Source organism: Camelus ferus, chromosome 13 (genome assembly GCF_009834535.1).
Source record: "Camelus ferus isolate YT-003-E chromosome 13, BCGSAC_Cfer_1.0, whole genome shotgun sequence".
Taxonomy (NCBI): Eukaryota; Metazoa; Chordata; class Mammalia; order Artiodactyla; family Camelidae; genus Camelus; species Camelus ferus.
The window spans coordinates 40,173,640-40,245,728 of NC_045708.1; the positions used below are offsets into that span (position 1 = coordinate 40,173,640).

The 72,089-nt window shown below is 42.6% G+C and overlaps 2 long non-coding RNA genes across 3 annotated transcripts in view; both read right to left on the minus strand.

The window, feature by feature from the left end:
- Positions 1 to 30,132: 30,132 nt before the first annotated feature.
- LOC116668014 lies at positions 30,133 to 46,093 on the minus strand. Of its 2 annotated transcripts, XR_004325050.1 has the most exons (5): positions 45,195 to 46,093; positions 44,516 to 44,629; positions 39,482 to 39,681; positions 36,077 to 36,210; positions 30,133 to 30,560 (listed from the first exon to the last, which is right to left on the minus strand). It is a non-coding gene; the product is annotated as an uncharacterized LOC116668014 (long non-coding RNA). The 2 variants fall into 2 exon arrangements; XR_004325049.1 differs by lacking the exon at positions 36,077 to 36,210.
- Positions 46,094 to 64,419: 18,326 nt separating this feature from the next.
- The window catches only part of LOC116668017, a 14,244-nt gene continuing 6,574 nt past the window's right edge, over positions 64,420 to 72,089 (minus strand). The window contains exon 3 of the long non-coding RNA XR_004325053.1: positions 64,420 to 64,460. This is a non-coding gene — a long non-coding RNA (uncharacterized LOC116668017). The remainder of the gene's footprint in view (positions 64,461 to 72,089) is intronic.

Consider the following 72,089-nt stretch of genomic DNA (forward strand, 5'->3'; position numbering starts at 1 on the left):
CTTTGCTGTTGTCTATCCAGTGATGAGTCCAACGTCTGACATCTGGTGGGTGCTCAGATACTAAGTACTTCCTACAATGTGATTACTCTTTAACTGATACTTAATTTGTGCTTCCCATGTATAATCATACAAGACCGTAAGACCTCAGACCATTGAGTACAGTTGTGGAGAGAAGATTAAAGCCCCAGTAACTTCTTGATTGTGATGGAAAATGCATGAAAGGGACCATTTGTCCTCCAGATCTACCCTCTACTCTTCTCTGATTCTCTCTGTGCCTGAAAGTCTGACCCCTGTGAGATGTATCACCCAGGCTCCTTGTCCTTCTATTTTCTAGTTGAGTTTGGCCAGTAAGTGCTCACAGGATTCTGAAGGGCAGAAAAAAGAGGGGTGAATACTTAAGTCGTTCTGTTCCCTCCCTGCTTTGCTGTGGTTTGGGCAGTGGCTGCGTCCGTCTGTCACAGCAGCACCTGTTGGGGAGGGTAGCTCCTCTCTCATCTCCCAGTCTCATGGGGTTCTTGTAATGCTGATCCCTTTCCTTGCCATTTTAGCCCTTGTGGTGGCAACAGCATTTTGTGATTGTTAGCCTCTGGGTACGTTACTTACCTTCGTTGGTTCTTTTTTTATTTTTAAACAATTTGGAAAGTTTACACTCCATTTACAGTTATTACAAAATATTGTCTGTATTCCCCACGTTGCACAGTGTATCCCGGTAGCCTATCCTACACCTAATACTTTATACCTCCCCCACCCCCACCCCTGTATTTCCCCTCCCCTGCAACTGCTAACCACAAGTTCTATATCTGTGAGTCTGCTTATTTTATTACATTCACTAGTTTGCTGTAAGTGATACCGTACATATTTGTCTTCCTCTGTCTGATTTATTTCACTCAGCATAATGCCCTCCAAATCCAACCATGTTGCTGCAAATGGCAAAAATTCCTTCTTTTTGTGGCTGAGTAGTATTCCATCATGTGTGTGTTGGGGGGGTTGTTTATAGACCACACACAACAGCATTTACAATATCCTGTAATTTTTGTAATTAAAAAAGTGAACACTAAGTCCCATTGTGTGTTTTCTATACTTTCTAAAATGTCTGCAATAAACTTGAGGGACTTTGTGGTTTTTAAAATCTCTTTTTTATGACCAAAGTATAACTTACAGAGAATAAACAACACATATATTAAACTTACAGTTTGGAATTTTCACGAAGGTAGATACCCAAGGAACCACCACCTCGATCAAGCTATAAACCCCTCCCAGCACCTTAGGATGTTTGCATGTCCTCTCCCAGTCAATACGTTCTATACGGGTCGCAACGATTCTGGCTTCTATCACCACTGATTCATTCTGTCTTTCATAAATCATAAAAATCGAGTAACACAGTTTTTATTCATTTGCATTGACCTCCCTTCAGTTGTTTTTATGCCAGTGATTTTGATCCATGCTGAGTGTAGCAGTAGTTGGTTGTTTTATGTTGCGTCGGAGTATTCCATTGCATGTATATTGGCTTTTGGGTCATTTCCAGCTTTTGGCTATTATAAATAAAGTGGCTGTGAGCATCCTTGGACATGGCTTTTGTTGCACAACTTAACAAAACTTTTGTTAGTGGTATGTCTAGAGGCTGAATTATTTGGTTGCAGACTGTGCGTTTTTTAGCCTTAATCAATCTGTCCCGTTTTCAAAGTTGCTGAGCCAGTTTACATGACTGCCAACGGTGCATAACACTTCCAGTTGCTCCACACATTGGGAATGTTTGGTATTGTCAGGGATTTTTCTGTTTTTGTTTTCCGTGTTAGTGATTCTTGTGGCTATGTGGTGGCCTCTCACTGTGGTTTTAATTTACATTTCCCTGATGGCTAATAACGTTGAGCATGTGCTTACTGGTCATTTGGGGATCCTGTTTCGTGAAATGCCTCTTCAAGTCTTTTGACTGTTTAAAAAAATTTTCTTATCTATTCCATTCTTACTGATTTATAGTTCTTTAAATGTTTTGATTATGAATTCTTTGTTGGATATATGTAATGCAAATTTCTTTTCCTACTCTATTGCCTTCTCACTGTCCCAGTGGTATCTTTTGATGAACAGAAGTTTTTAATATTAATAAAGTCAAATATGTAAATCTTCTACTTTATGATTAGTGTATTTTGTGTTCTCCTCAAGAAATATTTGCCTACCCCAGGACCACGAAGACATACTTTTATGTTATCTTCTAGAGGCATTATTTATTATTATTATTATTATTATTATTATTATTATTATTATTATTATTATTATTATTATTATTATTATTATTATGCCTGTCACAATTAGATCTACAGTCCACCTGGAATTGAATTCAGTGTGTATTACAGCTCAAGTTTCATTTTTTTCTGTATTAATATTTAGTTAATTCAACACCAGTCATTAAAAACGTCATTCTTCCTCCACTGCACTGCAGGCATCATTGATACCAGTCGGGATGCTATGTGTGCGCATCTGTTTCTGGAATTTTATTTTGTTCTGTTGATTGTCTGTTACTGCGCTAATACTATACTTGTTTTAATTAATGAAGATTTATATTGAGTATTGAAATCTGGTAGCATAAACACCACGACTTTATTCCCCCTTTTCCAGATTGGCTTTCTTTGGCTTGACTCTGCATTTCCATACACATTTTAAAATCAGCTTGCTGATTTCCTTGTCGTGGGTGTTGTCTGTGCCCTGCCCAGACCCCTCAGAATCCTTTTTCTCTGTATGTCTGCCCTCCGCTCCTGGCTTCTCTAGAAGCTTCTCTTCTCTTTTACTTCCTACAGCTTGCAGTTGTGCTTTTATCTGAAGGACTCTCTGAAAGCTACTGGAGCGACTTTGCCCAAAGGTACAGAGAGCTGGAAATGCTTGAAAGGTTCTGTCCCCCTGGGGCAGACCTTAGCAATGACTAACTGGTGCCTGAGTATCAAAGCCTAGCTTATTTGCTTTGAAGGGGGAAGCTGTGGGGTGTGAGTTGTGCTCCTGTACCTCCCTGTAGGATCAGTCTGAGACCAGACCTTTGCTTGGTTTCCTCTCCTTCCCTGATCTACTTCTCCATTTTCTGATCGTTTCTTCTGAGGACATTTCTTTAATAAATCTCTTGCCCACAAATCCTCATCTCAGAGTCTATTTCTGTATGATCCAAACTAAGACATTCTGGAAGAAAATACCAGGATTTTAAGTGGAACTGCACTGAATATATATAGCCAGTTGACCAATAAAATTACAATATTTGATCAGTTCTTGAATGTAGTATATCCTTCAGTTGAGGCAAGTCTTCTTTGATTTCTCTTAATAATGTTTTATAGTTTTCTATATATAAGTTTTGCAAATCATTTGTTAGATTAATTTCTATATATTTGACATTTGGGAGTCATTATAAATGATATTCTTAATTTATTTTTTAATTGTATATTGACCTTGTGAATTTACTAGTCTTAACTAAGTTCACATGTTAATTCTACTAATGTGCCCATAGATTTTTTTTTTAGATTTCTACATATACCATTCATGTCATCTGTGTAAAACAGCAGTCTTACTTATTCCTTTCTCATTTTTGTGCTTTTCTCCCCTCTTCACTTAATGCACTGGCTAAGACCTCCAGCACAACACCAAATAGAGATGGTGACAGTGCAAACAGCACATTTCATTCCACTGGACACCATGACCACATGATTTCCTCAGCTCATCCTTTCAGATGAGAAGTCTTGCAGGAATCATATACAATCTCAGTTATAACAAACATCAATTTCACACATTTAATAAAAATTTGGAATCAAACCTGTAAAAGGTATGTAACATACCTGTTGTCACTTGAGAACCACGGACCTCATGTATTTACCAATTAGTGTATTTATCAATCAGTATAACTTTCAGAGATTAGGGATGAAGCATCTCTGTTGTTCAATTTTGATATTACTGAATTCAGCAATCAGCATTCTTGTCTGGCTAATCTATCTTACCTTTTCCATCACGTTCCTAAGTGAGCTACACAAACCATAATAGGATAAGGCACAAACAATTTTAATTAGTAGTTGCCTAAGTATTATATTCTCTAATGTAGGACCTTTTGCACAAGGAGTCCTTATGTGACCTGCTCAGGTGAACCCAGCTTAGTAACCTGCAATTTCACTCTCATACCACTTATCACACCTATGTTTGGTCATTACTTGTCCAGTGACTTCCCCAGGAGCTGTTAGACCATGGATTGTGCATGCCTGATTTGTTCATGCTGTGTCCTAAGATAGTTACTTCCTAGCAACTACCTAGCATAGATCTAACATCTGTTGACTCCTAACTAGTATAAGAGAGTTGAAGGTCTAGAATGCTACTCCATCAACGTGATGCAAAGCCCCCGTTCGCTCATTCATTGTGCAGTCATTCAATAACTATTTGTTTCAGGACATGCTCTCTCTGCCAGGACCTGTGATAGCTATTTCCCATGCAATGTTTCATTCAGTCTCTCAAAATCCCTTCTAAGTCAGGATTAACATTATCCCCATTTGATAGGTGAATAAACTGGGGCTAGGCTGTGGCAGAGCTCATATCCAAATTCAAATCTGTTTGAATTCAAAAGTCATGTTTAAAAAAAAAGCTAGTTCAGGGTAAAGGAAAGAATATAGTGGACAGAAGTCCGAGTGTGTAGTTGACATCGCTTTGGAAGATCTGAACGACTGGGATGCAGCACCAGGGGATACTTTACGTATGACTTTAGAAAGCAAAGCTGGTACCTGTCAGTGAAAAGCTCTAGATTTTGGGGAGAAAGATAGAAAGAAATTTCTGGTTGAGAATAACGGTCCAATAGGAGAATGGTCAGCTTCCGTGCTATGAACTATTCGTGTTGTTATTCTGGGACAAACCCAGTGCTAAGGTGTGAATACTGTTGGTTTCTACGATGCCCAGCCTGGTTTTAGGGGTGCATAGACTTGAGGTGGAAACAGCACGTTGTGGCCTGATTAGTCATTTGCCTTGTTTTCTGCTTAAGAGAGTGGTCTGAGTTTCTACAGAAGCACAGAGATAGGAGTGCCTGTCTACCTCCTTGTCTGCAGAGCCTTCCTTGAGAAATCTGGATGTCATTAGAGAGGGTCTTATAGAAAAAGTAGGAGAGTTCTAGGTGGAAAAGAAGAGAAGGGAATTCCAGGCACAGGGAACAGCATATGAAAAAACCCAGATGCCTAGAAAGCTTGCAGGGTGTATCTGGACAAAATGCTAGGACCTGAGTTGGCAAAAGGTTGGCATCCGGCACTGGTTAGTGCCCTGGCCACGTGGGCATCAGATCTTGGAGGGCTTTGGTAGGCCTCTCAAGGAGCTCAGACTTGTCCTTGTAATACACAGAGTGGAGTTCTAAGCTGAGGCTTGCCTGTCCGTCTCCTCTGTGCCTCTCCGTGTCTCTGAGCTAGTCCTCCTTCTGGCTCCAGTGCGAAAAATGTGTTAATTAGTGATGAAAACCATTCTGCTTTTCAGGCCTGTAAAGGCTTCCTGGGAGCGCTTTGCAGAAAGAAGTCCCGGCTGTTGCTGTCAGCAGTTCCTGTGACTCCCGCAGTAACAGGATTCCTGGTCCCGGGCAGTTTCCCCATCTCCTGGGTGTGCCTGCCTCCAAGTCACTCAGAGAACCACGTCACTGTGGCCTGGTGCTGGGGTGTGTGCAGATCCGTCCAGGCCTGGAACCCGTCAGAGATACAGGGAATTAAATGTGTCAGGCAGAGAGGGGTAGGGCCTTGAGGGCTGGGACGGTTTCCATGTAGCTTTTGGGAGCCCAGCGGTGTTTGTGGAAAAAGAAATTATTTTACAAAGAGTGAGGAAGGAGGTCCCTGCACCCCCACTACCCTCCAACCACAGGTCATCTTGTATTTATCTCTGTTTATGACTTTGAGAATATGTTATAGGCCAGTTTACTTTTTAGCTCTAGTACCAATGAAATTATACTAATCTGATGCAAATCCTCTTCTGGCTAACTTTTCCAAGGATTCAGTAAGAGGCCATATGTGCAGAGGGAAAGGGAAGAGGAAGGGGTCCAGACATTTGGGGCACACATTGAGGGGCACGTGAGGACTCAAATGTGATTTACATGGGTAGACATTTCAATCCTCCAGTGCACGGTTATTTAATTGGGTAAACTTCCTTAGCAAGGAACCTCAGGGGTTAGGAAAAATCCCTTTCTCTCCCCACCCCGAACCACTCTCCACTCCTCTCTCAGGAGTGACTCTGATACTTACTCTTCATGTATGCACCCGCCCCCAGACCCATTTTTACCCTCCTCTGACCTGCTGTTGACCCAGGAAGGCTGACATTTACAGATCACATGACCCAGGCTCTTCTGACCTCTGGCTTCCAGTTGGTTTTGGCCAATGAGAGGCACTAGCAGGAGATCATAGAGGAAGGGGAGAGAGACTAGTACGTTCTCCCCTACCCGCCTCCCACTGCCTGGCCCTGTCTACAGAGGCTGTGTTCCCCACTGAGGCTGTAGTTCCTGTGGGATCAGCCATCCTCCTTGGTTCCTGATTCTCTGAGCTCTTGTAATACCATCCCCTCCTCTTGTCCCCTCTGGCTTGGGAGTGGCAGTGTCTTCTGGTCTTGGCTGTGCCTGGTCCCCTGAACTCTGCCCACACCTCTCAAGAAGGCCTCTTATTAAGCGCTCTTGGGTTAAATCCATCTGCGTGTGTGTCTTGCGTCCTGCCAGACTGAGAGTGGCAAAGTGGCCAAGCCGATTCATTTTATTTCCCCGGATCTTTCTCTTCTTTCCCCCACGAATGATTATCTTTATTTCTGGGTTGGATTTGTGTGACAGCCTCCTTCCTTCCTGCCTCCAGTCCGGCCGGCTCCCTCCCATCCTTATGCTACAGTCAGACAGTTTCTTAAATTGCACATGCGAGCATGCTCCTTTCCAACATACAGTCTATTTATGGCTCTTCCCTTCTGTTCAGATCAAAGCCAAACTCTGCCTCCATGACATGGCCTCAGCCACCCCCTTCTCACGGGCTCTATGTTCCAGCCAAGAGGAAGGACTGGCCTCCTTCCATTCCCATCCAGCATGCCTCCACTGTCCCCCCAAAATGGCTGTGTGAGTAATATTTACTGAACATTAACCAGGCACCAGGCTGAGAGATTTATTTTCCATTTTTTTTAATTGAATTATAGTCAGTTTGCAATGTTGTGTCAAACTCTGGTGTACAGCATAATGTTTCAGTCGTACATATACACACATATATTCCTTTTAATATTCTTTTTATTATGTTACTATAAGATATTGAATATAGTTCCCTGTGCTATACAGTGGAAACTTGTTGTTTATCTATTTTATATATAATAGTTAGAATCTGCAAATCTTGAACTCCCAGTTTACCCCTTCCCACCTCCTTTCCCCCCTGATAACCATAATTTTGTTTTCTATGTGAGTCTGTTTCTGTTTTATAAAGAAGTTCATTTTTGTCTTTTTTTAGATTCCACACATAAGTGATATTATATGGTATATTTCTTTCTCTTTCTGGCTAACTTCAGTTAGAATGATGATCTCCACGTCCATCTATGTTGCTGCAAATGGCATTATTTTATTCTTTTTTATGGCTGAGTAATATTCCATTATATATATATATGTGTGTGTGTGTGTGTATACATACGTACATACATTCATACATATTTACAAACCACAACTTCTTTAGCCAGTCATCTGTTGATGGACATTTAGGTGGTTTCCATGTCTTGGCTGTTGTATATAGTGCTGCTATGAACATTGGGGTGCATGTATCTTTTCAAATTAGAGTTCCCTCCAGATATATGACCAGGAGTGGGATTGCTGGATCATAGGTTAGGTCTATTTTTAGTTTTTTAAGGAATCTCCATACTGTTTTCCATAATGGCTGTTCCAAACTACATTCCCACCAGTAGTGTAGGAGGGTTCCCTTTTCTCCACACCTTCTCCAGCATTTATCATTGTGGACTCTTTAATGATGGCCATGGTGACTGATGCGAGATGATACCTCATTGTAGTTTTGATTTGCATTTCTCTGATAATTAGTGATATTGAGCATTTTTTCATGTGCCTATTGGCCATTTGTATGTCTTCATTGGAGAAATGTTTGTTTAGGTCTTCTGCCCATTTTTGGATTGGGTTGTTTGGTTTTTTTGGTCATTAAGTTGTATGAGCTGTTGATATATATTGATATATTCTGGAAATTAAGGCCTTGTCAGTTGTATCATTTACAAATATTGAGAGTTTTTTTTAAATGGATAATTCAGTTTAATTCTCACAACAACCCTATATGGATATAATATTACAGTCCCCGTTTTACAGATGGGGAACCCAGGGGACACATCTGAGAGGGAACTTGCTACGGTCACTCAGCTGAGAAGTGGTGGAAACAGGCTTTGAATCCAGGCAGCCCGGCTTCAGAGGGCATCCTGTTGTTCATGGGAGCACCAGTCCCAGCCCATAGGTCACCTCCACAGAGATGTCTCTCCTGATGCCTTCCATCCACAGAAGGCATCCCCTCCTCTGGATTTCTGCAACATTTTATTCCTCAGATCAATCCAATGTATTGCAGTTTGGGATGTCCATGCCTGTGGATGGTACCCCACAGGCTGTAAGAAGACCCCTTAAAGGAAGAGCATCTGCTTCCCGTTAGGACAGGTGCTGGTTTTCATGCTGGGCGTGTGGCACGTGCTCAGTCATTGGGGAACGAGTGGGTCAATGAATATGTTTGGAAGTATGGCCATTTGTCTCAATCCTGTGTCTGTATCTCAGAAAAGGGAAGGTTGTTTCTGGAGATCTCAGAGATTTTGTTTGAATGTTGACATTCATTGAAACGTATCAAGAACCTGTCATGTGCAAAGCCTTGTTTTAAGCTCAAGGTAAGGGCAATGAAGATGATGGACATGTCTCCTGCACAGAGATTACATTCAAGTTACTAATTACTACATTAACAAGTTCATAAGTGAATGAAGGAATGGAAGGCGGAAGGAATGCACGTCACCACCTATCTCTAGATGATAGTCTATAGAGACTGATAAAACAGCAAAATAGATGGAAAGTAACGGGGGGAGGGCAGCCCTCATGGAGGTGGCATCTGAGCAGAGGCTCATGGGAGGCAGGAGAGGGGGTCCTGTGGGGGCTCGGGGAGTGCAGCTCAGGCAGAGTCTTGAGCAGGAAGAACAAGCCTGGCATGTCTGTGTGTGAGCAGGACCTGCAGCGTGGCCAGGGCACGGTGCTGAGTGGGATGGATTGTCCCTCGGTGCCGGAGTGATCAGATGCTGGAGGGCATCGGAGGTGGGGAGGAGATCTGGATGGATTCTGAGTGTGAGAAGAGGACGTTGACTTTTCTGATCAGAACACAGACATGATCTGATTTTCCCAACAAAAGACTACCTTTCTGGCTGCTTTGTGGAAAGTGCATTGTTTCAAACCCTCAGAATCTCCAGCCCTCCTGCTATACTTAAGATACCTACCCTTAACCAACTAGTTAGTAGTGGTAAAAAATAATGACAAAAACAGTGACCATACCTACTTAAAGCAGTTAGATACTAGCAATTTTTTTAATATCATAATGCAGTAATTTTCCAGTTATTGAACGTGTCCTGTGTGCTTGGCACTAAGGTTCTTTATAAAATTAACTTCTAGGGATGTTATGAGAATTAAATAAGATAATGACTTTTCTTTCCACCTGGAAAAGAAAGATAATAAAACCTGGAGAGGCTGAATGATCTTCCTAAGATCACGCTCCTGGCAAGTGGAACCAAGATTCAAACTTCAGTCTGTCTGCCCCTGTGTTCCTTCCGCTGCCCTGTCACCTCTCATGGTACAGGCACCAGCCTCTGGCTCTACCGTTTTCTTTACCATCATGTAAAGGAGGCATCAGAGCAGAGGGACTGCTAACTTTGATGTGAAAGAAATAACTTGCTTAATTTTCTCAGCAGTGCTGTCAAAGGGACACTGCTGTCATTATCTCTGTGAGGATCCTCATTTACAAATATGGATGATGAGGCTTGGAGACCTGGGGGCTTGTGCTGCTCCCAGATGTAGGGCTGGAACCTGGTTCCGCCTGCCTCCAGAGCCCACCCTCCCTTCTCTGTACCCGTGTTGTCCAACAGAGTGTTCGGCACTGATTGAAATGTTGAGCTATTGAGCACTTTAAATGTGGCCAGTGCAACAGAGGAACTGAATTTTTAGCTGGATATAATTTTAATTAGGTTAAATGTAAACAGTCTCATGTAGCTAGTAGCTACCCTAGTAGACACCTTGACTTACTGCAAATTAAGGCAAAGACTCAATTATAGCCCTACTTCCGCATCATTCTGTCTCCCTCCCCTCCCGCTCCTTCTTTAGTTTCTGGCTGAGGACCAACCATGTAGAAGGCAGTGAATGGATGAGGGGGCGGGCGGAGCAAGGATGATCAGACTCCATGCCTGCTCTGGCTTCTGTTCAGGGTGAGGAGATTAGACATGGGCATAAATAACTAAACTACAAAGTTGAAGGTTTAATGTTCTAAGTGCCCTAAGAGTGGAGCAGATAAGAGGCGAGGGGATAAGAAGGTTCGCCCTGCCTCCTTCCAACTCGCTGTTGGGGGAGTGCAAGAGAACTGACATGGATGTACATTAACAGTAACGGGCGTCGTAAACTGTCAAGTGCTCTGTAGACGCGAGCCATCGAAAACAACCTTGTCTCAACCTTCTGAGTTTGATAATATTCCAAGGGCCTTCATCGATGACCTCATTTGATCTTTACAAGCCCACTTGAGGTGTGTAGGATCCCATCCCCTTTCTGAGATGTTGAAAGGGGTACCCAGAAAGGTGCCTAAGGACAGGCAGCTGGTTGGGACAGAGCCTGGGGTGCGTCTCCAGGTTTCCTGACTCTGTAGTCAGGGATGCTTGCAACCCCCTCACTGCCCTTGGCAGATTTTGTGAGTCATTGTTATCCATCCACCCTTATTGCTGGCACCCGCAGGTCTCCTAGGGAAATAACTCCTGAGGTTTCGGCAACTCTGCTGCAGCTGGCGGGGATGCACTACAGCTACACCCCTGACCCAGGGCAGGTCTTTTGGATGCACCAGGGCTTTTGTCATAACAGAAGGTGTGCCAGAGAATGAGGTCAGTGGTGAGGCCATCCTGATGTGGCCACAGACCTACCCAGATTCCACAGGCCAGCAGGTTGTCCAAATGCACAGGCTTCTGAGGGACCCATCAGCATTCCTGGCACTTATTCCTGAAGGATCTCAGCCCCAGAGAATCATAAAAGAGGTCTCTTCCAATCTTTCACCCCGATCTCTATGCAGATGGGAAGATCAAGGCTCAGGAAAGGGGAGAGAATTTGTACAGCCAACAGCCAGTTAACTCCTGCTTCTGTTGTGTTGACGGTATTTCTTGACTCCCAAACCGTGTCTCCAAGCAAGCTATGTTCAGCCTTTCTTCAGGGTTTGCTTTGATGATCTAATACAACACCATGTGCCAACAATTGTATAACTGCTTTGCTGATGTCTTCACGAGATGACTACCTGCTGTCTGTCCGTGGACTGAGACTGTCAGAGCTGGCAGGCCCATCCATCATGCCCCTGGCCTGCAGATGGGGGAGACAGAAACCCAGCTAGTTCAGTGACTGGACCAGTTCACATCACCAGCTGGTGTCTTAACGGGGAGGTCTTTGTCAATTTCTGGTGCCAGGTATACATAACTTGGAAAGGTTTGAGGGGACAGTAGTCCCTTTGGCATGGAGTCTGTGTTCTAACGCTTCTTTTCCAACGGGCAGCTAGGTGAGTGGCACACACACACAGAACCATTGTCCCTCCCTCATTACGAATTTAGAGTCCATCTTGGAGGCCCTGAAACAGACACTGCTCAGCCCGCCTCTTCCATGCTCAGTTTTAAGTCTGTTTCTTCCAGGAAGACATCCCTAACTTTTCCAGCACCAAGTCCTTTCTTCAGTTCCATTGTTACCTTTTTTTTTTTTCTTTTTTCACATTTGCATTTAAAAATATTTTTACTGAAGTATAGTCAGTTTACAGTGTGTGATAGCACAGGGAACTATATTCAATTTCTTGTAGTAACTTGTAGTGAAAAAGAACATGAAAGCAAATATATGTATTTTCCTCTTTGCATTTTTATTGTCTGTCCCACTACTCTGACCGTCTACTGGATATGCAATGGAACTCCAAGGAAAGGGAATTCACCTGTTTTGAACACCTGTTCTGGGACAGGATTTGCATGATTATCTCATTTAAGCCTCTCAACAACCCATGAAGAGGATGTCATTATCCCTTTCTGGGAAGGCAGGGTGCTAAGTCTCAGAGAGGAGAGGTAGCTTTTCTCAGACCACACCACACATACCTCATTAATTTAGTCAGTAAAATTTTATGGCACACCTGCCGTGTACCAGGCACTGCTCGAGGTGGAGTGAAGCCCTTTATCTCGTGAAAAGCTTATGCACTCATGGAATGCCAAAAATAACCTACTAGACACATCTACTTAAAGCTTCATCAAACTGGATAGCCTATTGTTTCTGGAAACATCCCACAATTTCTGTGATTTGACTCTCGCTTCTTCCTCCATCAGGAAATCTTTTTAACTTTAAGAGTTCAAAGTTCACACACCTGTGGAGCCCATCTCCACCAGGAGACTTCAAACTGCAACATGGTTACCCTTTCTGGTCCTCACAACAAACTAAGGAGGTCAGTACTATTGTTACCCACCTTTACAGGCAAGGAGACTGACTGACTGAGGCTCAGAAAGGCTGGACTTGTCCCTTACTGTTCCCTTATTAGGTGTTTCTAATAAGACGTAGAACTGGGATCACAACCTGGGCAGGCTGTCTCCAGAGACCACGTACTTAAGTGTTTCTCCATCCTGAGTTAGAACTCCTTCCCTTTCTGGGATGTGTTGAAAGATGCTGTATGAGGCAGGCTGGTGTGGGGGGATGCCATATCCATGGTAGACAGTGGTCCAGGTCTGAGCTCAAGCTCAAGCTCAAGCAATTTTGTCGTCTCTCCGGACGCAGAATGTTCAGGGTATACTTGGAGATTCAAATATTCATCATACAAGATCACCCACACGTAGCTATCCTCTGGCATAGCCCCTGAGATTCACAGTAGATGTTCAGTAAATGCTTGCTGAATCTGAATCTGGATGGAGCAAATATGATAATCCTTTTCTCCCCAGCCACACTCTGACTCTCCAACAAATTAGGTTCTTCTAATTTGTAGTAGTCTCTATCACTGCAGCGTGCTACCTTAGAAAAAGAATGTGTCTTTTCCTTATTCATTATCTGATTCCTCTGCATATAAACTTCATGCTGGCTGGACCATATGAACAAGACATTGATAATTGCTTAATGAATGAAAGGATCCCAAATGGAAAAGCCCTTTACATCGAAGACCTGCCTTCCTGGCCACATGGCCACAGCTGATTGGCTTAATCTGAGTTAGGCATCCACCCTGGGTCCCATCAATTTCTCTCTCCAAGGAATTTGGAATTGGAAGTTAGAGATGGAGTCAGTTGGCTGTGGGAGACAAGTCAAAGAACTTGGTGAACTTTGGGGCTGTGAGATAAATTACCTTAGTGGTGTATGACAACCATTTATTATGCTCATAGATCACAAGGGCCTAGAATTCAGATAGGGCACCGCGGGAACAACTTGTCCCTGTTCTACCATGTCTGGCATCTTAGAAGATTCAAAAGTGGGAATCATCCCAATCTTCATTCATTCACTTGTCTGGTGGTTGATCTTGGCTGTCACCTGGGGACCTCAGTTCCTCTCCATACAGTCCCACCACATGGGCTAGGTTGAGTTCCTTCACAGCCTGGTGATTAGGTTCCAAGAGTAAGTGTCCCTAGAAAGAGAGAGAGGCAAATGGAAGCCATATTGCCTTTTATAACTTAGTCCTAGAATAAATGCAGTGTCATTCATTTTACTCATCAAGACACTCACAAAGACCAGCCCAGCTTCAACAGGAGGAGAAATAGACTCTTCCTCTTAAATGGGGAGTTGCCAGTTTCAGGAAGAACATGTAGGATTGAAACTGTTGCAGTTATCAATTTGGAAAATGCAGTCTGCCACAGGTCCTGGGACAACCATTCGGGAGGCAGCCATGATTGGTTATGTTCAAGAAGAAAAGTCACAGGTGGATTACAGGGAAAGGGTTGTGGAGCAAACCATGGTGTTGTAGGTTGGATCCTTCAAAGGAGATACTTAGAATTTGGGGTGCATGGTGTTTATAGGGATCAACACCTGTGAAAGAGAGTAGGAGGAGGCCGTACTAGGCAGAGGGAAAAGCTAGCTGTGAAGAGTCCCAACAAGAGCTTCCACCAACACTGCAGTGGGTGTTCTGGAGCAAATTTTGTCCATTGGAGTTGTCCCTTGTTGGGTCAAAATGACTGGACCTTTATATGATGCCTTTCTTCATCACGGAATGTGGGCTACGCCAGCAAGGATATGGCCTTGGGTGAGACTGGCCTCTGGAGCTAAGTCAGACCCTGAAGGAGCTGATAGTGGGAAGCTGTCTGCTGACGGCACTCCCCTCAGCTGGGCAGTGGCGTTTTCCTAGTAAGGGGATCTGTGTGATGCATCTTCTGTCCACCACAAGGGGGGGGCTTTCTAGTTCTCCTGGGTCTGGTTGTCATCCTACAAATGGGTTCCATAAAATACCCTTTGTATTCACAACACACCCCTCTCCATTAAGTTGAATGGGTTTCCATGTCTTGCAACCCAATATACCAGCCTAAGGCTCTGGGTCTCAGTTTCCCTGTGAAGTGAGGGGGGTGGATGGGCCTTCCCATTTTGAAATCTGGTGATTCTTATCCTGTGGGCCACTGCCTTTTCCCCAGCCAGCCCCGCTGTAAGTGGAACACAGCTTACTTGTAGTTGAGAGCCTCTTATCAGATACAGACCCAGACAGACACAGTCTGGCTTAGCCGTGCATGTGATTTATTCACCCCGCGCAGAAGAAAGCGCCAGGTGATATCCGAGCTGTGGCAGCGGCCAGCTGGCTCCCAGCACATTCCAGGTATAAAAATAGAATTATTGGAGCTTGGTGCTCCTTACGAGCTGATTTCAGAGTCCAGGAACACCGAGATGGCCTGGAAAATGTCGGCAAACTCAGTTCTGACCTCTGAGCCTCCAGTTTCTCCCTTGGCAAGTAAAGCAGAGCTAATGGAAGCAGATTGTTGAGGGCACAAAGGACATGTATGCTGGGCGGTTCCAGCAATCAGACTCTTGGCCAAAAAGTTCTTCAAAAAAGCACAGAAGTATAGATTTGGACAATACATAGTAGTGGAGTTGCACAAACCTAGATTTTAATTTTAGAACCTTAGTCTCTCTGAGTGTGTTTCCCCACCTTAAAAGTGTATCTAAAACCTATCTCATAGGCTTATTATGAATACTGAAAAAATAATGTGTTCTAAAGCATTTTGCACAATGCCAGGCACATTCTTGAGTGAATATTATTAGTTTCAAAGAGGAATATAAACTTTTTTTTAGTAATAGGTGTACAATATAGTGATTCACAATTTTTAAAAATTATACTCCATTTATAGTTATTATAAAATACTGGCTATATTCCTTGTGTTGTACAATACATCCTTGTAGCTTATTTTATAACTAATAGTTTGTATCTCTTAAATCCCCACCCCTATATTGCCCGTCTCCCCTTCCCTCTCCCCACTGGTAACCATGTGCTTGTTCTCTGTATCTGTGAGTCTGCTTCTTTTTTGTTATATTCACTAGTTTGTTTTATTTCTTAGATTTCACATGTAAGTGGTATATCACACAGTATTTGTCTTTCTTTGTCTGACTTATTTCACTCAGCATAACACCCTCCAAGTCCATCCATGTTGCTAAAAATGGCAAAATTTCATTATTTTTTATGGCTAAGATTCCATTTTGTGTGTGTGGGTGTGTGTTTATCTCACATCTTCTTTATCCAGTCATCTGTTGATGGAGACTTAGGTTGCTTACATATCTTGGCTATTGTTAATAATGCTCTGATCACTGGGATGTGTGTATATTTATGACTTAGTATTTTGGGGTTTTTTTGGATATATACCCAAGAGTGGAATTACTGGGTCATATGGTAATTCGATTTTTAGTATTTTGAGAAGCTGCCACACTGTTTTCCACAGTGGCTGCACCAATTTACATTTCCACTAATGGTATACAGGGGTTCCCTTTTCTCCACATTCTCACTAACATTTATTTGTACTTGTTTTAATGATGGCCATTCTGACAGGTGTGAGGTGAAACCTCATGGTGGTTTTGATGTGCGTTTCCCTGATGATTAGTGATGCTGAGTGTCTTTTCATGTGCCTGTTGGCCATTTGCATTTCCTCTTTGGAAAAATGTCTATTCAGCTCTTCTGCCCATTTTTAAAATTAGGTTATTTGTTTTTTTGATGTTGAGTTGTATGAGCTATTTATATGTGGTGGGTTTTAATCCCTTATTGGTCACATCATTTGCAAACATCTTCTCCCATTCAGTAGGGATAAAGTGGTGGAAGCGGGCATCCTTGTCTTATTCTTTAGAGGAAATGCTTTCAGCTTTTCACCACTGAGTATGATGTTAGCTATGTATGGCTTTTATTATGTTGAGCTATGTTCCCTCAATACCTACTTTCTGGAGAGTTTTTTTAATCATAAATGGATGTTGAATTTTATCACAAGATTTTTGTGCGTCTGCTGAGATGATCATATGGTTTTTATTCTTCAGTTTGTTAATGTGGTGTACCACCCTGACTGATTTGTGGATATTGAAAACCTCTTGCATCCCTGGGATAAACCCCACTTGATCATGGTGTGTGATCCTTTAATGTACTGTTGGATTCAGTTTGCTAGTATTTTGTTGAGGATTTTTGCATCTATGTTCATCAGTGATATTGGCCTGTAATTTTCCCTTTTTTTGTGATATCTTTGTCTGGTTTTGGTATCAGGGTGATGGTGGCCTCATAGAATGAGTTAGGAAGTGTTCCTTCCCCTCTGCAGTTTTTTTGAATAGTTGGAGAGGAGAGGAGTTAACTCTTCTTTAAATGTTTGGTAGAATTTACCTGTGAAGCCATCTGCTCCTGGGCTTTTTCGTTTGTTGGCAGTTTTTCAGTTAGTGATTGAATTTTATTATTAGTAATTGTTCTGTTCATATTTTCTATTTCTTCCTGGTTCAGTCTTGGGAGATTGTACTTTTTGAAGAATTTGTCCATTTCTTTTAGGTGTCCAACTTATTGGCATGTACTTGTTCATTGTAGCTTTCAGTTATTGAGCCCTGACACTGTTCCAGGCTCTGTGATGAGGGCTAGGAAAACAAAGCTATCAAAACATGCTTCTGACCTCAAGGAATTCCGGAATAGTAGGAAAAACAAATTATTGCTCTCATACAAACTCTGTCACATCCCAGCTAAGTGACCTTGGACGAGTCATTTCACTTCTGTGGGTCTGAGTTTCCTATAAAATAGAGCTAACTCTCCTTTGTTCAGAGCATTGGGTTGATAACTATATGAGATGATTGATAAGAAGCCTTGTGCAGCTACCATTTGTTGAGTATTTCCTATTACACCACAGCTGTGGTCCAGCTGGTTGGCCTTCACTTTTCCATGGGCTGCTCAGGACAGGAGACTCCTCAATGCCCTGAAACCTCAGAGAATTTGCCCAGCTTCTTTGGCCATTTGACCTGCTTTATATTTGATGGGACATGTTGAGGCAGAAGTTTGAAATAGTAATGGACCAGGAGCCAGGAAACAACAGGCTCAAGACCGTGCTTTCCTACCTTGAGGTTAAGAAAAATTGAAGTGCCCCACAGTTTAATGTTTCCATTTCTTGGCGGGGATGAGATTTGGAGTCAGGCCCTCAGGGCTTACATTACTGACTCTGCTCTTGCTGTGAAATCTGACAATGAGCCTCAGCTGGGGGCCTCAGTTTCCTCATCTGGGCAATTTGGTAATCTCTTTAGTACAGTGCCTGGCTCAGAGTAGGTGATTAATGAAAATTCCCTTTATTAATGACTATTTTTATAATTCAGAGAAAACTTAGGAGATATATAATAAAAATGGAGCTATGAGATGGAGAAATTAGTGCTCAGGGAGTTAATTTATTGTGGTGCTTTATATTTGCCACCTCAGTGCGTGATACAGAGGAAGTGCTCCATCTGGATTTGTCCTGTCCCCCTGCAGATAAGGGTCACTTTCAATCCAGGCTTCATTTTTCAAGAGTGTTTCTCTTGTCTCAGTTTTAGTCTGACTTTTTCTCTCCTCAGGAGCTTTCATCCTCTCCATGAGTCTGAAGATTATTTTTCCTGCCTGGGACACTTCAGGGATGCTGTCCCCTTGGGAAGGGAAGTGAGATGCATGCTTACTTGCTGAGGTTGTTAGTGGTCTTGAGTCAGGCCTGGGGTCCCAGGTGCCATGCTCACTTGGCCCCATCCCTTCAGGCCACTCATGGCTTTGTGGTTGCTTTCAGTGACGTATGTAGAAGGAGTTAGTCCCTCACTGTGACACACACACACACACACACACACACACACACACACACACTCATGCGTGCACATGTGCAAGTGCCCGGTGACTCACATTCTCTCCCAGTGACAGCTGATGACCGTGGAAAGCTGGACAGCTCCGGGGAGGGGGGTCCAGTCAAGTGCATCTCTCAATTCCCAGAGCGACCCAGTGGTCGCAATGACTCACTGCTCAAAATGCAGCAAGAGAGATAATGAGAGAAGACCAGGGTCAGCTTGGCTCCCACGGAGGATCTTGGAAGCAATGGTGCCTGAAGACAAATCACATTTCTGAGCTTTTGAGAGAGCTCTGAAACCCTCTCAGTTTAGATTGGGCTCTCTTCTGGGATCAGTCATCTCCGGGAGAGATGGCATTTCATTTTGGAAACCTATATTGGAATCATAATAGCTCATTGTGCCATGCATTCGTAGGCTCCCGGCCCACAGAGGTCATCTGGCAGAGGCCCCGAGTTCAGCTGCAGAATTATTTCCCAGCCCAGGCTTTTTCCAGTTCACAAACAAGGGTTTAATCATTCCCAACTTGCTTAAAAAGGTGTTAATAATTTCCAAGTACCTCTTGGGGCCTCTGTGGGCGTCTGTACATTTTCTTAATTAAACCCCCTCTCTCCTCCACGAGACCCCCATGATAGTCCTCACCTCCCAGAGCTGAAGATTCTTAAGGTCTAAATGATTTGTCCAAGACCTCATGGTGGCAATCCAAGAAAGAATTCCAAAACTTACACTCTTCCTGCTGTAGTACACAGGCCAGAGTTGTGGTTCTTCCATGATTTCTGCAAGTCCTTTCCCTCTGCTAACCTTGGTGTCTCATAACATCATCACCCACAGCGTGGACCCCCAAACACAGCTCACTGAAACGGAAGGGAAATGTGATGCAGGGTGTGACACTGGGCAGGACGCAGGTTTTCTCACTCGTCAGGTAAGGAGTTTGGTCAAATAATCTCTTGGCTTCACTCCTACTTGAACAGTTTAGAGAAGTGGTTCTCAACCCAGGCGTTCATATCCCCTGGGGGAACTTTTCAAAAACACTAATGCCCTGGCTTCTTTGTAGAGCCTTTGGTTTATTGGGCTAGAGAGGGGCTTGGGACTTCCTAGAGCTTCCTGTCCCTTCCGCTCTTGCACCTTATTGCTGAAAGTTGTCAACTCACTGTACCAGCCAGAAACTGTCACATCCAATCTAACGAGTCCTTCTGTCTCTGATATTTGTGCCAATCTTCCCTCTCTTCCTCTCCTGCTCTCCTGTAACTAAGAAGTCACCGTTATCTCCCTCCTTACTATTGAAATAGCCACTCTGGTGGTTGCCAGTCATCACTATCCGTGTCCCTCCCCTTGTTCTTACTTGAAACCTGATTTTGTGCCAGAATTCATCTCTATCCCTCATGGCTCAGGGGATACTGCCACCATTCCCAGTTTAGGAATGGGTCCTAACAGAGCCAGCCTGGGCACAGTACTCCCCCAGCAAATGTTGTTTGTCTGGGATTGGACTCGTGACCTTAGTGGCCTAATTAAACTGGAGGGAAGGACTTATAATTCTTGCTGGGGGATGCATAGTGGAAACTTCCTCTTCCCTGCTGGATATGAACAAGGAAACATACAGACCAGGTTGCCCCTTGCAACCATCCTGTGACCATGAAGGGAAACAGCCTTGGGATGACATGGATTGGAAATATATACATCCAGATATAAATATATATCTAAATCTATTTCTATACAATATGTTGTCCTAAGGCTGTTTCCCTTCATATAGTATAGATTATTATATTATATAGTATATATTATTATATTATATAGACATATGTTCCTTATGTATATTACATGTATATTACATATACATAATATATAGTTTGTGTGGAACATATCAGACATGTGATAAACATGTGATGAATCATGAATGAATGAATGAATGACTTCGCTGTCTGCTGAATCAAGTCAGCCTGGGTCCCAGTGTACTCTTGAACAAGGGTTGGCAAACTTTTTCTGTAAAGGGACAGTGAGTATATATTTAAATCTTTGTAGACTTTGGGGTCTCTGTTGCATTTGCTCAGTTCTGTGGTTGTAGGGTGAAAGTAGCCATAGAAAATATGCAAGTGAATGAACAGAGCTGTGTTCCAATAAAACTTTATTTATACAAACAGGCAGTGGGCCTTATCTGGCCCACAGGCTATATTTTGCTGACCCATGATTTAGGAAAAAGAGAAAAAGTTGGACCAGATAAAGAATGACAGATATTTGGCCTGCTTGCTGAACCTCTGGCTCCCCCTGCTAGACGTCAGTAATCCATTAAGCCCCACTTTGATGCTGAACCTGCGTTTGGTCTCACACACCTCAACCCAGACCAGCAGTCCATTAAAGAGGGTGTGCTGAGTGCAACCTGTTTGTCTTCCCTGCCGAGATAATACTCTTAGTTCCCTACAAAGCCCTGTGGTTGGGAGCTCACAGACCTGGGTTTTAGACTTGGATTTTCTGCCTGTGTTCCATGTGACGTTACCCCAGACACTCTCTCTCTCTGGATCTCGTTCATTTCTAACATTGTGCGTTTTGTTGACAGGGACTTGAGCGATTACCTAGGCAAAGATTCCATTAAAAAAAAGGCCTCCCTGGTTTTACTCTCTCGGTGTTTGCTGTGTGGTCAATTAAGCAAGGAAAGAAAATTTAAGCCAGTTGTGACAATAGAGCATTAGAACCTGGGCTCATATTTTTTCCTTTCTACCTTGCTGAGTTATTAAGGACAGATCGTGGCTTCAGTGGCTGAGAATGGCTGACATCCCATTCCAGAATGCCACCTTTCCTCCCATTGTGCCACTTGTCAGGTTTTCCAAATATGCCCCTTTCACCTTCCATTTCAACATTATTTTCATTCTGAGGCTCTTGACATGTTTAATTCCATGGCTAAGCCCTCTCCCCGTCCAAATGTCGCCACCCTTGTCATACAATTTATTTTCTACACACATATAAAATCAAGCCTGAACATTTTTCTCTACTGTGAACTTTTGAGAAATAGCCTTTGGAGCAGCCATCCATCACGATGGCAATAATACGCAGAGTAAATTCTTTTTTATTTGTTTAGTAGTTCCCATTCTAGATCAGGTTTCATCAAGTGCGGCCTGTGTCAGCAAAAAAATGCCCCTTCATTGAGTATGTTTCTCTCCTGTCAGTCAATCAAGGGAAGGGGAAAAGAAATGATCTGAAGCACCTACTGTGTGCTAGCCATGGTGCTAAAGGAGAGCGATTTATCTCCATCATGCTGATGAGACGACAGGTTCAGAGACGTTAAATGATGGAGAGAGGAGACTGGAGCGGGTTTTCAGAATCCTAGGTGTATCAGTCAGGGTTCTCCAGAGACAGAACCAGTTGTGTGTGTACACTTCCTCCTATCTACATCTGTCTGTCTATCTGTCAGTTTATCTTCCTATCTGTCATCTATCTATCGATCTATCACCTATCTTTCTACTTATCTACCTTTATATTTATCATCTGTTGAGAAATTATTTTAAGCTAGCTCATGTAGTTATAGGAGCTGGCAAGTCAGCAATCTGCAGGACAGGCTGGCAGGCTGGAAATCCGTGTAAGAGTTTATAATGCAGTCGTGAGTCTCAAATCCTTAGCACAGGTCAGCAGATTGGAAATTCAGGCAGGGTTTCCACGTCACAGTCTGGATGCAGAATTCCTTCTTCTCTGGGAAACTTTGATTTTTGCATTTAAGGCTTTTAACTGTTTGGATGAGGCCCACTTATATTAGGGAGGATAATATGCTTTCCTTAACTGATTATAAATATTTGTCATATCTATAAAAGACCTTCACAGCAACACCTACACTACCATTTGACCAAACAACTGGGCACCATAGCCAAGCCAGTTGACCCATAAATTTAGCCATCACCCTAATCCACTATTGAAATATAGTTGATTTACAGTATTGTATTAGTTTTTGGTGTACAGCACAGTGATTCAGTTATACATATATATGCATATTCTTTCCTATCATGGTTTATTACAGGATATTGAATATAGTTCCCTGTGCTACACAGTAGGTTGTTTATCTATTTTATATACAGAAGTTTGTAATGTATCTGCTAATCCCAAACTCCTAATTTATCCCTCCCCCACCCCCTTCCCCCTTTGGTAACCATAAGTTTATTTTCTGTGTCTGTGAGTCTGTTTCTGTTTTGTAAATAAGTTATTTTTATCATATTTTAGGTTCCACATATAAGTGATATCATATGGTATTTTTCTGTGACTTACTTATTATGATAATCTTTAGGTGCATCTGTTTTACTGCAAATGGCATTATTTCATTCTTTTTTATGGCTGAGTAATACTCTAGTGTGTGTGTGTGTGTGTACACACATAAAACTTCTTTATCCATTAATCTGTTGATGGACATTTAGGTTGCTTCCATGCCTTGACTTTTGTAAACAGTGCTGCTCTGAACATTGGGTTGCGTGTATTTTTTTTTTTTTAATTAGAGTTTCCTCTGGATATATGCCCAGAAGTGGGATTGCTGGAACATATGGCAACTCTATTTTTAGTTTTTTAAGGGAATCTCCATGCTATTTTCCCCAGTAGCTGCGTCAGTTTACATTCCCACCAACAGTGTAAGAGGGTTCCCTTATCACTACACCCTCTATAGAGTTTATTATTTGTAGACTTTTTGATGATGGCCATTCTGACAGGTGTGAGGTGATACCTCATTATAGTTTTGATTTACATTTCTCTAATAATTAGCGATATTGAACATCCTTTCATGTGCCTCTTGGCCACCTGTATCTCTTCTTTGGAGAAATGTCTATTTAGGTCTTCTGCACATTTTTGGCTGGGTTGTGTTGTTGTTGTTGTTATTGAGTTGCATGAGCTGTTCATACATTTTGGAAATTGAGTCCTTATCGGTTGCATTGTTTGCAAATACTTTCTCCCATTCCGTAGGTTGTCTGTTTCTCATACTTCCTCAGACTTGGGCGAACTCTGAAAGAGCTTTTGAAAGTTCTCTTAGATTCGGTTGATGATTTAGAGTGCGTGCAAGGGCCTGCATAAGATCTGGAACTTGGGAGACTCCCAGTGAAGAAATGTGGCAGATATGACCCTTCCACTGAACATTTTTATTTAGGATTTGTGGTTAGACTCTTGCTTAAAGGGCTTTACTGGCTCTTCTGTGCTCTTAGGAAAAGGTCTGAGTGTCCCACTGTGGCTTCTGAGACCCTTCCTTGTGGGGTCTCTGCCTGCTTCTGCAGCCTCGTGACCACTTGTTTGCACACTCACAGTTTCAGCTATCACTTATTTGTCATTTTTAATGACCAAATGCTCTTTTTTACCCCTGTACTTTCCCACACACTATTTTCTCCAACAGGAACACACTTCTCTCATCTATCCACTGCCTGTTCTCACATGAGGAACCCTGAGGTGACCCCTTAGGTCTCAGCTAATTACCATTTTCTTGGGAATCTTCCCAAGTGTGCAGTGGGGCTCTGATCTACAAATGTGCTGAGCTGACCAGAGGGTTTATTGCCCTGCCTGCTTGGTTAGCTGTGAGTTTTATGCAGGCAGAGTTGAGCCTCATTTCCTTGGGGCTCTCGTGCATGGAATAATGTCTGACACATGGTGGATATTTAATAAATATTTGTTCAATATCAAGTGAAAAAGAAAAATGCAACCTTTGATATTCCATGTCTTCTTTTCAATGTTTATGAGGTTGTTTTTTCTCTCCCCAAGTAAATTACTGTCTGAACGTGAGTTCCTCCAAACGCCTGTCATTATATCATAAATGTTCCTTATGAGAAACAATTAAAGAAGCCAAGAGGTGACCAGCTCTTCTCAGTAGAATTCATGTCAGCCACACAATATGTTCTCTTCTTAGAAGCAGGATCTGGTGAGCTGGCCTGGGCCCAGGTCGTGAAGGATGGTTTAGCGGTTGGATGGAAACATGGAATCATCGCCCCCATGGACTCGCCCTGAGGCTGCTCCGGGAAGAGTGGCAGGAGGATGACAGGTACGCACGTTCAGAATTACTTCGAGGTGGTCTCGGCCCCATTTACTGTCCCCAGGAGTCCTCTCCAGGGTTTGATGTGGACACATTAGAAGCACACGTGAAGACAATGATGTATATGTGTTTAGTCTGAACTTGTCCAGCACGGCTGTGTCACCGTGGAGCGCAGCTGCCTCGCAAAGAGAAGAAAGATGGGGGTGTTAATCATCATGGCAGCCCGTTCTTCCTCCTTCAGTCCTTCTGCCAAGGCTGCAGGGCTGGTCACCATCTTTTGAGCTTTCATCTCACTCTCCTCTAAAAATGACCTGGATGTCCTCTATGTTGGAAAACCTTAAGGAGTTCAATTCAAGTCCCTTTATTTCAAACTTTCCTGAATAGTTATGTTTAACTTGTTTAAAAATGTCTTTTGAGGAACTGAGAGAAGCATTAGGAATGCAATCATGAGCAAAGAGACAGAGACCCTGCCCTCAGGGAACTTACCTAGGTTGTACTGAATCTGTGCTCAGAGAAGGGAATGCAGAAGTGGACACGACTCCCCACGTCCCCAGCAGGGATTACAGCTGGCCGAGCACTGAGTCCGTGCCTGGCACTCAGTCAGGTATTTTACATCCATCCCCACAACCATCCTTTGAAGTAGATATTATTCTGATTGGTTGTTTATTTATCTGTTATAACTGCAGTGCACCCAAGACACAAAAAGGGAGCATTTGGGCTGGGCTTGAAAGAATGTGTAGAAATCCATCATGAGGAAAATGTGGGGAGGAAATTCTAGGCATAGACACAGTGCTGCATCTGGAATGTTGGATGGCTGCTCGGGTCATGAGGTTGGAGGGGTGGAAGGAGGGATAGGGAATGAGCCTTCTAAGGGGGAGTTAGGACGGTTGTGGAAAGGAATCTTGACCGCTTTCTTACGGGGTGGAAGCTATTAGTTATGTTTAAGCAATAGGGTGACATAATCAGAGGTGAGAGTAAGAACTATAGAGGCAGTACACAGAATTGGCCGGGTGGGGGTGACAGAGAGCGCAAACTTGGGCCATCATTAGGAAGCCACTGTAGTTGGTCTTGCAAATAATGAGTCTCTGTTGTGGACCCATGGATGGGTCAGTCTGATGTGTTCCATTGAGAAGCTGCTGATCACTGGTTGCTTATTACTGGTTACTTAGATACAAATAATTTTTCCACATTTCTCTTATAATTACAAACTCTTTGGCCAATATCAGAATTTTTTTTTAGCCACCTGAGGAAACAATAAATCACTATATTTAGGTAACAGTAATGACAGTGTAGAGGATACTGGAATGCATGGCCCAGATATTACCTCTGTACTTAAATTATTCCTCTAGCTGCTGGGAGGGCTGCCAGCAGATAGCCCTCAACACTTAGTCCCCTTTGAGGATTGTATCAGCTGAAGAGAGTTACCTCTTCTGAGATCACACTTCCTTCCAGGGGCAGCCCACATCCAATGGCTGAACTCTGTGGAGGTATACATGCCTTGCCCCTTTCCCCCAGTTTGGGGTAACTCTGAAGGTCCCTCTCCATCTCAGAGCTCCCTATAATGTTGGCTGAGATCGCTGTTGAAGCCCACATCTTCTTCTGCCTGACTCTGCCACCTTTCCTTTCATTCCCTTTCAGGATGTGGGGATCCTGAGAGTACTCCCTGATACAGTTTGTGCATGCACGTCTCCATCCCAGTCTGCTACTTGGGGGACTAGCTAGTGATAATTGCAGCTAATGTTTGTCTGTGCCTGACAGCGTGTGAGGGAGTTTATATACATAGTCCTCTTTCATTCCTACAGTAACCATGGGTAGTAGGTAGTCCATCATAACATTCCTACACCATTGTGTGGACACCAGAGAAGTTTCCTGTCTGTGAGCCTAGGTCAACTTTAGTCCTTCCTGAGAGAGGGCAGGGCAGAGAGCCCTAACCCCTTTAGACATATGAGAAAGTGAGGCCCACAGAGAAATAATTTTCCCAAAATCACAAATCTAGGAGTGTCGCAGAGTTGTCCAGCTTTCTGATCGGTTCTACTGCATATAGGTGTTCCCATTCCTACTCATGCTTTTTAATACAGCACATCCTAGGCAGGCTAGGCTGGGCCGGGGTTTCTGTCTGCGGTCTGAAAGCTGTAAGTGCCCGCCTGCTAAACTCTCACTGAAAATGTGTGGCCTGAGACAAAATGGAAAGGAATGACTCTTACACAATGTTAGTGCCAAGGAGGCCCTTAGCATCTAACTCAGGGATTTCAAACTGTCACCTACAGAGCTGCCTCGGGGGCTTGAGAGAAAAGAACAGGGAAAGAGAAAGAGCAGAATGGAAAATAAAAGGAAGGGGAATAGGTGTGAGAAAGAAAGAAAAGATGAGAAGAGATTAGGGAAACGGGGGAGGAGGGGAGGGAAAAGGAGGAGCGGTGGGGGGAGAAAGATGCTGGCCGGCTGCTCTCTGAAATAAACAATGGCAACTTTCCTGCCCGTGAGGCAGCCGCTTATGTGGGGCTTTGAACTCCTCAGGACAGTATGCTTTGTCATCTGGAATAATAAACGCAAACCTGGTGGCCCAAGGAGCCGGCAGGCGGTGACTGGGGGGTGCAGCTCGCGCTCTGCCACCATGGGCAGCCCGCTGTCTGTGTCTGCACAGAAGAGCTGGGGAAGGCATCCTCGGGGAGGCACTGGGGCCAAGAGGGCTCTCAGCTGGTGCTGAGTGAGCTTTTCAAAGTAAACAAGGGCTCTGGGGCCAGGGAGAGCCTCCTGTTGGTGGGGACTCTGATGCGAGGTGGGCCCTGGAAGGAGCTTGGTATTTTTAGCTCGCCTGTTGCTTTGAAAGAAAGAAAGAGGGAAAGAAACAGCCACAGTGTGCAATCTATTATTTTCTAGGACATAATAGTTAACAGCTCCAAAAACATGCTGGCTGCGCGCCACAGCTCATCAAGGAGCATCTCACCGCAGAATGAGCAGAGGATGAACACCACGTGTCTCAGAGTGCTGGCTGCTGGCGCGCGGGGCTCGGGGTCTAGCTCCACGCTTGCCTCGCCTGGGCCCGATGGCAGTCACTCACCTGTTGGCTCCTTGGTGCATCAACACTCTCCTCTGTCCTTTAAGGGAAAGCGTTCTGTTTGATTGGCCCCAAGGTGAAGTCTTACTTCCCTAGGCCACTAAGACATCATGGAAACCCTATGGGGTTAGGAGTTGGGCCAGGGACCTGCCCTGCCCACTTGCTTGGATGAGTCTCAGTTACCTGGAGCTTAGGTGAGCTCAGCAGGCTCTCTGAGTTTTAACACTAAACAAGCCTTCAAAAATACAAATGAGGAGAGGTCCTGAGAGGCCAGGTGGGTCCTAGTGCTCTGCACCAAATAAATGGATATTTGTTGAGTGAACGAGTGAATAGGAGGTATGGTAGGGGGTGATGGCCCACCTTCACCTGCAGGAATAGAGGATATTGGATGTTCTCGTACTACTTGCAGCTTTGTGCTCTCTAAACCTCCAGGAGGGGTAAAGAAACTTTAACTCTGGGGTGGCAAGCAGAGCTGGCGGATGAGCAGAGAGGAGACGCTGGGGCCATGGGGGATACAGGGCGCTGCCCAGAGTGCACGAGTGTGTGAGGCAGCGCTTGCTCTGTGAGGGAAGGATGCTAGACCAGGATACGGAAGACCCAAGCTTGCCATCTCCTGGCAGTGGAGACCTGGGGCAGATCTGCCTTCCCAGAGGCACAGCCTTTTCGGGCGTTGAGACTCCCACCCTCTGCTCTCCTGCAGCGCCGCAGGCCGACCTCTGTGCAGGCCTTTCTCTCTGTCCAGGATGATCCTTCCTGTTCTCCTAACTGTCCTCGCCACCCTTCCGCCTTGCCCTGTTCCACTCCATCCTCCACGCGGCCTCTGAAGTGATCTCCCAGCGTGAAGAGCAATGGGGCCACGCTCTGGCACACAGCGGCCAGCAGCCCCTCTGCCTCAGGCTGATGCCCAAGCATTCAAGGTCTCCCCGCCGGCAGGCCCCTGCTGACAGTTCCAGGGTCGGCATCTCTGTCCACTCTTCCGCACGCGCCCTAAGGTTCTGGCACGTTACTCCCAGAAGGCTCCACACTTTCTCAGATGTGGGCGTACTTTTGTATGCGCTGTTCCTTCTGCACGTGCTCTTCCAAAACTCATCTCAAGCAATTGCTGTGTCTGGAGGACGGCTCAGGAAGGCCTCGTGGAGCAAATCCCTTCCTTCTGTACGCAGTCCTGTGATAGCCCCCTATTGCCTGCAACACTCCATTTGGGGAGACAGGTGAAAACAGAACCCGTGAGAACCAGGTTGTGGTCATCGCTGCAGCCCAGGGCTGTCAGTTACTAGTAGTTCCCAGGAGATGACTGATTTTGTGAATGAATCAGTACGACAGGGATAAGGATCCTGTTTTTACTCACAGGGCTATTGGAAGGATCCCCAAAATGCAAAAGTATTTTATTAAAGGAAAAGGCTGTACACATTTGAGGGTTTGTCATGATGATGATCTGATTCTAGAAGAGAAAATAGAGACAAGCGCTAAAATAGAATTTCTCTCTCCCTCCCCTCTGCCCTCCTCGCTCCCCTTCCTTCTTTCTTTCTTGAGTGTTTGGCATTGCCCAAAGCCTAGAGAAATACCAAAGAACAAGGCAGACAAGATTCCCCTCCCCCATGAAGCATGTTTTCTGTTTAAGAAACAAATACAGCAAACTAACAACATGATGATTTTGATCAATGAGTGACTGAGAGAAAGCAGAAGCAGGGGCCGCAGGGTGCCTTGAAAAGAGAAGGTCTCCAGAAACTTGACCACGGCTCTGTCCCCCACCAGCGAGGGCCACTTCCAGCTGTGCGATATGGAGGGGCTGCTTGGCCCTTTTCCGTGTCCTTCCCTGCCAGTGTGAGATGGTGATGTCCGTCTGTACGGAGTGCTGTGAGGACCAGATGATAGGCCTGGCTTATGGCTTCCTGATCTCCTGGACAAAGGATTTAGGAAGCACCCCCACCCCCACCCCCACTCATGAAGGGCGCTCCTGTGATGTCCTGAGGGAAGGGATGAGCACCGAGGCCTCGGGTGCAAAGGAGCAGCGTCTTCTCTCCCATTGAGGGACCCACCCACACCAGGGAAACCATTTTTCTTTGAAGCGCCCTGCATGGATTTCTAGAACTTTCCCGGGCTCTATATCAGGGCTTGCTCTGATCAACTGTGTTTTGGCTCCATGGCCGACCGGGGACTAGTCACTTTCTCTTTCTGGGCCTGGTTCTCCATCTGGGAAAAGAGGGCATTAAACTAGAAAATCCCCCTCCGGTATCTTCCAGCGCAGGCGCGCTCTGATTTTGGTTCGAGAACACTTTTACTTCGGGAATGCTTTGCCTCTACACATAACGCGCTCTGATTAGTTCACTGATCTCTGTTACAAGGCTGGGAGCAGACGTGTCCTCCCTGGTGGGCCAGGCTAACGTGCAGGGTCAGGAGCCATGCTCCTTTCATCCACACAACTGTCATTGAGCGTCAGCCTGTGACAGACCCCAGGACACATCACCCTCTCCATCAGTGTCTGAAACCTGACTTTGCTGAGGCACAGGAGCTGGTAAATAAAACAGAGCCGGCCCCTGTCCTCACTGGGCTGCTATTCCATCTGGGGAGACAGCCAGAAATGCTACCAAGTAAGCAGAGAAATAAAGAAAATCCCAGTAAATGGTGACAAGTGCTATGAAGGTAACCAGCAAGGGGCAGAGACAAGGAAGAAGGATGGGGGAAGCCACCGTATGTGCGAGGGACAGAGAGAGTCTGTCTGAGAGGTAACTTGTAGATAAACAGTACAGATATTACACCATTGAAATGATAATATGGTGCTGAAAATATTCTGGGAGCAGAGGGGAGAAAATGAGGAACTCTCTGCCTGGGAAACTTAAGACAGTTGATGTGACTTGCCCAAGGTCATGAGGTGGGTCGCAGGCAAGCCCAGGCTGGAATCTGGGACCAGAAACGTTTCTTTTGCTGAAAGCCTTTATCTTGCTCTTTTTATTCTTCTGTCTTGGTTCACTTCCTCTTGATTAGATTGCCTGGCGGGGGCAGTGTTGTCTTCAAAGAGTCAGTCTTTATGTCTCGGAAGAAGAGTCAAAGGTCATCTAAAAGAAAACGCATGTCATGCTAAAAGCATCTTAAAAGAGACAATGAAAAAATTAAATTCTAATATGTGTTTAAGCTCCAAGCCCTTCTCGCTCTTCACTGGGCTCATCTATTCCACAGGCTTGTTATAACCCTGAGGGACCAGATGGAAAGCACTTTATAGACTGTAAAGCACCACACACATGCAAGGAATTGTCAGATACCCGACAGACGCTCGGAGCCGTGAAGACATATTCTTTTACCTTTGGAAAATCGTTACTCCCATCCCCTCTTTTCTCTGAGAATTAGAGACAAAAGTGGTTTGGTTCTGAAGTGGCGAGAGCTCCTACAAAATGCTCTCTGCTCATCCTTTCTTTCATCTTTTCTGGGGACAGTCAGCTGCCAAAAATGTGTCACTTCAAGTAGTCCTCCACATCTTATTTGGATAAAACTTAAATTATTACCATACCAGTCTGTGCATACTTTTTTCCCCTTCTCTCTTCCAAGAACGGCCATAACCAAGCTTGACAAACTACTGATTTCTACCAAAGTGCTTTCAACACCTTTTAGGCATCAGAGACCAAAGGGATGAGATGAACTGAAAGCAATGAGGAAACTCAGAAGTTACTCATCACTCCAGACCCACAGCTTCCTCCAAGCAGTCTTCTTGGATTTGCTAGCAGCAAATGAGGATTTACTCAATGCCGGCTCCCTGTTTATGGGAATCATGTAGCTCCTGTGTTGGTTTGTTTGTTTGTTTGTTGGCTTTTGTCTCCTGAATCAGTGACAAGGCTCTATTCTGGACATTGGGGGTTATGATGATGAGTCCTGTGACCCAAAATACTTTCAAAGCATAGAAGATGTAAACAAGTAAATAAAAATAATGGCATATTGCAGAAAGTGATGTGAAATGAAATGTTGTAGTTGCACAGAGGAAATAAGGAGAGAGCACTTCCTGCTAGAGGAAGAGGAAAGAGCCATCTGTAATTTTGGATTCTGGCTTGTGTGAGGGGTTGTAATTGAACTGGTCCTTTGAAAATGGTATGGGGCTTGTAGGCTGAGCTAGGGTAGGCAGATGCAGCTAGGGAAGGTTACATCATCAAAAAGAGACTGCGAGTACATTTCAGGGCAAGAGGAAGCAGGAACTAAGGGATAAAAAGAATCTTTTGGGGAGAAAAATAACCCAGTTTGCCTGCCACTGTGAATGATGCTTGACAAGAGAATCTAAGTGGTTGTTTTTAAGGGAGAGAGCATTTGGACTTGGCGAGAGCCTGAGTTCAAATTTAGGTCCATGTTACCCCATTGACAACTGTAACCTTGGACACATCTCATCACCCCTGAGTTTAGTGTCTTTCGTTCATTATGAGAATAATAATGCTGTCATTTGAATGGCAAACATTTTTAGGCCCTGTTTTCTAGGAAGGTGCTTGGAAGGGTACTTGGACCAAAACAGCTGCTCAAAATAGCCTTGTTTGGCTCTCCCAGCAAAGGCCTAGGAGCTGTTAAGGATGGGAACACAAACCCAGCTGGTCCTAGCCGACCCTGGTATCACAATTTGGGCAGCATGCTGAATATTTTTAACTGTGTGTTTTTGGCCACTTATCTGCAATTTTTGGAGCCTCCATTTCCTTGTCTAGATTTGGGGATTATTGATCAAGAAGGAATCTTCTCTATTCTTCCCACATTCCCACCTTGATCCACAGAGGAGAGACTGTCCCTTCTGCTCCTCTCTCAGTGCCGAGTGGACACTGACACTCTCTTTCCACTCTTACATATTTCTCTCTGAAAAGGAGTGTCTAATGTGCTCGGTACCAATGCAGGGCAGACTCTAATCGTGTGTTAACAATCCACATTCTCTGTTGCGTGTTCCGGCTTCTCCCTCTATGACTGGGCACAGCACAGAGGGAGTGCAGGTCCAGGCACTTTCAGGTGGAAACCTAAGCCGTGCTCTCTGACACTTAACCCCTGACTGTAATTTTGAGTTACAGGCCGCAGATTTTTGTACCTTCTCCCTGTGAGATGTGGAGTCGGTTTCTCTGCCCCTGTGATCTGGATTGGCCTTTTGACTTGCTTTGGCCAAGCAAAGCTACAGAAGTGATTATTTGAGGGCTGAGCCTTAAGAGATGTTACCTGCTCCCCTTGGCTCTCTTGAAGAACCTACGACCTTCATGCATGGCCCAGGCTGACTTTGTGAATGCAGGGAGACCAGTGGAGAGAGGACCCAGTCATCTGAGCCAGCCTAGCCCAGGTCGTCAGAGACTGGCCATCCTCTAGTTGGCCGGTCAGTTGATGACTATGTATCAGTGAGCTCAACCATGATCAGCTGAGCCCAGATCAGATCGGCAGGACTGCCCAGCTGGCCTGTAGATTTGCGAGCAATAACAAATGGTTATTGTTGGAAGCCCCTAAGTTTTGGAGTCATTTGTTATGTGGCAAAAGCTACCGGATACATGTGGTGATTACACAGATTTTCAAAAATTAAGCTTGTTTACAATTTGGCTGGTAGTCTTTGCACCCCAGAAAGAAGAGACTCTTCAGTATCCTGAACCACTAGTGGAATGATAGCTTCCTCATAAGGTTGACAGTAGTCTTAAGAGGCCACCAGGTATGGCCACACCAGTAATGAATAGCAGCATTCTAGAAGAACCAGGAACATCCTGACATATATAATCCTGGCATATGAAACTAATGATGGCCCCTGGATTTGGGCAAAGCCATGGCCCTTAGAACTAAGTAAGATAATGTGCATAAGATATCTAGCATATAGCTGATGCAAAATAAGTAATCATTTTATAATTATTTCTTGGTATTGAAATGTTTTATGATGTTGAATTTTGTGATGATTAAGACTTAATTATCAAATAAGCTTCCATCTTCTCATCAGAGAAGTATCCAGGGAGTGGTGATAGGTAGAGGTAGTAGACTAAATGATTTTCAAGGTTCTTTCCAGCCTGGCTACTCTATGATTCATGGGCTTACACAAAGCTTCTCATAAAAAGAAGCCAAAACACATGCCCGAGTGAGCTCCTATGGTGAAACTGGCAACATGGCCCCGGCAGTGCAGGGTGGCAGGCCATCCGTCAGACGACTGCGTCGGCAGCCCTAGAGGCAGCCTATAAACCTGCCCAAGCTGCCCTTCACTCTGCCCCAATCAAAGAGGAGTCATTGTCAAGGCCTTTGTGCCAAGAAGTTCCTGTGTGGCAGGAGAGAGGCTGTGTCATGTTCTGAGCAGGACAGGCCTGAGGGACCTAAATGGTTAACGCATCATAGTAGCTACAAAATAAATCCTGTGGTTTGAGATCAAAACCCAGCAGCGTAGGAAACTGAAGGATTGATGAGATGTCTTTTTTTTTTCTCACCTCTCACCTTCCCTGTGTCTCACCCAGCAACTAACCAGACTCAGAGCTCCCAGGGATAATTCTAGAGCAGAATTTTACTCACTACAAATGGAGCTTTGGAAGGGGCACTGAGGCTGGGAGAGGCTGAGTTCCAGTCCTGAATTCTCTACTCACCAGCCGTGTCACCGTGAACCCTGATGCCTGGTCACAGAGTCACCTAACACCTGCCTAGTTGATGCTCCACTGCAGCCAGGGTTGAGAACCACTGATGTAAACAAGTTAGGCTTTCGTCTGTCAAACGGGGACGGTGAGACGTACTTTGCTGTGTCGTGCAATCTTGCAGAGTTAGATAATAGATGGGAAAGGGCAGTGATGGCCATTTGGCACCGTTACTTGTCTGGAAGGAGCCTCTGCCTGGGATCTTAGCCAGGTACACGGAGATCTTAAGGACCCAGCTGTGCCCATTCTTTAATCAGCCCCCTTCAACATCAGGGCTCTGTCTTGGCTCTGCCGGGTTTGGGTCTGGGTGGGCAGAACCAAGGAAGCCCTGAGAAACAGTGTGGGATGCATTCATGACGTCCTGGTCAGAGGAAATAGAACATCCCACCCTTCCCCCTGTGAACTTGTTACTTTTGCTCTCACATTCCTTGTCTGAGTGGCAACCAGGTGGCCCCTACAAGTAATTAATATTGTATTACCAATGAATGAATGAATGAATGAATGAACAATTTCGCCCTATTTACCCAGCCCAGGTTAGGACCTAGGCGGGGATAGGAGCGGGTAGGGAAGGGAACTGGATGGGTGGGCACACCGCTACATCCTATTTCCATTCATTCGTGATATATTCGGGCCTGCCAGCCTGCCTTCACTCAACACACATTCCCACATGGCTGACTCTTTGCTGGGTGTCCAGGATATAGAGGTTACTGAGATCCCATCCTTGCCTTCGAGTTGTTCACAGCACAAGGGAGGCAAGTCCACAGTCAGTAGTGCTGTTAAGGGTTCAGTGAGCAGGACCTGTGTTCGTGGTAAGGTTGCCAGGGAAGCGTGATGTTGGTGCAGGTGGGAAAACCCGGGGAAACATTCCTGGTAGAACTGGATCTGTGTCACTAATAAGATCCTACTTGGTGTCTTTTCAGTTTCTTACCTGGCACACGTGTTAACCCTATTTCCAGTCTCGTTTTCCCCACAATATTCTCTAATGGTGCCACCCCTCTGCTCAGACATTTTTTAGTGGCTTCCCCATTACTACTTGCAGAATAAAAGCCACACTCCTTAGGGAAGTACTGGTATCCCTCCCTGGCCGGAGCCAGCCTCCTTTCCAGCCTCGCCTCCCTCGCCCTCCCCCTTGTCGGGACTTAGGCTCAGCCCCCCTGGCACTGTTTGACACAGCCCTGGCGCTCCAGGTTCTTTCACATGTGAACGCCCTGGCACAAGGCTGAAATGCTTTTCTTTTCACCACACCCTCAACCTCCTCATTTTCTTGCCAGATCGAACTGTCTGCTCTCCACCCGATAGTCTCTTTCATGTCTATGCCCAAATTGCTTCCTCTGTTGCAATAACCTTCTTCCTGTCTTTTGTCAGTCTGAAAAAGCACCTTCTCTCTTTCAAAATAAATTCAAATACCGTCTCCAGGTGAGCCTTCCTGTTCCCCGATAATGCTGGCTTCCTCCTCTGGGCTCCATTCACACTTTGAGAGTCTCTCGCTTAGAGCACCAGTGTATATAATAAGAACTACAGAAGCAACGCATCTTTGCCACCTTGGGGAGCCAGGTATTAGAAATTGGTTATTTTACTTCTCTGTTTAGGCCCCTATTAAGGGAAAGGGAACGTGCCAGCCAGTGGCTGGTAACTTAACTGGATTTATCTTCTCACTGAGCTCGTGATTCCCTGGATTTGGTGTCTAGCTCTTTCTTGGAATCAGATTTCCTTTCCCGGCTAAGTCAGTAAAACAAAATCTCTTGCAATTAGTTGTCTGACATTGCAATGTTTTATGCAATTTATAGGTTCAAGGACTTGCAGACCAAGGGATTAAATACACATGAGGCTGACCTGCAGCATTTGGAGAGAAGAGCCAACCCACAGTCAAGCCTTGGAATTGATGATTTTTAGGACAGAAAACTGGCTTTGAGTCTTACTATTCAGCCCCACTCCCAGGACACAGTTTTCTGATCCAACCCCACCCCCCCACCACTTACTTTATAACCAACAACATCAAAATGTGGGGAATTTTTAACTTTGCCATCTTGAACTAGAATGGACTGGAAAGAGCCCTGGTTTCCAGTTCTCCACAAATCACTGTGAGTTCCCGCTCTTAGCCTTGTCTTCCCGACTGCAAAATAAGGAAGTTACATAAGAAATCGCCAAGGTCTCTTCCTAGCTTGAATATTTTCATTCATTTCTTTGATCTGTGTGTCATCCCCCACTGCCGTCAATGTACGATCTTTTTTTATTTTCTAAACACCTTCCACGGGCCTTGTGTCTTGTCTATCATGCACCGGTTAGCGTCACGCAGACTTGTTGATTCCCTACAATGAACTCCAGGCTCTTTATTTTGACATTCAAGTTCCTCTACAGAGGAACTAAATCTGCCCCCAGGAACACTTCTGAGTATGACTTCTCTCAATCCCAGAACCAACAGACTGTTCGCTGTTGCCCCTGAATTCCATGCCCGTTTGGCTCATTCACGTTTTGGCACATACTCTTCTTTGCCTTCGGTGCCTTTTATGATGTCAGCATTAGGCAAGATCCTACACATGCTGTCCCCAGACACTGAACCATAGGAGCCTTTGTTTGGTGTTTTGTAGGATTCTGCATCAAGTTATCTGTTCTGCTCACCCTGTTCCTGCGATGATCTCTGATTTGGATGTTTGGATTCTGCTCATGTTCCTATAATTAGACTTAGCTCTTGTTCCTGGTACCATGTTTTAGGAACTTTTATGAGAATCCAGTGAAATGTGATCCTGGACGTCCTTGCTTGTTCCCTTCCCCAGCAGTAACCTTAACCCCTCCTCGCCCCCTTCCATTCAACTGATCTTCCTCCAAATAACCGAGGGGCTTAATTAAAGCTGACTCTTGGTCTGCGTGGGCTCCCTTTTCTTACTGCTGCACTTTCAGAGGTGCTTCCCTCCTGCTCTGACTTTCTCCTGTTGCCACCTACTGCACCCACCCTCTCTCACCTGCCCTTTCCTTTCCGCTCTGGGAACGGCTGACCCTAGAAAGCACACGTCTGACCGCTGTCACCACACCTGGCTGAAGCCAGTAACCGTCTCACCTCATGACATGCAGTAATCAAGGGAATTCTGGCTTCTTGAGGCTTTAGGAAGCCATGTCCTAGAATAGCAGTCATACTAAGGGCCAGTGACTTCCACTTTAGAGTTCCTAATGTTTCTGGAGCCATCTCCTTTTTGAGTTTCATAACAACATTATATCCTTGGTCAGAAAGATAGCTCTTTCATAGCATGTATGTTATTTATAAATAAGGCTTGTCTCGGGTGTATATGACTCCAAATACAGTGCTGCGTGTTTATTTCTGTATTACCTTGGGTAAGTTACTGAATCTCCCCGGCCACCCGTGTCCTTATCTGTAAAATGATGGTCTTACCTCTATCACCAGGACATTGTGGGGGAGTAAATGGGGTCAGTTACATATGAGATCTCGTGCGGGGGCTGCACAGTCAGTGCTTCCCACCAGTGGCTCCTTCCCATTCTTTCAATAACAGAAGCGTTTCCTGGATCTGACACATAAATTTCACTCTGGAAAAGGGCTTCTTAAGTTTGAGTACTGCCTGTTGGTTAGCAGGAGCCAGACCAAAGTGGGTCCTTGAACGTCCTTCAGAGGGCAGTTCACCTCTTTGCAAAGCCACCTTCTTGTTGCCCGTGACTCTAACAGTCGCAGGTCTGTCTTACTGTGTTTGCATAGCCATCCAGTTTCAACATGTTCTCACTGAAACTTTTAACCACAGGGATCTTGAGAGACCTCTGCCTGAACTTCTGTGGGTACAGAAGCTGATGGAGCTCAGAGAGGGTTTGTTTAGGAAGGTCTCGTAATGGGCTTGTCTGTGCTAGGAGGATTTCAAAGTGATTTGTATGCTATCTCATTTAACGTCTAAGGGGCTGGTGTGTGTGTGTGTGTGTGTGTGTGTGTGCGTGCAGTGCTGTGACTGCAGCTGCTACTGTTACTATTATTATAGTTACTACTACTGTTACTATTATTTAATCTAAAGATAGTTGAGACGTGTCATAACAAAGTGGTTAAAGTCACGGTGATGGAAGCCAGGCTACCTGCTTCAGAACCAAGCTGTTTTCTCATTATATAATTAGAATGAAAGTATTAATAGTACCCATTTCATGGTGTGGTTCTGAGAATTAAATGTGTTAATATGCATGGAAAGCTCAGAGAAGTATTTGATCAGAGTAAGTACAGCGGGGGGGTGGGGGGTGGACTGGGTATAGCTAAGTGGTAGAGCGCCTGCCTAGCATGCATGATGTCCTGGGTTCAATCCCCAGTCCCTCTATTAAAAAAATAAATAAACCTAATTGCCTGCCCCCTCCAACAAAACAAAACAAAACAAGTAAGAATAAGTACAACGTAAGTTGTAGCTACTGATATTATGTTAATAGTACCATTACTATTATGGCTGTGTGTGCAGTCAGGACATAGCTTCAATTTCAGGCCAAGGAATTCAGCCTTCAGCTGAACCTGAGAATACACGAGTCCTTGAGATGCCCAGTACGATGTGCTTTTTATGATGTGTATCTCATCATAGCCTGGTGTGGAATTTTCTTCTGCAGGCTGATTTTCTCAGGCACAGAACCATGCCCAAGTGGCAGGGAAAAAAAGTGCTAAGGGTCCACGTGTCTCAAGTTTGGGAATATTAACATGGGGTAGGGCTGGTGGCATGTCAGTGCTGTATAGAGAGAGCTACAGGATAAAGAAAGTATGTTTGCGTGGAATTTTACTAGAGAAATGTAAATAACTTAAATTTTAAGTGACATTAAAACATCTGTGAGGATTGGGGTATAGCTCAGTGGTAGAGCATTAGCTTAGCATGGGTGAGGTCCTGGGTTTAATCCCCAGTACCTCCATTAAAAAAAAAAACTCTAGAAATATGGGCCTGAAAGTCATGTTGGCATAATTCTTAGATAAGCCCTTAGTCCTCAAAGACTCTTAAAGAGGTGGCTTTGGGCTCTCCCTCTAGGACCACAAGGGGCACCTGATCACTTTCCTCGTGAGCCCTTGGGGGTGATGTCTGGGAAGTACTGTCTAGCTGCACACTCTGAGGAAATGATTTGAGAGGACAGTAGGGTGTGAGCAGGAGTCCTGCAGGCAACAGTTGTGGGGCACACGTTTCTGGGGAGAAGAACAGCGTGATCCGAGTGGAATTGTTTTTTGAAGATCATGGTAGCAGCATGTAGCCATGAACAGGAAGTGGAAGAGCCTGGAGGCAGGGGGACTGGTTCAGAGGCTTCTGCAGTCATCCAGGAAGGAGGAGAAGGTGTCGGCTGATGGTCAGTGCTCCTCACGAGGCCATAGCCTCAGGCTGGGGAGACAAGTTAATGCAGGACCAGGGGCACTTGGGCCACTCCTTCATGGAACTCACCTGTGCCTTCAGGACCAGTGTGAGCCCGGTCTCATCTGTACCACTTCCATCTGATGATGGAAGTGTGGCTGGGCACGCCCAACTCTGCAGCTTGGTGCGTCAGACATCAGGTTCACGATAGACAGCTTAGGTCACGGTAACTCGGTGGCCCGTAGCTAAGCGTTGGGCCTCTACTGAGGCAGTAACAAGCCAGGGAAGTGCTGCAGGGATGGAGAGAAGGCAGACACTGAGAGCAATGTGAACGGAGGCAGAAAGACACATCAATGTAGAAGGAAGCCAGTATGCCACTGGTCTGAGACCAGATGCCAGGAGGGATGGGGGAAACTGCACAGGAGGTTACAAGGCATGATTTGTATTTTTTTCATATTTAAATTGAAATACACTGCATGTGGAATGGGTATTAAAGATAGTATTTTAGATACCATATGATATCACTCATATGTGGAATCTAAAAACAAGAGAGCGAGAAAAGAAGACACTAATAAATTTATCTACAAAACAGAAACAGACTCACATCAGTAATCCACCTTACAGTTACTGGGGGGAAAGGGGATGGGAAGGGATAAATCGAGAGTTCAAGATTTTCAAATATTAACTACTGTGTATAAAATATATAAACAACAGAAACAAGTTTCTTCTGTACAGCACAGGGAACTATATTCAGTATTTTGTAGTAACCTATAGTGAAAAAGAATATGAAAAGGAATATATGTATGTATATGTATGACTGAAGCATTATGCTGTACACCAGAAATTGACACAACATTGTAAACTGACTATACTTCAATTAAAAATATAGATTTTAGGAGTTTGGGGAGGGGAACAAGAGTGATGAGCTGGATGTACTGAAGAGGTAGGGATAAGAGAAGCTTCTAAAAGAGATGGCACCTGGCTGGACCCTCGAAGACTTGGTTGGACTTCGGGGGAATGGTAAACATTCCAGAGGATGAAAAGGCATCGAGCCCTAAGTCCTTAAAATAATGTAACTTGGCTCCTTTGATTCACGGGAGAGGAATTCACCCAAGGCCATTGGCCAAGTGAGAGAGCTCAAAGGTCAAGGATAGTACTCTTTTTTTGCAGCGTTTCTCATTTTTTGAGCTTAAGTGAAGCTGAACCCTGCAGGGCAATGAGCACATGTTATGTATCTCCAAAGCCAGGAGGCTTCATGGCCAGGAAGCTGTGCTGGTTGCATAGTAATACAAATGACTAATGTACCCTCTGAGGTCTCATGTGGTTTGAGACCTGGCACACTGGGCCAGGCAGCAGACAAACAGGCAGGGGCTCCAAGTAAGGGTGATTAAACCAGAATCAGCCCAGTGTGATGAAGAGAATGTTGTTCTGGAAATTATGAAAGGGTTTCTCACTCTCGTGGCTCTAAACAAGCCATGTTCCTTCTCTGGGTTTCAGTTTTCCACATTTATGTCTCAATATAATATACTACGGGGCCAGGAATTACCAGCAAGTGTATGCCTTGCTGGCCGGGGCTGCCTCCCGTGACAGATCCTAACTCCAACCACATATGGACCCAGACTTAGGGACAAGTCATTTTGCACTTGTTCCTACTCATCCTTTACGATCCAGTTAGCTGTCGTCTTCACTGGGGGGCTCTAACTCCCCCACACAGAGGTGGTCACTGCTTCCACGGCGCTTGGAGTATGTAATTGTCACAATGGGGACCTTGGAAAGGAAATCTCAAAAGGGCCATGTCCTCTCTCTGGCCCATGGGCATTTCAAATGAGGTAAGTCTTTGAATAAGGCTTTTCGGAATAGAATGCTCCGCCTCTAACACTGAGCCTGCCTGGAAAAAAAGGGGGGATAAATGAGACCCTGACCCCTTAGGTATGCGAAATTGCTCCTGTCTTTTACTCGGTCTGTGTGAGTGGGTAACCTCTTCATCTGCTTGAGAGTCAGCATATGTTTCTTCCAAAGCTTGGACTGCTAGATACCCCAGAAAACCACCTCCTGATTTACACCTTGGCACTTCCCAGAAAGTCATCTGAAAAGTCAGGGAAAGTGGGGTTTTCTCCCAGGCAGAGGGGCTGGGGGTGAATTTACTTCCTTCTTAATCAGATGATAGCAGAAGAGGCTTGCAGATGGATGGGCAAGGCTGGGCTGCTCTGTGCCTGGCAGACACTCAGCTGGGCTTAGCTGTGTTCATCCTGGTGCCAAAAAGACTCACCCACAGAGCAGGGCTTCACCTCTAGGAGACCCCCAAGAGCAGCCGCCCCCAATCTGCGCTCACCTCTGCTCTGCTGAGACAAGCACTGTGGAACCTACTACCCAGCCATGTGTCCTTCTGCAGATGCTGAAAGGGGTTCTGCTCAGAGCACCTCCTTTGTACAGGGTGAATCAGATGACAGTCACTGAACCCCTACTCAGCCTCACACTGTGTGATCTGTATTTGCTCATTGCATCTTTACCAGCCCAAGAAGCCATGACATGGTTCTGTTTAACACACAGGGAGACCAGAACCAGAAAATCTGTGACACCAGAATTCTTTCATTTCTCTGTGCTTCAAAAACTGAATTCTTTCCTTTCTAGGATACCGTGGAATGGGGGAATATCTATATTTCACCTTCAGAGGAAGACATTAATAATCAAAACACAATAATAAGTATTGCAAGAATCGTTGTACCATTCATCAAGCTATTGCTGGGCATGTGTAAAGCAGTGGTCCTCTACAGGGAGCAATTTTGACCCCCTGGGGGACATTTGATAATGTCTGCAGACACATTTGGGTGCTATGGCATCTAGCAGGTAGAGGCCAAGGATGTTGCTAAACGTCGTATAATGCACAGGGAAGCCCTCATAACAAAGAGTTATCTGGTCCAAAATGCTAGTAGTGTGGGGGTTGGGAAAGCCTAATGTAAATCATTTGAATGGCTTATGTCTTTTTATCCTTATTAAAACCCAGCAAGGTAAGTATAATTATTGCCCTTTAAGACACAAAGAGTGAGAAGCACAGATTGGTTAGGTAACTTATCCCATGATGATACAAGGAAGTGATAATGGTAGGAATTTGAATCCAAGGATCTGAGTCCGGGACTCCTGATCAGAGCAGTGTCATTAGCTTATTTGGGGTTCTGTATCATCTTTGTCAGTCCAGGCTGCTATAACGGACTGCGTGGCTTATCAAATATAGAAATTTATTTCTTATAGTCTGGAAGCTGGGAAGTCCAAGTTCAAGATGCCAGCAAATTTGGTGTCTGGTGAGCATCTGCTTCCTGGCTCATCGATGGCCATGTTTTTCTGTGTCCTCACATGGCAGAAGTGGTGAGGGAGCTCTCTGGAGCCTCTTTTATAAGGGCAAAAATCCTGTTCATGAGGGCTCCCCTGTTATGGTCTGAGCACCTCCCAAAGACCCTCACCTCTGAATACCATCACACTGGGATTGAGTTTAACATATGGATTTCACAGGGACACAAACCTGCAGCCTACAGCATTCACAGCTCCTGAGGGAGTGCCTGGTGCTTGTGGAAGGGGCTGTCCTGAGAAGGGATGGTCTGTGAGTTGCTCTGTCCACAGAGGAGCTGGTATGGACTAAGTCCTCACTGAGGGCTGGGAAGCTTCCAGAAGCAGCAGATAGTTCTTGAGGTAGAGCAAGTCCTTAAAGTCATAGAAAAGTCTGGCTGAAAGGAATTCTGGGCTATAATCAGACTTATCTAAGGTCCCATATGGCAAGTAGATGGCGGGGTCGGGGCTCCAACCCACCCTCCACGCTCCCCAGTCAGGACTATTCACAGGGTCATGTTATGTTTAAATATGAAAAGCAAAGTGAAAGTGCTTAAAAAGAGGACAGGTGATACAGGAACATGAGGGATAAATACGTCAACATGGGTTTTTTCGGGGGAGGAGAATGCCTTAAATCCTTTCAAATGCACACATCTCCAGAATGTACCTAACATGAAGTGTTCATGGTGAAGACCATAGGGAAGTGTCTTCAGGCAATAAAGCCTTCCACCATACCACCTCCTTGAACCCCATGCAAGTCTCTTCTATGGCTTTGTGCTCGTGGTTGACCATGCACAGTTGTGATCCTATTTATGTAGCCCCAAAGTATTTGCTATTGATATTCAATAATGCAGATTTTTTTTGTTTTGTTTTATTCTTTGAGTCTTCCCCCTTTTTTTTTTTTTTTTTGAGTATAGTCAGTGTATAATGTGTCAATTTCTGGTGTACATCATTATGTTTCAGTCATACATGTACATACATATATTCCTTTTCATATTCTTTTTCATTATAGGTTACTACAAAATATTGAATATAGTTCCCTGTGCTATACAGTAGAAACTTATCTATTTTATGTATAGTAGTTAGTATCCACAAATCTCGAACTCCCAATTTGTCCCTTCCCACCCCCTTTACCTCTGGTAACCATAAATTGGTTTTCTATGTCTGTGAGTCTGTTTCTGTTTTGTAAATACACTCTTTGAGTCTTAAGATTCTTAAGTTGACAATTAGTATTTGAGCTGACAACCCCTTCTCACTTTTCAGTTTACATTGCAATTGTCTCAGCCAAAGAGGGTCTCCCTGGTGTTTCTTACATCCCAGTCCCTTACTTTCTATATTTAAAATTCTGATGATTCTTTGCTAATAGGGTTTTGAGAGATCTAGAAGCTATTTAGTGAAGTCCAGACATTTTATGGATATGGTAATTGGGGCTCAGAGGAAAAGGAAATGACTTTGCTATTATAATAATCACCATTATAATAAGCAAGAATTATGGTCATGATTAAGATCTCTGCATGTGTGTATAAAGCTTCCAAGTTTATAAATCATTTTTATTTAACTGATCTTGCTTGAACACCATAGTAACATCATCAGGCAAAGAGGACAGAGAATAGCCTTCTTATATTTCAGGTGAGAAATGGACTTAGATGAAGTGAACGGATCCAAATCACAGAGTTAAGAGACAGTAATCCTAGTCCCTACACCCAAACCTAGGTCTTACGGCAAATTATTGTGTACTCCTATACACACTATGTCTGTATGTCTCTGTGCATAGCGACTTACTGAGCCAAGCTAATCTCCTACCTTTGTTTATTGCTTTGAAGGGCATAGCAAGGCCAAGTTCAGGGAGTCAGATCTGATTAGCTGAAGTGTGACCTTGGACAAATTATTTAAATTTCTGGACTTCAGTATCTCCATCTGAAAAACAGATTTTTGTATAATTACTGATGATCCATTAGAACCTCTTATAGTAAAATGGTGGTTATAACTATTAAAATGGGCTACTCTGACTTTTTGGCTTCAACTGGCCACCAATGAGACTTCTGTATGCCTCTTGGAGATGTAAGGTATCACTTTAGCCTAGATCTCATTCCTATGACAAATAAAGACCCATTTCCCTCCCTAAATGGGTGATCCCCTAGTCATGGACAAGAAGAAATAAAGCCTAAGTTATGAAGAGTTACGGCAGCTGGAGGCATCCTTCATGATTAAAGGATAAACAAACACATCTTTTGAGCAAAGTAGACTGTTTCTTTCCAACAATAAAAACAACTTTCTGCAGTTATATACAATGGCTGTTTTGAAGCTGGTTTCCCACTGGAGGGTCAGACGGGGGCCGAGACTTCATTATCCTTTCATCTCCAGAATTGACTCCACTTGTAGCTCAGTATGAACCAGCCATGCCCCTGGCCACCAAAAGAGCTGATTCTGTACCAGGCTGCTTTACTGCTGTGCAGCTTGCAGTGTTGTATCTCCCACATACCTGCACATGGTACAGGCTCCGTCCATCTCCTTGTCACCTTGTGCTCCCCAAGCTCCCCCAGCCTGCTCCTTCTGTGTCTCAGTCTTGGTGAATGACACCAGCATCTCTTTTGTCAATCAAAACAGAAATCTGACAGTTATCCGTGGATGGCAGAGATAAGTGAAAACCATGTCCTTTTGAGGCACCTTCCAAGCCCAACCCCTGTTCTAAAATTTTAATCCCACTACCCTCATTCTGATCACTCTCATTTCCCACTTCAACTGTTAAAACAGCCTTCCCTAGTCTGCTTTCAAAAATTTAGTATCACTGGATAGTAATGGTGAGACATACCAGAAATTCTTTCATGAAGGTCTTCATATGCTCCACTAAGGAGTTAATACTTATTTGGTAAGTAACAGGGAACCAAGTGATGGTGTCAGATTTGCAGTTTTAGAAAAATCACTCTAGTTTCAAGTCTAGATGGTGAATTAAATGGTAGAGGATGGAGGCCAGGCTAAAGAGATAATTACAATAATCTAGCTGAAAGGTGACCAGAATCTTAAATAGAGTGGTGGTAGTAGAGGTGGAGCAGAGGGGGTTGTTTGAGAAATAGTAACGTGACAGAACTAAAAGGACTGGTATTTAATAGAGTTGGATGGATGAGGGAACTCAGAATCTAGAATGACGACAAGATTTTTTTTTGTCTTGGAAAGGATGGCAACATTTACAATGGAAAAGGAAAAACTCAGTGAAATATCTTTTTTCAAATACCTCAGAAGTTGTCATTAAAATTGATTGATTCAAGCTGTGAATGTCTTCTGACAGTAAAACAAAAAGGGCTGAGGTTTGGGAGGAGATTTGGTGTGGTACAAATAGAGCTTTCTGAACGGCTGCCGCCAAGTGGGCTCTGATGGGGGGAGTTCATTGGTTCAGAGATCGGTTCAGTCCTTGGTTGTATAGTTCAAGGTGAATCATTGATTAACATGGAGATTCCTTCAAACGTGGTGGTTCTGGGATTCTCTGAGCCCCAGAGGATCAACGTTATGAAGAGGCATGGTGATGCCATCAACATGGCGCTGGGCCAGCAATTTGGTGGCCAGTGTTCTGGTCCCAGATCTGTGTCTGCCTAACTTACAGGGTGATATTAAATCGCTTTCTCCCTGGGCTCTAATTTTCTCTACATAAAAGATGAAGAGTTTTATTACATAAATAGTAAGAGTTCATCTATGTAAAAGAGGAAGAGTAAATAATGATGACAATGAAAAGTCAAATAGTAAGCACCCAGTGAATGGTAGCTGCTCTTGCTGCGGCCGAGCACCATGCCCTGTGTTTCACGTGCATTGTGTTCTTTAATCCTTGCAATAGCCCTGTGTTACTCATTCCTCTGATTTACAGATGGGGAGCCTGGGGCTCAGGGAGCTGATCCCTTTGTCACTCTCACACTTGGTGATTCTGTTGTTTTAAAGTCCAGGAGACTTGGAGCTGAGTCTTGTTTTCACAGCACTCTACAGAGAAGTTCCACAATCTGCAGCTGAGGGCCTGCCTTTCTGTGGTTCGATTACGCCACCTCCCCTGGCTTCTGTAAGAGACCCCAAGATCCTGCTTCTTGTATTTCAACTCAGAGAATCATAACAATACACTTGTTGTCAAGGAACTTAAAGCCAGGTGGGGGCTCTGATTCTATATATAATTTGTGCACTAATGGGCACAAATGATGTATCTGCCTCTTCCTTGAGGTCAGGTACAAGGTCTCGTTCACTTTTATTTACTCAGTGCCTCACCTAGAAGCCTAGGGTTGGGCACCTTTCAGGCTCTCTGCTATGTTTATGGAGTGAAATGCTTATGAAATACTTCATAATGATTGTGGAAAATGTATTTGTAATATTCATTACAGTATAGGTACATTTCACATCTACAATGGGCACAGAACTGAGCTTAGGAAATGGAAAAAGGACAGATACCTGGAAGAAAAAAATTAATTTAGGATACTTTGTATCTGCGATAGCCACTAGCATCCAACTGGCTCCTTCCAACAGGCATCTGGATACACCAGATATGATATGATATTTGGTGCATATGATGGAAGGAATCCACTGGATTTAGAAATTTCAGGGTGATAGTGTCTAGATAGGTGGCGTTTAAGTCCATTGGACCAGATGAGATTACCTAAGGAGTAAAAGCAGATAGAAAATAGAAAACAGCCAAAGAAAGAATCTTGAGACTCTCCAAGATCTCTCCAGATAATTGGAAGGTAAGGAGGAACAAGCAAAAGGAACAAAAAATTATAGCAAATGATATAGGAGAGAAAAACGGAAGCCAAGGGATATGTCACAGAAGCCAGCTGAAGAAAATCATTTAAGGAGAAGGAGTTGATCAACTCATTTTAATTGAGACTTTAAGATAAATAAGCACTTACTATAGAATTGGGCAATATGAAGGTCACGGGTAGCACTGATGGGACCATGCAGAGGTGTGGGGAGGGAGCATCCGCGTGTAACAGTGTGTGAGAATTTCCCTGCTTGATCTTACATCCATCCCATCCCATCCCCTTTTCTCACCCTGTTCTACATTGTAGGGAAATACACTTTCAAATATCCTTTGCCAGCTGGTTTCAGATGACCTTGAGCTTATGGGAGACCCCAGCAGGAGACTGGAGGGCACGAGGAGAAGACAAGCCAGAGTGTTTCTCCTCCATTCTCTGTTCTTTGAGTAGCATCTCTAGCAAGACCTGCATTGCCCCTGTGGACCTGGCTACCACTGGATAACCCTCTTTGTCCATGGTCCAGGCTCCCACTGGGAGGGCCCACTGGTGTTCCAGCTTACCTGGAGCTCTGGAAGCAGCGTCTCCTCCCTGGGTCTCTCTAGCCCTGCAGGTGGTAGTAGCTTTGCTGTGGCTAACACTGGAGTTGCCTCACCTTCCCCTGGTCCGTCTTTCATCTCTTCTCTGTATAGGGCCCACTCACAGAGACAAGTCTGACTGTCTTCATCCATTTTTTGGTCAGCAGAATCCTGGGCCCTACGTTCCACACATTCTGGGCCATCATCCAGGCACCCCTGTGGTTTCCGAGCACATTTTTGAGAAGGACATGGGGACCTGAGCCCCAAGAACAACAGTTCCTTGGGTGTCTCTGGAATGACCCAGGGGGAAGGGCTGATAGCCTATTTCTATTTGGCGAGGGTAGAAGCACTCCGCCTGAGGTATAAACCCTTTCCCAGATGTGCTGGCCGGACTCATCCACAGAAAAGGTTTAAGCAAATAAACCTGCCACTGCAGTTTTCAAGTGTTCCCTCCAAGGAAAGCTGAAAAGAAGGCAACACACATAAACTAACTCAGCAAGCTTTGCATAAATGAGTGGGAGGAAAATGCAATGGGCCACAGAAATGGAAGGGGGGCCTCAATTTCACCCCAGTATATTTTTTTCTAGGTTAACTGTGACTTTCTATATTTTAAAATTCTAAAAGACTGAGCTTCTTAGAGTCTGAGTTTTTCCCTGTAATTCTTGTGTCTCTAGACCTCCCCAGTCTATGGACGTAGATTGTGACCTCTTAATAATCATCGTCCACGTTTTGCTGGCTGTTTCCCTCACCCCCATCTGCCTCTACAGGCTTGTCAGCCTATTCCAAGTGTCTTCCTGCTGGGCTGGCCTTCTGTTCCCCCAACACCCCTGTCAGGTGGGGCCTCTCCTAGGGCTCCAGCTCCCACAGGCTCCAATGACACTGCTTTCCCCCCTTCTCCCTTCAGACCCAGGGGTGGAAAAACCTTCCTTCCTATAGTTGTTGACCCCTGGGAACCTCCCCATCCTTTGTTGATTCCCTTAACTCTCTTTGTGTATCTGTGAAAAGTCCCTTCATTAAATGTGTGTTCCGTTAAGCCCTGCTGAGTAAGCCATCTCTTTTCTGTGTCCCACAGGGAACTTGAATAAATTCAAGCAACCCTTCCACCATGCCACTTAGCACTGGTTGTGTGCCTGCTCTGGGTCACGCAGAGCAGAGGCTCCCACTCTTGTTCTAACTGCCCTCACTGAGGTGTGTGGCTTGGAAACCACCAGAGGACCTTTCAGCCCTTCTGGGTACCCCTTGGCCCATCTCCTGGTGTTCGCAAGGCTGCAGGCTTTTGCAGGGCCACCATGGAGTCACATGTCCTAGAGCTTTCATGGTGCTGAGGCCTTTCTGGTTCTGCTCAGAACTGAGGAGGACACCCCTTTCTCCTCGTGTGAGCATCTCACTGAGTGCAGCCACCCCGGTGTCCTACAGAATACCCTCCTTCCCCAGGAAAACAGCATCCTTTAGCCTAAGCCTGGAGACCTCCTGCATGTCTCCGACAGGTTTGTGCCACCCGGCCAGGAGCTGTAAGAGTATTAGGATGAAAAGGATTCTGCGACTAAGAAAGTCTGGGCAGCAGTGGATTAAAAAAAGATAAAAAGAAAGTTTTGTTCTAACTACTCAGAGCCTTTCAGTGGACAGTGAATCTCCATAAGGGGGCTACAGCTTCTAGCATCTGCCCATGTTACCTGGCCATGGCATACGTCTATCCAGGACCGTTTCCTGGACTATGCTTTTGGGAAATGCTGGTCTGTGGTGTTACTGCTTTCCAATAAGAATAGCACATTATTTAGTATTTCAATAACAAAGCATTTTGTGTTTTTAAAATACTGCCTTAGGCAGACAGAATGGGCTTGCCGATGAGAGGCCACTTTGAGGAGAAGCAACATAATGTCATAACTGGGGCTTTGGCTCAGCCCGACTTGAGTCTGGATTCTGACTCAGTCATTGAGTGGCATGTGACAAATCACTTAACCTTTCTGGGTCTCAGTTTCCACATCAGTAAACTGAAACCAATAGAGTCTATTCTGAGTGATAATGATGGTAAAGTTTCTACCCCTGGCTCTGGGACACAGAAAGTGCTCACCAAGTGTGATTTCCTCTTCTTTAGAAACAAATGCTTTTCAAAAAGCCTGGGCCAGACTGCTCACTACTTACCCGAGGCCTCATTGACTATCTCCTTCCAAATTCCTTCTTATTTTGAACTGCTCCAGCATTTAAAGGCGAGGTAGAGAATAGGTCTCAGTGAACTAGGGAAAGTTAGATCAAGAAACTGTCTTTGTAATCTCAACTCATTAACGATGGCAACTGGTGGAATAGCTCTGAATTCTTGGAACTGGATCTTAACGATTACCCCTGAAGCAAAAGCCACAAGGATTTCTTCATTTCTCGTTCCAAATCTGGAAAGAAGTATTTCCCCCCTAGTTTCTGTTTCTTTTTAATGTTGTTACGTAATCCTTATTATAAAAGTAATTCACACAAAATCCCACCACCTGACTACATCAGGTATTTTCATTTTTGCTGGTGACTTTTGGTTTCTGTGATAGTGTAAAATATGTCTGAAATAATAATATCAGTAATATCAGAAATTACTAGACATAATATTAAATACTATTCCAAGTTGATTCTTTATCTTCGAAATTATTTCTAATTATTAGGTGATATTCAATCAAAGATCATGAGGATTAAATTCAGGTAATCTTTGGGGGCAAAAAGTCTGCTCTGGTTACTGGTTCTATGATCATATCCTCACTGTTGGATAATTTTTTTTTTTTAAATTTCCAATTCTTTCCCCATTTCTTTCTTTCATGGCATCTTCATGCATGTATGTCAGGGTGATATTCTGAGATACTAATTTTTTTCTATGTCCATGATCCCCCCTCCTATCATCCAAACACAGATAGAATGGTCTTACTCCAGCCTAGAGGAGACTGGGGCTGGGCTAAAGGCACAGCCCTCTACAAAATTTTCCTCTTCTTGACTTTTGTTTTCAAAAGCTTGAGGGTGGGAGTTTGGGTGCTGGTGGGCTGAAAAGATAGGGCAGCCAGGGGATCTGGGAAGAGGCAGAGGGTCTCAGAATAAGAGCATGAGTCCTTCTCCTTTCCTCTTTGTTTTGGAGGAGGGGGACCATCTCCCAACCCCCCTGGGCTGAGGGGAAATGGGGAAAGAGAAAATTGTGTGACCAAGAACATCAGTAAAGCAGGAATCCAAGCCTTCACACTGCCACCAAGGAAGGTGGCAAGACCCTGTCAAGAAGGGTATGCGCGGTGTGGGATTGTCCAAAAAAGAGTTCTTAGCTTTATTGATGGTCCCTTTGCCTTACCCATGTCACAGAAGCAACAGAGAGGCTGAGCTCCAAGACACCTGGAGGATGGGGTGATGGTTAACTGAAGGCCATTCTCTTCCCAATCCTGAGTAGCTTCGGCATTATAAGTGATCCTGGGACACCAATACAATCCTGTACACAGGAAAAGCCCAATAACTGAGATTAAACGTTCTAGGATAATCAAAGAAATGTGTTTCGGAATCAGAAACTGAGATGAGTTATAGAAAATCAGGATGCTTTCACCCTGGGTATGTGAGATGAAATTCATACCTATTTTTTTTCTAGATAAATTTTCTGAAGAAGAATTTCTGGGTCAAGATATATAAATATTTGTTATCTCTTGTTTTATGGTTCCAGATCATTTTCCCAAAGAATTACCTTAATTTACCCTGATGCCAAGAATTATCAAAGGTACTGCTTTCACCATATATGCACTAGTTTTAGTTACTAGTATTTTAAAAGAAATCATTGCTAATTGAATAGTGAAAATGGTACTTCAATTTAATGAGCATTTCTTAAGTTACTAGAGAATTTGAACATCATTCCATGTACTTATTTGTGAATTTTATTTCTTCTCATGTATATTTTGGTTCGTACACACTTACAATTAGCTTTGAAAAAATAAATAAATCATTTTTATCTTTAATGGCCTATTTTTCCTTGTAGACAGTGCCTCTCACAGAATATTCTGCATCTTAAACCTCCTTCCCAAATCCAGACCGAACCCCCAGACTCTCACCACTGAAAAATATGTCTTTCATCAAGTGAGTTCAGTCCTGACCACCTAAAAGGCCAACTTCTCCTTTTCAGCTAGAGTGGACAGGTTCTAATTAGGCAGCATCATGATTATAAGGAAATTATTCACTTATGAAGCACAGAGGAAATGTGACAGGGAGTAAGGCAACCCATTGCATTATATAAATAGTTGCAGACGCTTGGGAGCTAAGACTCAACTACCATTGGCTGCATATTTTCTAAAGGAAATAACCCAGATGAGAAATCTACCTTGGGTGGAGACACACAGTATAAGCCTTGTATAAGCAAACCCACATTTTATTTATAAAAATGACTTTAGAAAAATTACAGCTCCGCAAAATGTTACTCAAGAGCACTTTCTTCCGCGCAACCCAGGCAAGTCCGAGAGGCCCCAGCAATGGAAGTGTGAAGAGCACCGGGTCAAGAACGCCCTGCTTTTCTTCCTTTACTCTCTTGCCTGGACAAGTTAACTCATCCTTTAAGTAGCTTGACTTAGGTACCGTCCTCTCCAGGTAGCTCCCCTTGACTATCAGATAGAATAGGTGATTCTGATCTGTCTTTTGGTAAACATGTTCTTCCGTCTTAGAAATCTTACGCCCCTTTCCCCTGTATCTTTAACTTCTCCCTCTCAGCTGGACTGCTTCTATCAAGAATCAAGCACACATCAGCCTCTTCCAGTTTTATGAAAAGACTCCCAGACCGCCACATTCTCCTCCAGCTGTTGCTCTCCTTCCCTTAATTGCTGAATTTCTTGAAAAAAATTGTCTCCTCTCGGTCGCCATCTTATTTTTCATTCTCTCTGCCCTATAATGCCACCGAAGTGGCTCTCACTTGAGTTAACTTTGTGTCACTGAATCCAGCTTTCAATAGTTCTCATTATATCAGACTTAGGAGTAGCCTCTGTCACTGCTGACCACTGGTCCCCTGTCCTGGTTTATTCTTGCCTTGGCTCTGTAATACTACAGTCACTTGATTTTCTTACCACCTTTCTGGCTGCCCTTCTTGAGTCTCCACTGCTGGATACTCATCTTTGTCCTGATCCCTCAGTGCTGCACACATCCCCTTCATTCATCATCTCTTCTCCCAGGTTCTCAATATCTGTCTGCCAATATGTGCCATGTTTGTACGTCAGCTCGACTCATCACTTCTGAGTTTTAGCTTTGTGTAGTCAGACTGCACCGCGGCCTCTTTCAAAGGCACTTGGAAACCGATATGTTCCAAAGTGAATTTATCATACTCTTCCCCAACCTGCTTATTCTCCAGTGTCCTTTACATAGGAATGCTCTCTTTCAAGTTCTGGCTTATTTATTTTTTTCTTTCGCGTTGATGTTCCTTTGCGCATGGATTTAATGATTGATTAATTGACTGGATCAAAGTTGTATTTTTCCAACAGTTAAGAAGAAAGCGTTTCACTTCATTATCAACCTAGAAGAACTTCCTGTTTAACCAAAATTGCTTCCTCAATTCTGCTTTTGAATGTGATTCATCAGTATTGTCAATGATAAGTGAATTCTTTGCAAATTCTGAATCTTAAAAAGAATGATAGCATATATAGCTTTTACTTTAAACTATTAACTTTGGAACCATAAATTTACAGTGTTTCTTTGGCACTGATGGGACTAGATTTAATGCAAATAAAGCAGAGCTCACATAAAAAAAAATAGATAGGATGCTTTGAAATGCTTCCAACTATATGAAAAACAATCACAAAAGGCCTGTTTTATCCCCTTAGTGGCTATTGGATGAAGCTGCAGTGGAAGAAGCTACTCAGTTGGGACGTATCTTAATCATGATTCTAGCCAAACTCTAGCAAAAACACATCAGCTAGGAAGATCCTGAATACTGATGACAATCCCTTACGTTTGCGTAAGCAAGCACATGCATAAGGGAATGCTTCACAATTTGCAGAGCATTCTACAGTCATTATCTTGAGCCTTGTAGCTGCCTGACCAGGTAGGCAAGCCTCACTTTATATTTTACAGACGAGAAAACTGAGGTCCAAAGAGAAGCAAGGTCTTTTGGTTTGTAAGGTACCGTAGCTTATAAGCCTTACTGCAGGATATTGAATTCAGGTCTCTCTATTTTGAATTTTAGGATGACAGCCCCCATCCCATTCCCTCCCCACCCCTTGCTCTCTCCTCTGAATACAGGAATCCCAGCAAGTATGTGGCATCATCTCTTCCAGGGAATAGGACTGGTTGGTTTCAACAGAAGAGGAAAAGCATGGAAAAGCGATAAATTTAGGACACTAACATAGAGAAGCATAAAACTGAGTTGGCTTGAAAATTAAGGTTCAAGGAAGAGAATAGCAGGAGGTAAGACTAGAAAAGGTGGCTGAGATCAGAGCAAGAGAGCTTCAAATGTTAGGTAGGCAAGGGAGTTTCGCAGAGCATCCTCCTGCCACTGAAAGTGGCACTATAGGATTACTGACCCCTGCACTGCAAGGTGCATATTCAAAAGCAGCTTTCCAGCACGGCCTGCTTGCACTCTCACATCCAAGACAACCCTGTAAGTAGGGGAAAAAAATTCAAAATAGCTCCAAGTCCAGTGTGGAAACTGGGGAGATAACTCATGGTAATCTGTACTCACATTGAGCGTAATAACTTCCCCCCATCTCCCTGCACCCCAGCTTTACCCTTCCTTCATAACTTAAAAAAAAAAAAAGTATTTGTGTTTAGGAGTATGTGTCCTGCTGTATTTGAAGCTCCTTTGTGGGCAGGAAGTACATGATATTAATGTGTAACTACCTGCCCTCACTGGCCCTTGATGCAGAGCCTTGTACATAGTGGGTGCTCAGGATTAGATGAATAGACAAGTAGCTAAAAGGAATCTGGGACCCAGAGAGGCTCAGTGATTAGGTGATGGAAGAGAGGGAGCAAAATGGGGAAAAATGAGTTTTGAAGAGAGATTGTGTTTTAACTCCAAATGGGGCACTCAGTAACTGTGTCACTGGGCAAGTCCCTTTATTACTCTGATTCTCATGTTCTTTACATGTGAATTGGAGATACCAACACTGAGTTTACAGTGTTCTAGTGAAGACTGTGTCCAATTTGGTGAGATTAATACATAGGTGCTTAAATGTATCTGTCACTATATACTTTCACATTTCTCATATGTCATTTTCTCCCTTCTGTGCTGAGTATGAAACAGTTCCTACACTCATGTATGCAGAACAATATATCATTCTCTCTCTCTTTTTCCCTTTAGAGCAACTTGATTTTGTTTGAGCTCCTATTCATTTGAGTTGCTAAAAATATATCTTAATTATTTGGGGGGCTTTCTTCCCCTTAAAACATTATGGAATGTTTCCAACGTCTTATGTAAGCCAAGGCTAAGGGCGTCGTCTCTGTCCATTGGTCATTTCACCAGATCTTCCCATGATTGGCTTTCTTTTTCTTTTTTATGAAAGTCTAAGCTCAACTATGTGCTCAGAGAAGGCTTTGAGACCACTCAGTATAAAGTAGTCACTCTCCCTCCATCATGCCATTTTGATTTATTTTCTGCATGGGGCATGTGAATCTTATATTGTAATATTTGATCTTTTCTGTTCCCTTTACCCCACCCAAATAGAATGTAAGGTCCATGAAAGTAGTAGTTTCTGTGCCTAGAATACAGTCCACTTTTGTTGAATCCATCGCCATGGGCTCTGACACTGAGCAACACTAAGACTTTCTAATAAAGGGACCTGATGACTTTGTCTTCAGAATCTCTCCTTCCTTTGTTCTTGCCCTCTCTCCTCTCCCCTAGGGATAACTGTATTCTCTTTCATAGAGGCCTTGAAAAAATATAGGAAGAGACATTGATTCTGGCTGCTTCTATTTCTAATTCTTGCCAAGATTTTTGAAGTAAGAAATTATAGGGTTGGCCTTTGTATTTGGAGGAAGCAGGGGTTGGTTCAAGAAGAAACATATTGGGAGGACAAAACGTTTATTCCAAAACTTCCAAGGTCACTTGATGCTGCAGATACGACCGGTGCCCAGCCTGTACCCCCGTGATGCTCGCCTCTACCTGAGGCAGTCTGCTCTGCCAATGCCTGAAACTCCCTGTCTAGAGGTAGGATGGCAACCATCCTACTTTGCCAGGAACTTTCCTAGTGTTAGCAATAAAAATTCTGCATCCTGGGAAACCTTTCAGTGCTGGGCACTGAGATGGTTGCCCACCCTACCTGGGGAAGCCTGGTATTTAGCCTCAAAGCAGGGCAAGGCGGAAGTTTCAGAAAGTTAATTAATGCCCAGGGAGCAGCCCTCAATCAATGATGAACATGAATTTGGTGGGTAAATACCCAGGCTTTCTGTCCTTTGGTAGACGGTAATTGTAGGTGTGTTTACTGCTGTTTCCGGGAATTCCTCAGGGGATTAAGGTCCAGTTGTCCACAGTAGTAACTAATTTGATAATATGGCATTTATTTGCTCCCTTCTTTTATCCATTTCCCTACTTGTATTTCCTGCTGTTACTTCCAAAATAAATCACTTGCACTCAAGTACCTTGTCTTTGGGTCTGCTTCTTGGGAAACTCAAAGACAAATGACTTTCAAATTGCAGAGCTGGGCTAACACTTGCATTGATGAAATCTTCACCCTGGTATAACAGAGTGTTAAAACAAAATGGGTCCTCTCACTTTTGGATGAACCTTTCAATAATAGCACAAAATAGGTGGCAAAAACTTCATGCAGGAGTTGCAAAAGGGGTGATCTAAGGGTTTTTTTGTTTTTTTTGTTTGTTCGTTTTTGGACTCCTGACCTGTTCAACATCTACTGTTTCTATGCCAATAAGGTGTGTATTGGGCTGAGAAGAAAGTTTTTATAATGCTGTGGCATTTCCTCTGCTCTGTCTCCTCTGTGGATGTTTCCTCGTCCCAAAACTAGTGAGGAGGGTCACCTGAGAGATTTGTGTGTGACCCACATCTGAGGAGTCTTAAGGACAAGAGGTTTTGCTATTTTCCCTAGCAGTGGAGCAAAGAGAAATGGCTATTTTGAGGGCAAGCTGCACTTCCCTGGTGTCGTAAACCAGGTCAGCCTTCTTTTGGAGTGAATAGATGGAGGATTGCTTTAAAAGGGACCTTACCATAGGACTTCATGCTGCACTGGAGGAGGGTGTTGTAAGGCACCTGCTGCCATGTCTTAAGAGCACTGGAGCATCTCTAAGGGGAATGGGTCATAGCTGGGAACTGACACCTCAGACCAACAGCCGTGTTAATTCAGCCATTTTGGAAACATTTTTCAGCCCTAGTCAAGCCTTCAGATGACTTAGTCCCTGGTCAGCTGCTTCACTGAAGCCTCCTGAGACACCTTGAGCTAGAACCAACCAGCTAAGCTGGTCCTGGATTCCTGAGCCCAGGAAACTTGTGAGATAATGAATGTTTATTGTTTGAAGGTGTTAAGTTTTAGGGTATTTTATATGTATCCATGTGGTAATAGATAACTAATACTTCCTGTTAAAAGAGTTATAGTCAAATGTTCCCCAAAGGTGATCACTGAAGGGTTCATAAAAGCAGCACATTAGAGAAGAAAGTTGACTTTGAACATTTACCAATCCCAGAGGCAGCAAAAGAAGATCACAACGGTATTGATCCAGGAAGACCTTTTCTTCTTGCTTTGTGACCCTGCCCACACCTCCCTACACCCTAGGCTAGCAAGCTGGGGGGAAAAGGAAAACAGGGTACCAGACAAAGATGCTAACCTCCCAAATCTGCAAAAGGAAAGATGTTTTAGCTTTCAGTAAACTTTGGAATTTTTGGCCATTACATGGGGTTGGGTATTTTCATTACTGAGGTGAACAAGAGTGAGCAGGAGGGTCCAAAGGAACTGCCCTAGATTTCACCCAATGGGCAGAGAAGAAGTAGCCAAAGAGAGGGGTTTGGATAGAGTGTGGGGAAAAAGATTGAAGTCCTGTGTCCTGTGGGGTTGTTTCCTTTCAACCCCATCCTGACATTGGCAAAGTCGATTACAAAGTCCTCCAGGGCTTATGTTCTGACTGTCTTCTCAGCATCAGTTCTTTGTTAGTGGAAGCTTGCCTAGTCCTCGTGGAACTTTCTAAACATCATCTGTTCTGAGCAAGGTCTCTTGGCTCCTCATGTGAGCATTAACCTCTTCCTACCCCATAATGTTCTGGGTCTTTGTGTCTGGGCTGTCCCTTCCATTTGCCCTTTGTCTGTATTTTTTATGCATTTTCTTAAAGATAAGTACACTTGCTCTCGTACCAGATTGTGAGCTCACTAAAGTTGGATCCTGTATGATAAATGTTATAACAGAGATCCGAGGACTGATAACGCAGAGATTAACGAGGCAACCCACTTTGTATCTGCATTACTACGGATAAAGTATGCTTTACCTTCCAGAGGCTATTAATTAAATGGAGATAAAAGATTCATAAACAAGGTCCCCTGACCACCAGAGCCAGCTCAAAGAGGAAAAGGGGCTGTGCACTTGAGGGCAGATGCTGGGGTCATAAGCAGGTCACCAGCAAGTGTGCACAGAAAGTTCTAATGGACAAACTGAGATCAGGACCCAGGTTGACAGAAGGAGACAGGAAGTCCAAGAAGGGACAGAATGAAGAGCCAATGTCTGAGAGGCAAACCCAAAACAAAGGTGTACAGGGACTCAAGTGTATTCAGTGGGTCCCCATGAAGTGGCAAACATCCTGGGATGGATACAAAGACCCAAAGTCACACACCACAGTGCTTTTTTAGCTTGACTTAAAGCACGGTGCCCTGATTTCGGTAGGCAGAATTTGGGACTGCAGTCTGGGTCAAAAGAGGACATTTAAAGTACCCTTGGAGAGCAGTTTCTGAAAGGTAAGACTATGTAAGTCATTGAAATTAATATGTGAGTATTGGGTGGGCTGTTGCAATCGATGAAGGGTCAAGGACTTACTGCCACAGGCATTGTTTATGGGACTGTCTCCAAAACCGTACAGCAAATGACACGGGTGCCTGATATAAGCTGAATGAACTCAGTGTAGTCAACAGGCACACTGAGAAGCGATCCTGCTGCCCATCTAGACACTAATATGATGTGGGTCAGTTACCCTTCTCTCATTTGATATTCTCCTTGGAAGTGACCAGACCCTACTGGGGACTCCCTCAGGTTACCTAAATAGGAAATCAGTCACTGCCTAAGGCTACTTCCCTAGGAACGGAGCCTTCCACGTGAACAGCAACAGTATGGAGGCGAGACCATGCACGTTAGTTAGTTATGCTGACTTCCTTTTGGTGGATAAGCACTCCCATCACTTTTACCCTGAGGCTGTAATGCCTTGGCCATGACTCGGCTTCTCAGCTGCCCAGTTCCCCAGCCTTCCACCCTTTTCTTTCCCAAAGTAGGGTGGTGTTTGCCTTGAAAGCTTCCACCCTGGCTGGTTAGCAGCCAGCTGCAACCCATCAAACCCGCTGATTAGGCATTTGAAAGGGTGGAGCATTTTTAACGCTATGATTGACAATGGCTTCTATCTCACACACCTGCTGCTTAAAAAAAAAATCCCCATACAATGTCAGCGGGGAGTGTAAGTGATATACAGCAGGAGTGCTGCCCAGGGGAGGAATGTTAAGTGCTAGGAGGTGGGAGTGTCTGAACCTCAGCTACTGGGAAGAAAACAAAACAAGCACCCAATCTAATCCATTTCTAAAGACAGGGCCCAGCACAAGGGTTTCAGCACTGGTGATCACTGCGAAGCCCTGACTTGTGATCACTGTGTGACTACCACAAGACTGTCCCTATCCAGTACGGGGCTGGCTCCTGGGGACCAGATCAGGCAATCCCGAAGTCATTGCTGGCCAACCAGGCAATTTCCATTTGGGTCAGAAACTGGCTATTTGGGATGATTCGGGTTTGAGGGACCCTGTGTGCTTTCTCAGTGTCCTATGTGTAGGATCTGCTCAGTCGAGTGACTCTGTCAAATCCAGGTGACCCAGCACTAAAATCAACCCAAGCACAAACTTACCCTTGAGCCAAATTATTCTGCCTGGGTGGCCAAAGGCAGGAGGATGAAAAAGATTCCCAGTGCATCTGAGAGCAAGGACTGAGAGGTTAGGGACAAAGCTAGGTGACCAGAGTCGGAGGGTAACCTGAGCACAGTTTGCAGAGGTGGCCCTCAGTTGAGCAGAGTTCAGCAAGAGGAAGCAGGGAGGAAGCAGACCTGGAATGTTGCTCTGGAACACAAGTGGCGAGGGAGCCTGGTAGACGTTTTCTCTCTGATGTGGTGGGAATGGCTAATCCTGGCTGGTTACCAATAGTGAAGAATGGATACTGGGACTTTTACACTGTGGATTATTAATAAATTAAGCTCTTTTAGTTAATAAGTGCCAGGCACTGTGCTGTCTCCTGGGAATACCATAGCCCACGGATGCTTCTCTTGCCCTCACAGAGCTAAGGAGATATTAACTGAATGTTCTAGTCCAGTCTGATGAGTGTTGGGTGGAATGGGGAAGTACAGGGAGCTCTGGGAGCCCACGGTCGGAGGGACGATGCAGGGAATCCTGGGAATCCTGTGGAAATTATTTCAAGTCAATAAGCATTTATTGAGCACCTGCTGTATACCAGGTAGTATAAAGGCATGGGAAACTCTGCCCTCTACTGTGAACAGCTTACTGAGTTTCAGTTCCTTTTCATCCCTGTGTTCACAGAAGCAGAATGTAGCAAGGGAGTGTGTCCAGGTGTAGGGGTAGCAAAGAGGTAAGCAAATCGTAGGCTTTGGGGGTCTTTCTCTTATTATGGAATATCCAACTATACAAAAATGAGAAAATAGAATTGATTCCCAGGCATATCCATCATCCAGATTTAGCAGTCTTCAAGTTGCATCTCTCTCCCAAAGATTATTACATCTACCTCTAAAGCCTCTTTGCTCCAGGCTGCCCCCTCAGGGGCCAGAGCTCTCCGGAAGCTGGTACCTTTCCAAACACTTAAACTGTTACCTCACCTGCTTGACAGATGCCCTCTCCCTATCTGTCACTTGCCTTGCCACCTCAAGTATGCTGGTTTTCCCTGAACACACGTTTTAATTTTCAATGTGTTCAATTTAATTAATCTCTTCTTTTACAAATACTTTGTGTATTTTGATTAAGAAAACCATTCCTTACCTTGAAGTCATGAGATATTTTTCTGTGTTACCTTCTAATAGTTTCAGAGTTCTGCTTTTATTGTTATGGCTTTAAACCTTCTAAAAAATTTTTTTTCATGGATTTTGAAGAAAAGATTCAATCTTGTCCTTTTTCCCTCCACAAATTACCCCAGCATCATTTAGGAGTTAGTCCTTCCTCTTCTCACCAACTTCCAGTGCCTTTTCTCATATTCATAGTTCTCATATATTGTAAATCCATTTCTAAACACTCTGTGTTTTTCATGATTCACCTGCCCTTGTGTCAATACCATATCATTTTAGTTATATCTTTTTGATAAATAATCATATTCGGTCAAGTAAATCTCCCTCTACCCTCCATTGGATTGTTATTCTTGACCCTTCAATCTTTCTTGTAAAATTTCGGTATCAAGATTTAAAATTTGAATTATATGAATTTTTATATTAATTTAGGGAAAATGTCATCAATATCATTGTCTTCTCAAGTATGAATGTGATTTATATCTCCATTTATTTATATTCTCTCTTTTTTAAGAAAAAAGAGACTTTTAGTCTTTTTTTATTGAGGTATAATTGATATGCAATACTATATAAGTTACAGGTGCACAACATAGTGATTCACAATTTGTAAAGGTTATACTTCATTTATAGTTATTATAAAATATTGGCTATACTTCCTGTGTTGTACAATATATCCTTATAGCTTATTTTATACATTAGAGTTCATACTTCTTAATCCCTTACCCATATTTTACCCTCCCTCTTTGTTCTCCCCACTGGTAACCACTAGTTTGTTCTCTATATTTTTGAGTCTGTTTCTTTTTTGTTATATTCACTTGTTTGTTTACTTTTACATTCCACACATAAGTGATACCATACAGTATTTGTCTTTATCTGATTTATTTAACCTAGCATAATGCTCTCCAAGTCTATCAATGTTGCTGCAAATAGCAAAATTTCATTCTTTTTTAATGGCTTAGTAATATTCCATTGTATCTATATACCACATCTTTATCCAGTCATCTGTTGGGTGGACACTTGGGTTGCTTTCATAGCTTGGCTATTATAAATAATGCTGCTGTGAACATTGGGGTGCATATATTTTTTTAATTAGTGTTTTCATTTTGGGGGGGGATATATATCCAGGAATGAAATTGCTGGGTCATATAGTAGGTTCTATTTTTAGTTTTTGAGAAACCTCCATACTGTTTTCCAGAGTGGCATCAATTTACATTCCCACCAACAATGTACAAGGATTCCCCTTTCTCCACATCCTTGCCACATCTTCCAAATATCTCCATTTATTTATATACTTTATGTTCAATAAAGTTTTATTATTTCCTCTATAAAGATGTTAATAGATGTCCACATATGTTTTAAATGATTTATGCCTCAGTGCTCTATATTTTTGTTATTGTAAATGGTGTTTATGGCTTTTCAGTTGTTGTAGATCTACAGGTTTATAGCAACAACTGAATTTTATTTATTGATACAGCAACCCGAAACTGTGAACTTTTCAAGTTTTTTTCTGTAGCTTCTCTTGAATTTTTCAACTAGATAATTTTATCTCCACACATGATATAGTTTTTAGTTTATTATTTCCCCCAATTTTGATATTTTATATTTGTTTTTGTTGACTCACTTGCTGTGGCCAAGACCATTGGCACAATCTCTGTGCCACATACAGAATAATTTGTCAGATTTACTTCTAGTCTACCAATTCTTGATTTGTATTTTTTCTATTTTGTTGATTGTGTTTATAATCTCATATTTCTTCTTTGACTCTCTGATTCTCTTTCACACTGGCTTTTCCTTCCAGTGTCTTAGATTAAATTATTCTAGGTTATGCTGCAATCACGATCCCAAACTCCTGATGGCTTAAAACAATAACATTTTATTGCTTATGTTAAATGTCATGAAAAAACTAGTGGGATGCTCTGCTCCACACAGCTTCTCATAAATTCAGGCTGGTTGAAGCACTGGTGTTTTGTTTCTCCATCATCCGAAGCATGAGGTTTCTCAGTCACTGTGGGAGGGGAAGAGAGCGTGTGCTTTGGACAGAATGCGTCTCCCTCTAGTTCACATGCTGGAGCTCTAACTCCCAATGTGATGGAATTGGGAGATGGGGCCTTTGGGAGTTAGATGAGGTCATGAATATAGTGCCTGCATGATGGACTTAGCACCCTTATAAGAAGAGACACCTGAGAGCTTGCTTACTGTCTCTCTTTGTCACATGAGGACATAACAAGAATATGGCCAGAAAGTGGGCTCCCAGCAGAGAGCTGAATTAGCGGGCACGTTGATCCTGGACGTTCAGCCTCCAGAACTGTGAGAAAACAAATTTCTCCTGATGATGCCATCCAGTCTTTGGCCTTTGTTAAAGAGTCTGAGGTGTCTGCTGTGGAAAGTCATGCACCAGCTTTTAAGTGCTTTGGCCCAGAAGTGACATGTATTGCTTCTCATAACAGACTGTTGGCCCAAACAAGTTACATTTTCTTACCCACCTATAATGTGGCTAGGAAATATACTCTTCCCGGGGATTAGGAAGGCACAGAGAACCAAAGTCTGCCACATATTTTACTCCTTTTACTTGTGAGTTCTGTGTGTTTCTATATATTTTAGAATTATATTTACTCTTTCAAATTAAGCATATTTTACCTAATTATCTCTGATGTTTTTTTGAAGGGAGGTCTCATCTTTCTCCCCTGCCCCTCTCCCTTTTTTGGCTAACTCTTGTTCCATAATCATTTTTTTTTTCATGGTTTGAAGTTTTTATTATAAGCTAACCTTTACCTATTTCTTCCCTACTTGAGCAATTCCTATTTGCTCTTGTTTTTCAGAGAATATTCCTACAATATTTATTTTGTTTTATTTGTTGTTTCCTTCTGCCACATACTCTAAGCATACTACCGGTCAAAGATCATTTTTTGTTCTTAATTGTTCTTTTTTTTTTTTTGAAGTATACTTGGTGTACAATAGTATATAGGTTACAGGTTTACAGTGTAGTGATCACAATTTTTAAAGGTTATACTCCATTTATAGTTGTTATAAAATACTGCCTATATTCCCTATATGTATAATATATCCTTATAGCTTATTTTATTCCTAACAGTTTGTGCCTCTTAATCTCCTATCCCTATATTGCCCCTCCCCTCTCCCTGTTGGTAACCACTAGTTTGTTCTCTATATCTGTGAGTCTGTTTCTTTTTTGTTATATTCAACACTTTGTTGTAATTTTTGGATTCCACATATAAGTGATATCATATAGTATTTATCTTTCTCTGTCTGACTTATTTCACTTAGCATAATGCCCTCCAAGTCCAACCATATTGCTACAAGTGGCAAAATTTCATAATTTTTTGTGGCTGAATGGATTATATTGTGTATGTACACACACATGCACGCACACACACACACACACACACATTTTTATCCATTCATCTGTTGATGGATACATAGGTTGCTTCCATATCTTGGCAATTGTAAATAATGCTGCTGTGAACATTGGGGTGCATATATCTTTTTGAATTCGTGGTTGTTTTTTTTTTTCAGATGTATACCCAGGAGTGAAATTGCTGGGTCATTTGGCTGTTCTGTTTTTAGTTTTTTGAGAAACCTCCGTATTGTTTTCCATAGTGGCTGCACCAGTTTACATTCCTGCCAACAGTATATGAGGATTCTCTTTCTTCCTCATCCTTGCCAGTGTTTGTTATTTGTGTTCTTTTTGATGGTAGGCATTCTGACAGGGGTAAGGTGACATTTCATTGTAGTTTTGATTTGCATTTCCCTGATGATTAGTGATGTTGAACATCTTTTCATGTGGCTGTTGGCCATCTGTGTTTCCTCTTTGGCAAAATGTCTATTCAGTTCTTCTGCCCATTTTTTAATTGGGTTGTTTGTTTTCTGTTGTTGAGCTGTATGAACTGTTTATATGTATTGAATATTAATCCCTTACCAGTCATATAATTTACAAATATTTTCTCCCATTCTATAGGGAGAAACGTTTGTTTTGTTGATGGTTTCCTTTGTTGTGCAAAAGCTTTTAAGTTTAATTAGGTCCCATTTAAAAATTTTTGCTTTCATTTTCTTTGCTTTAGGAGACAGATTCAAAAAAATGTTGCTGCAATTTATGTCAAAAAGTACTCTGCCTATGTTTTCCTCTAGGAGTTTTATAGTAGCTGGTCTTTCATTTAGGTCCTTAATCTATTTTGAATTTATTTTTGTGTATGGTGTTAGAGAACATTTTAATATTATTTTTTTTTACATGTAGCTGTCCAGTTTTCCCAGCACCACTTATTGAAGAGACTGTCTTTTCTACATTGTGTATTCTTTCCTCCTTTATGATAGACTAATTGATCATAAGTGCATGGGTTTATTTTTGGACTTTCTATCCTATTTTATTGATCTATGTGTCTGTTTTTGTGCCTGTACCATACTGTTTTGAGTACTGTAGCCTTGTAATATAGTCTAAAGTCAGAGAACATGATTCCTCTAGCTCTGTTCTTCTCTCTCAAGATTGTTTTGACTATTTGGGGTCTTTTGTGTTTCTATATGTATTTTTAAATTATTTGTTCCCAATTCTGTGAAAAATGCATTGGTATTTTAATAGGGATTGCATTGAATCTGTAGATTGCCCTGAGTAGTATGATTATTTTAACAATATTGATTCTTCCAATCCAAGAACATGGTAGAGCTTTCCATCTGTTTCTGTTATGTTCAATTTCTTTCATCAGTGTCCTATAGTTTTCCTAGTAAAGGTCTTTTACCTTTTTGGTGAGTTAATTTCTAGGTATTATAGTCTTTTTGATGCAATGGTAAATGAGATTGTCTCCTTAATTTCTCTTTCTAATAGTTCATTGTTAGTGTATAGAAATGCAATAGATTTCTGTATATTAATTTTGTATGCTGCAACTTTACCAAATTCACTGATGAGCTCTAATAGTTTTCTGGTGGTATCTTTAGGATTCTTTATGTAGGATATCATGTCATCTGCAAACAGTGGCAGTTTTACTTCTTCCTTTCCAATTTAGATTCCTTTCATTTTCTAATTGCTGTTGCTAGGACTTGCAAAACTAGGTTGAATAAAATTGGTGAGTATGGACATCCTTGTCTTCTTCCTGAACACAGAGGGAATGCTTTAAGGTTTGTACTATTAAGTATGATATTAGCTGTAGGTTTCTAATATATGGCTTTTATTATATTGAGGTATGGTACTTAAATACCCACTTTCCAAAGAGAGTTTGTCATAAATTGATATTGAATTTTGTCAGAAAAGATCATTTTTAGGTTACTTGATTGCTGTAGAGATTCCTAAACCCCATGACAAATTAAAATTCAAACTCCAAATATAAGAGATAGACAGGCCTAGTGTTTTTCAATTTTCTGGGAGAAATTTTTCCTATTCATAATCCAGGTAGGGCAAGCAAGCTTTCTTGCCACCTCCCTGTTCCGGTAGGCATACTTTTTAAAGCACCCTTTCACTGACGTTGCAGCCTTTTGAGAGTCTCAGTTTTATGAAGGTATCTTGGTTGCACCTCTTTTTAATCTATTTTTCTGTAGCATTTAAACCCAAGGCCCTGACATTAAATATCATAAACTACATAATCAGTGCTGTCTTTTTATAACTTTTCTTTATTTGTGACATATGATTTTTCCTTTATTTCTTGTGAAACTATAAAACTAGTTGTTTTTATTCCACAGATTCTGAGAGTTTTAGTGAGAGTTTGTATGTGTATGGTGTTATTGTAGTTCATAATATTGCCAGATTTTTTTTTTACAGAGCTTCTAAAAGAAGCTTCTAAAAGAAGGAATGAATTGATTAAGCATTTAAACACCTTTTTGTCAGGTTCTGTGGAAAGTTCTAGGAATCTACGTAGACATGGAATGATCTGTATTTTTAAATTGCTTCCAGTCTAGTACGGGGAAAAAGACAAACATAATTATAATACAGAATAAATACCATAATAGAAAAGTGAGATAAAAAGAAAGAAAGGAACTCTTCTCAAAAAAGTATCCTAGAATGCCATTTTTTTTCAACTAGTGTTATTTTTCTTGGGCGGGCTTTATACAAGTCATTTTGTGTTGATTTTTGTCTATGAGAGATTGAGATTCTGAAGGAAAAGAACTAGCATATGTCTTAGGCCCCCAAATGAGTGTGAAGTTCATAGAAGCAGCCTGTGTGTTCAGTGTTTCTGTATTTGAACTCCTTTCTGCAATTCAAGGAAACTGCCACCAGCTTGATAGCTAATATTTTGGTCCTATGGTTGAAACTGACCAAGCTGGCAAGCAAAGACAGGGAATTTTTATTTCTACTTAATTATACTTTAACTTTAAAAAATGTGGATAATAACTTTATTAGAGTTGATAAAAGTTTGCCATAAAACAGAAAACTTTCATTGCTGAACAAATTCATTGCTTTTGCATTTTCAATGAACCATTGTATTCATTATTGATCAATTTTACTAAGTTATTAAAAATCTAATACTTTATTTTATAATTTTACCTAAACATACATCATGAACATTTTCATTAAAATATTATAATTTGGAACATTCATTTGATAATTGCATTTTGTTCTGTTTTGTTCCATTTCTGTAAATGTCTATGTTTAGCTAGTAAACCTGTTAAAATTTTTAATAATATTTGCAAAATATGAAAATAGATGTAGGTGTGTATCTCATTATTAAATTATTGTTATTCTCATTCAGTTATCCATGGTCAAGTTTTTCTAAGACATCAGAAGAATATTACCTTTATATTGACTTTAAAAACTTTTTTATAGCCATATATCCACTCATTCAAACACTGAATAAAGATTCTTATGCTCAATGTTCAGCAAAGTTTGGTATTGGAAATCCTCGTAGAAACTTTTCTTTAAGTCTTTTCTTAAGCAGAAACTTTGAACATGTTTGTTAACTTGTCAGGAAGAAGAGATGCATTTTTTTTCTTTAGAATTGAGTATCATGCTTTCATCTTCAGCGTAGTAAGTCAGGATAATCATGGAATAACATCACTGGCATAGGTGATCTAATTTCATACTCATAAATCTGATGTAGGTATTACTATCTTGCATTCAAAGAGAAGGAAACAGAGAGGACTTTTAATATTGGTGGCTGTAAAAGTTGATGATTTCCTTTTAAAACAAACAAGTATAAAAATTGTCAAAATTGTCAAAAGCAATCATTTCAGGGTACAAGGAATTAACTAAAGGCAGAAAAATGAGAAGCATTTATTCTTGAAAAGCTGATGTGGTCCTCTTGCCTAGGTCTCCTCTCTCCCTCCCTCTACCAGATTAGTAGGAAGAACAGTAGCTTTGTCTGTCTGGGATTGACTGCAAAACCCAGCAGCTTTACTGCCAGAAGCTATTAATTCAAATAGGAATGGGAAGCAAAAACTTTAGGCTTTGCCAGCTAAAATGGCAGACTTAATTGGAAATGGATGGGGAAAACCCACATCTGTGAAAGAACAAGGTTGCCATTCCAATTTGGGGTGAATAACAGGCTGTCTAGAAACTTTATGGAGATTCTGGAAAGGACACAGTCATGTAAAGCCTGAGATAAGCTTTTCCACACTTTCCTGGTGTCTGGAAAACTACATATGCATAGTAGAGACTCAAGGGAGCCTGGCAAAAAGTGAAAGCCAAGATACACTTGAGAGTTGCCTGAAACTTTATACACATTCCGCAAGCCACACAGAACAACTGACAGTGGGTGAAAGAATCCAGATGTTAGATTTCCCAGATAAAAATTCCAAAGCAGCCATTATAAATATGTATAAAGATTTAAAGTTATGTTAAATGAATTAAAGGAAAATATCCTAACAATAAATCAATAAACAGGGAATCTAAGAAAAAATATTTTGAAAACAATCAAATGGAAATTCTAACTAGCAAAGTAAAATAATTGATATGAAAAAATTTACCAGATGTACTCAACAGAATAGTTACAAAGGCAGAGAAAAAATTAATAAACTTAAAGGTGAATAGAATTTGTTTAAATAGAATAACAGAGAAGAAAAATATTGAAGAAAAATGAGCATAGTATCAGACACTTGTGGGACAATGTCACTGTTCTAGTATATGTATAATGGAGACTCAGAAGGAGGGTAGAAATAGAAATAGACAGAAGAAAATAATTGGGGATATAATGGTGTACAGTAAAGTGATTCAGTTATACATATACATACATATATGTTTTTTCTTTTAGGATTCTTTTCCATTATATGTTATTACAAGGTATTGAATATAGTTCCCTATGCTATACAGTAGGTCCTTGTTTATGTATTTTATATATAGTAATGTATGTTCTGTTAATCCTCAGCTCTTAATTTATCCCTCTCTGCCCTTTCCCCTTTAGTAACTATAGTTTTTTTCTGTGTCTTTGAGTCTGTTTTTGGTTTGCAAATAGAATTTGTATCTTTTTTTTTAGATTCCACATATAAGTGATATCATATGATATTTGTCTTTCTCTGTCTGACTTATTTCACTTTATATGATAATTTCTAGGTCTATCAATGTGGCTGCAAATGGCATTATTTCATTCTTTTTTATAGCTGAGTGATACTCTATTGTATATACTTACCACATCTTCTTTATCCAGTCATCTGTTGATGGACATGTAGGTTGTTTCCATGTCTTGGCTATTGTAAATTGCTGCTACGAACATTGGGGTGCATGTGTCTTTTTGAATTATAGTTTTCTCTGGATATATGCCCAGGAGTGGGATTGCTGGATCTTATGGTAAGTCTATTTTTAGTTTCTTAAGAAACCTCCATACTGTCCTCCATAGTATCTGCACCAATTTACATTCCCACCAGAAGTGTAGGAGTATTCCTTTTTCTCTACATCCTCTCCAGCATTTATTATTTGTAGACTCTTTAATGATGGCCATTCTGACTGATGTAAGGTTACACCTCATTGTAGCTTTGATTTGCATTTCTCTAATGATTAGTAATATTGAGCATCTTTTCGTGTGCCTGTTGGCCATCTGTATGTCTTCTTTGGAGAAATGTCTATTTAGGTGTTCTGCCCATTTTTTGATTGTGTTGTTTTTGTTTGTTTGTTTGTTTTTGCTATTAAGTTGTATGAGCTGTTTGGATATTTTGGAAATTAGTCACTTGTCATTTGTGTCATTTGCAAATATTTTCTCCCATTCTGTAGGTTTTCTTTTCATTTTTGTTTGTGGTTTCCTTTGCTGTGCAAAAGCTTTTAAGTTAAATTAGGTCCCATTTGTTTATTTTTGCTTTTATTTCCATTACTCTAGGAGCTGATTAAAAAAATTTATTGCTGAAATTTATGTCAAAGAGTGTTCTGCCTGTTTTCCTCTAGAAGTTTTATAGTATCTGGTCTTACATTTAGGCCCTTAATCTATTTTGAGGTTTTTTTTGTATATGGTGTTAGAGACTGTTCTAATTTTGTCCTTTTGCAGGTAGCTGTCCAGTTTTCCAGCCACTGCTTATTGAAGAGATTGTCTTTTCTCCATTGTATATTCTTTCCTCCTTTGTGATAGACTAATTGATCATAAGTGCATGGGTTTATTTCTGAACTTTCTATTCTGTTCCATTGATCCATGTGTCTGTTTTTGTGGCATTTCCATGTTTTGAGTACTGTAGCTTTGTAGTATAGTCTGAAGTCAGGGAATGTGATTCCTCCTGCTCTGTTCTTCTCTTTCAAGATTATTGTGGCTATTTTGGATTTTTTATGTTTCCATATAAATTTAATTTTTTTGTTCCAATTCTGTGAGACATGTCATTGGCAATTTTATTGGGGATGTATTGAATCTGCATATTACCTTTGGTAGTATGATCATTTTAGCAATGTTGATTCTTCCAATCCAAGAACATGGTATGTCTTTCCATCTCTTTGTGTTGTCTTCTTCAGTCTCTTTCATCAGTGTCTTATAGTTTTTGGAGTACATGTCCTTTGCCTCCTTAGGTATGTTTATTACAGTGTATTTTATCCTTTTGATGCAATGGTAAATGGAATTGTTTTATTAATTTCTTTTTCTCATATTTCATTTTTAGTGTATAGAAAAGCAACAGATTTCTGTATATTAATTTTATATCCTGCAACTTTACTAAATTCATTGATCAGCTCTAGTAGTTTTTTGGTGATATCTGTAGGATTTTATATGTATAGTATCATGTCATCTGCAAACAGTAGCAGTTTTGCTTCTTCTTTTCCAACTTGGATTCCTTTTATTTCTTTTTCTTTTCTAATTGCTGTGGCTAGGACTTGAAAAACTATATTGAATAAAAGTGGTGAGAGTGGACATCTTTGTCTTATTCCTGATCTTAGAGGAAATTTTTTCAGCTTTTCACCATTGAGAATAATGTTAGCTGTGGGTTTGTCATATATGGCATTTATTATGTTGAGGTATATTCCCTCTTTTCCCACTTTCTGGAGAGTTTTTATTATAAATGGTTGCTAAATTTTATGAAAATATTTTTCTGTGTTTATTGAGATGATCATATGATTTTTATTCTTCAATTTGTTAATGTGGTACATCACATTAATTGATCTGTGGATGTTGAAAAATCTTTGCATCCCTGGGATAAATTCCACTTGATCTTGGTGTATGATCCTTTTAATATGTTTTTGGAGTCAATTTGCTAGTATTTTGTTGAGGATTTTTGCATCTTTACACATAAGTACTATTGGCTTGTAATTTTCTTTTTTTGTGATATCTTCGGTTTTGGTATCAGGGTGATGGTGGGCCTCATAGAATGAATTTGGAAGTATTCCTTCCTCTGCAATTTTTTGGAATAGTTTCTCTTCTCTAAATGTTTGGTAGAATTCCCCTGGGAAACCATCTGGTTCTGGACTTTTGTTTATTGGAAGTTTTTAAGTTACTGATTCAATTTCAGTGTTGGTAATTGGTCTGTTCATATTTTCTATTTCTTCCTGATTCAGCCTTGAGAGGTTGTACTTTTTGAAGATTTTTG